The sequence below is a fragment of the Peromyscus eremicus genome, chromosome 3 (assembly GCF_949786415.1).
Source record: "Peromyscus eremicus chromosome 3, PerEre_H2_v1, whole genome shotgun sequence".
NCBI classification, from domain to species: Eukaryota; Metazoa; Chordata; class Mammalia; order Rodentia; family Cricetidae; genus Peromyscus; species Peromyscus eremicus.
This window is the reverse complement of record NC_081418.1, coordinates 143317575-143389663: the sequence shown is the minus strand read 5'-3', so window position 1 is coordinate 143389663 and position 72089 is coordinate 143317575. Positions and strand designations below refer to the sequence as shown.

At 46.0% G+C, this 72089-nt stretch overlaps 1 protein-coding gene and 1 pseudogene across 1 annotated transcript; one reads left to right on the top strand and one right to left on the bottom strand.

The window, feature by feature from the left end:
• Positions 1-11646: 11646 nt before the first annotated feature.
• Positions 11647-32187, bottom strand: Emp1 (epithelial membrane protein 1). The gene is made up of 5 exons (XM_059256972.1): positions 32028-32187; positions 17723-17833; positions 14943-15039; positions 14708-14848; positions 11647-13999 (listed from the first exon to the last, which is right to left on the bottom strand). The coding sequence occupies exons 2-5, from the start codon at positions 17798-17800 to the stop codon at positions 13833-13835; spliced, it is 483 nt and encodes a 160-aa protein (XP_059112955.1). The 5' UTR covers positions 17801-17833; positions 32028-32187; the 3' UTR covers positions 11647-13832.
• A 19113-nt stretch (positions 32188-51300) lies between these two features.
• LOC131906184 (non-histone chromosomal protein HMG-17-like) lies at positions 51301-51635 on the top strand (annotated as a pseudogene).
• Positions 51636-72089: the final 20454 nt, after the last annotated feature.

Here is a 72089-nt window from a genome sequence, read left to right as displayed (position 1 = left end):
TCACCGTCTTCATAGAGATTTACAGAGTTCATTATGAAGGGTTGGGGGAGGGGTGGTTCAAACTCTGCAGGAGAAATTGCTGGGGTTAATTAGTGATGGCTACCAGGGCAGGTAGAAGGTTGGCTCCAACCTAAACCACCCTGGAGAGAGCGTTGTCTCTTAAACTCATCCTTCAGTCTTCCTCCATCAAGGGCTTCCATCTTCTCTCGTCGTGGTAACCATTCCCCCATAAAACCCTGTCAGAGTCACGTTTCCCCTCACTCTTCCCTCCTGGAGACAGCCACAGCCCTTTTCATCTTTTATCCTGGAACCTATTTTTCCAGGCCTTTAATCATCGCTGTTTCTTGTTTCTCCAGTCACTCCAATTTCTTCATCTCCCTTTGAACAGCGGTGACCAATACTGAAGACAGTGTTCTAATTCAGACTATAATGAGACTGATTCAGAATATAAAGGGGAGATCACCTTTCAGTTCATGTTTCTTCATCCCCCCTGGGATCACGTGAGCTTTCTCACCACAGCTTTTGACTAATCTCTGTGTCAGGTGTGTAGACATCATCCTAGGTCTCTCGCTGATGAGCAGACTGCTCAGAGAGGTTCAGCGTCAAAGTAAATTGCCCCAAAGAAGTCTCCACTAGGGTGGGGAGGACTAAGAAATTTGGACAAAAGCAAAGGATGCTTTTTTAAACTATTTTTAAAACAAAACCAGATGTTAAAAACTGTTGAAAAGGAAAATTCAGTAAAAGGCAATGTTTCTGAGAAGCAAATTTAAGCAGATTAGATATTTTAAACAAGCTTCATGGGATACAAAATTAAAAGTCCAAGTGTGTCCCAGATCCATGTCCTGTCCTCCCGTCACCCCTCCATGCCCATGAGTGTAGGGTGTGAGTTACAAGTAACATAAACAGAAAATGTCATGCTGATTTGAGAAAGTTAAAATCGGCAACAAGACAACTAAATTCCAACAGATAGAAGGAAAATGGTTCTCAAGAAAGGTGACCCTGGATGGGGAGTAGACTCCATGAGTAAAGTGTTCGCCATGCAAATATGAGAACCTGAGTTCGAATCCCAAAGGCCCGGATAGAGTCAGACAAAGTAGCATACATTTGTAATCTCAGGGATCCTATGGAGAGATGGGACATAGGGACAGGAGAGTCTCTGGAGGCTTGAAGGCCAGCTAGCCTGGGGTTTGCCACCATCAGACCCTGTCTCAAACAAGGACCAACATCAGAGGTGCTCTCCCTAGGTATGCTGTAGCATGTCTGTACCCTTCCATACACACACACACACACACACACACACAATCATACACACATACATATGCACACATGACAGAAGAAGAAAAGATAGCCCAAAATGACACATGAGTCCTGAAAACCTTGCCTTGCCTGAGTTAAAACATGGCGATACCCAGCCTCCTAGAACAAGACATCTTCAGTAACCTACAGGACCACTTTGGAAAGGAATCTGTCACAGTCACCGCATAACATTTTCAGACCCGATCCCAATGCTGCTAGCTAGCTTTCCTCACCATGGCAACCACCTTCAAGGCTGTTTTGAAGGAGGAGCATCTAGTTTGGACTCAGAGCTTCAGGGTGTCAGTCCACAGTGAGTTGTTGGCTTGAGGCATGCCTGACCATCATGGGAGTAGCATGTGGGAGAGCAAAGAAGAAGCTCACCTGAGGGTGGACAGGAATCACAGAGGTGTTAGCAGGGTCAGGACAGGTTACATGCAGCGCACACTCCCATGGATGCACATCCCGAAACTCGGTCCCACCACCTTGCATGTCACCATTTTCCAATAGTTCCGTCATACTGTGAATCTATCAAGGGACAAATACATTGATAGGACAGAGCCCTTAGGATCCAGTCACTACCCAATGCCCATCAGCTAGCAGCCAAGACCCCAACTGCATGACACTGTGGGGGAAATTCATTTGCAAAACATGGCCATCCCTAAATGCCCAGCTAGTTTTCTACTACCATTGATCAATTTACTTTTTTATGTGTTTGAGTGTTTTGCCTGTGTTCATGACTGTGCACCACATGGGTACAGTGCCCACAGAGGCCTGAAGAGGACTCAGATCCCCTGAAACTGGAGTTAGAGAGGGTTGTGAGCCTCCACGTGGGTGCTGGGAACTGAACCAGACCCCCTAGAAGAGCAGCCAGTGCTCCTAACCTCTGAGCATCTCCCAAGCCCGTTCTTCCTGAACCCGTGCCGAATCACACAGTGTCTCAATCACACCTTCGGAATTAGCCCCCGGTGTCCCCATCCCACCCACTTTGTCTGTTGTCCTCTTTTGAACCTCTCCCCTCAGTTCTTGCAGCAATCCATGCTGTCTCTACAATTTCTTCTCTTCCAGAGGAGCCCACTCTGTCCTCTGCCACATTCATCCTCCCAGAACACAAATTCCAATTCTGTGACTCTTTGCTCAGAAACTATTTTTTTTATTTTAGACAGTCTCCTGTAGTCCGAGCCAGGTTCACATTCAATAGGTAGTGTAGCAGGAATCTTAAAAGTTCTTATTAATAAAAGCAAACCTGAGGCCAGTTATTGGGGTGAATGCTGGAAGATCAGAGAAGCAGAACAAGCCACAGCTACCTCACCTCGCCAGTTCCTCAGCTGATCCTGTTTCCTCAGACTGGAGGCTTCTGAGTCCTTATCCAAATGAATCTCAGCTGAACTGCTGCTCAAAAGCCTAAATGCTTAACCAGCTACAAGCTTCTAGTTTCTGGTCCTCACGCCTTATATACCTTTCTGCTTTCTGCCATCACTCCCTGGAATTAAAGGCTCACTTTCTGGGATTAAAGGCGTGAGTCACCATGCTTGGCTGTGTCCTTGAACACACAGAGATCCAGGTAGATCTCTGCCTCTGAAATGCTAGGATTAAAGGTGTGTGCTACCACTGCCTATCCTCTATGTTTAATATTGTGGTTCTCTGACCCCAGATAAGTTTATTAGCGTGCACAATATTTTGGGGAACACAATACCACCACAAGGTAGCTAACAGTGACCTTGAACTTCTCATCTTCCTGCCTCCATGTTCTGGGATTATAGGCGTGAACGTGGAGAGCAAACCTCAGGCCTCATTTTAAATGCACGCTCCCAAGAGCACAGCTCGAGGAGAACCTGAGCAAACTGTTCTAAAATAGGAGCAGTATCTGGTGACTTCCACTGGGTGGACAGCCGTAGATGGTTTTAGTAGGACTTGTGAATGTCCTAAATTGTGTGTGTGTGCGTGTGTGTGTGTGTGTGTGTGTGTGTGTGTGTGTCTGCGTCTGTGTCTGTGTGTAGTGTGTGTGAGTGTGGTGTATGTGTCTATGTATGTCTGTGTGTGGTGTGTGTGTGAGTGTTGTATGTGTGGTGTGTATGTGTGCGCACGTGTCTGTGTGTGTGCCGATGTGCCGTGACATGCTTGTGGAAATCAGATGACAATTTTTGGGAATTGCTTCTCTCCTTTCTCCATGAGTTTTGAAGATTGAACTAAGTCCTTTGACTTGCACAGCAAGTGCCTTTCCTGGGGCCCAAATGCCATCCTGCTGGCCCAAATGTCCCAAACTTTATCAAAGACAAAACAAAGCAAAAGAAAGATGTATATATTTTCACGAAGAGAATCTTTAACTGAGTTTTTATGATCCCAATGACGTTTTTAAAACACCAAGGTAGAGACATCTTCTTCCCTTCTCTCCGCATCATTTGCATTTCACGTCTCTGGAAGTTTTGTCTCTTCCCCACACAGACAGTAAGTCCTAGAAGGGACAGTGTTGACAGCCATCACAACATCCACTACATCAGGCCTAGCACTTCCCCAGAACCACTCCCACGACTGTACTGAGCATGCTTGCCCGGCCTCGGGCTGGATGCCAAGGGTAAGAAAATGAAGGATGACTCCCCTGCCCTGGTGGAGTTCAGAGTCTAGTCTATCTAGAGCGCAAACATTCTGGGAAGACGGTCTGGTGGAATATGAATGTGATGTTTGGTAAACACCAAGGCTCTAGCCAGGCCAGGGCAGTCAGACTACACTGTCAGCCATCATGAATGTACAGAGGAGAGAGGAACTGGAGGCAGGTGCCATACAACAGGAAGAAAGGACCACACGTCAGGCAGGACACACCACCAATTATTATTTTACCTCAAGAGCTGTGCTGGCTAGCTTTTTTATGAACTTGATATGAGCTAAGGTCACCTGGGAAGAGGGGTCCTCAACTGAGAAATGCCTCCATCTCATTGGCCTGCAGGCAAGTTTGCAGGGCCTTTTCTTGATTAATGATTGATGTGGAAGAGCCTAGACCGCTGTGGGCAGTGCCACCTCTGGGTGGATGGACCTGAGAAGTAAGAAAGCAGGTTGAGCAAGCTATGAAGAGCAAGCCAGTAAACAGCATCCCTCCATGGTCTCTGCTTCACTTCCTGTCTCCAGATTCCTTACCTGACTCCCCTCAATGATGGACCTGACATATATAAGCCAAATAGAGCCTTTCCTCCCCAAGGTGCTGTTTACCACAGCCATAGAAAGAAAGTTAAGACATAGGTTCAGTGGGCGTGGGGACAAAAGGCAGGGGTAGGTGTGTTTAGAGCTTTGAACTTTATCCTGAATAACATAAAGGGAACTATGAAGGATTAAAATCAGGTGATTGGCACAACCACATTTGCATGTTAAGAGATGCTTTGCAGTCAAGTGGGAAAATGACTTACATCACTGGGTTCTGAGCTGTTCAGCCACTTTAAATAACTGTTATTCCAGACCTGAGCCAATGTTGTAATAGCAAAGAGAATAGAAAGAAGGGGTGCATATAGAAATACTTGGGAATTAGAATCAATGGCAATCAATTACTAATTAGATGGGAAGAATGAGGGACAAGGAGGAGTCCTGTGTGACACTTGGGTCTCTGGCTTGTCAGTCTGTTCCTGAGGCAGAAGAAGGGACAAAAGAAACTCATGGGTCCAGCTAAATCGGTAGTTCACAAAGGCCTAGATCCAGAAGGTTGACCTGAGTCGAGATGCAGATTTTGGATCCATTACAAGATAAATGATCATTAATTGTATAAACTTTAAGCAACCCCTGTACAGAATGCAGAGATAAACTGGATAGAAGACTTAGAAAGGGGTCGAGGCTAAAGTTTAAGAATATTCACTGGGGCTAGAGAGATGGCTCAGAGGTTAAGAGCATTGGCTGCTCTTCCTGAGGACCTCAGTTCAATTCCCAGCAACCACATGGTGGTTCACAAACCATCTATAATGAGATCTGGTGCCCTCTTCTGGCGAGTGTATAAATAAATAAATAAATAAATAAATAAATAAATAAATAAATAAATAAATAAATATTTTTTTTTAAAAAAAGGAATATTCACTGGATGTTAAAGAAAGCTACTGTTGATCAGTCCTTAAGAGGACAATCAAATTGTGCTGGATATGCTGATGCACACCCTTAATCTCAGCACTCAGGAGGCAGGTGCCTCTGAGTGAGTTCAAGACCAGCCTTTGGTCAACAGAGCAAATTCAACCAGGGCTACAAAGTGAAACCCTGTCTCAGAAAGGGATATATATATGAAGAGAAAGAGAGAGAGAGAGAGAGAGAGAGAGAGAGAGAGAGATCTCCAGATTTACTGGAGCAGATGCACACAGAAGAGAGGTACTGAGAAACCAGGAGTCAGGCAGGCAATGTCTTCATAGACTTGAACTTCTAAGGCTCTCCTCAACCCTCTAGCCATACCCTCCCAAGAACAAGAAGTCTCAGGAGTCAGGCCAAAGGACCTGATATACCTTCAACCTTGCAGCCTCCTTCCTAACTATATTCTGATCATCTAAGACCCAAAGTTCCCTGCCCAATCACCACTCACAACACTACCAAGTACACAGTGTGCACACTCCTAGCTCAAAGGATGTCAGCTGAATAATGGTCCTTCGAAAGAAGGGGAAGGGTGAACACTGGCCTGGGAACATGCACATACATGCAGCTAAAGCCCCTAAAGCTGAAGACTGGAACAGGGATATGAGCAATGAAGAAGTTGAACTTCCAGCCAGAGACCAATAACTGCACTCCCCCTGGGAACCCCTTTCTCTCCTAGAAGTCCAAGGACCCTGAGTATTTTAAATTGGGTCCTGGTCTTCTTCATTCACTTAAATGTATGGTACATAGGCCTCTATGTGTGCCCTCATCCTCCTTAGCCCCACACAGGACAGGGCCTGGTGGAAGCGAAACAGTTGACAAGAATTAGAGGCTTAAAATAGAAGGAAGCAAGTTTTTCATTTGTTTCTTTTTTTTTTCTTCTTTTTTTCTTTTTTTTTCTTTTTTTTTTCTTTTCTTTTTTTTTTTTTTTTTTTTTGCTTAAAACATGAAGAGCATAATGATATCTGGTCCTCAAGAGAACGCTTCTGGGGGGTGGGTGGGAAATGGTGGAGATGTGGGGAGAAAGGAGCAGGTCTGAGGGGATCCCTGAGAGCTGAGAACACAGGCTGGCGGTGGTGCTGGCTGCTCTGAGCAGCCTCCTGAGTCAGGACAAGCAGTGCTGGGAGACCAGAGGCCCAGGCCAAGGTCAGGGAACAGGTGGCTGAAAGGAGCTTACACCAACAGTTAATAATTGTCCGCAAGCAGCTTTTCTCTCCCTCTCCAGAGGCTCTGACAAGTACTCAACACAATGAGATGGGCAGAATCTGAATTACCCCAGGGAAAGATATTAGTAGTCATTTCTGCTATGCTGTGCTGATATGCATTCTGTGGCGTGGTTCATGAAAAGAAATCTGCCCGAATGGTTTTAATGTTTTTTAAGACAGGATGACTAAATGTCAGATTCATTAATGTCATCCAACTCACTCAACAAAGCAAGGACTATAACTCTCAGACTTAGCCTTGCAGTAGCTAGTTATCTCAAAGCTATGGCAAAATACTCTAAACAAGCACAATTTTGACTCACCTTAAAAAAGGTAAATACAAGAGCTAAATGTGGTTGATTCATGACAGCAATCCCAGTACTCAGAAGGTAGAGGCAGGAGGATCAGGAGTCCAGCCTTAGCTATGCAGTGAATTGGGAGCCATCCTGGGCTACATGAGACACTGTCTCAGAAAAAAATATAAATACATATGTGCTAAATGTCAGCATTTCAGAAGACAAAAAAAGTAGTGAAGTTGAATTAAAAATAGCAAGATTTCATAATGTCCCAAAGCTTGTAAATTATAATGCTGAGGATTTGGTGCTGTTCAAACATGCCTAAATGATCTGAATTTAAGCGATCCATGTATAAATACAAGGGAGGCAGCTAAGAAGTTGCAGTATCAGAACACCCAAATTCCAGCATCAAATGGATGAAGGAGGGAGATGTCTCAATTCGGACGAGGTCATGCTGAACACCACGTTCTTCCATATTTAATGAAAAACTAAACACTCTACTTCCTTGCTGTAATCAAGACATTCACCTTCCCTCAATCAGACACAGTCAGCTTCCCACGAGGGCTTGGAAGGGCAACATAAGAGTCTAGTATTTCATCTAAATCCTATCCCACTGAAAATACACTGAATTTCCAAAGTAGATTACCAAAATCTTTTTAGCCCAGACGGTAAGTGAAATAGTTCTGAATTTTTATGTATTTATTTATTTTTTGCTGGGAGACAGTTTTGAGACACAGTCTTGTTTATGTCTCTTACTGGCCTGAAACTCAACTACATAGACCAGGATGGCTTCGAACTTGTGGCTTCTGCCTCTACTTTCATAGTTTGGGACTATGAGCACCACTCCTGGCTCGTACCAACCATGTTTAAGTCATTAAGAACTCAACAGCCCCTATTTAGCTCTTATTACAGTAAGGTCTTTCACTTGCCACTTGGACACTCATTCTTGAACTGTGGGTCACTTTGAAGGTTCTCATAGATCCAATTCACTAGAAGACTGAGGAGGCGCCTACTGTATGATGTCCATGTTGAGTTAAGCAGAATGGTGCACACCTGTAATCCCAACATTCAGGAGACTACAGACTGCATGCTACAGTCTAGTCTGAGCTACACAGCAAAGCCCTGTCTCAAAAGAACAAAAGGCACAGCTCATTGCTCCTGAGGTGGGAGAGCATCATGAAGAACTAAAGAACCCCAAAGCCCTTCTACCCTCCCTGAGGTAATAGAGCCCCACTGTCTTCTAGCCTCCTCCTCCACCTAGCCACCCCCAGCCTCCTATTGCTCTATGTAAGTATGACAGCAATCCCCAGTCTAGACTGGAAGCTGGAGGGAGACAGAGATACACATCTGATTCTTCTTCTATCTTCCCAGCAGGTGGATATGGCACCTACACCTAGCAGTTTACCAACACACATCTGAACAGTCACACCTCTGCTCCAAATGTGGGGCTCTCTGTTGTAGCTAAAGTTTTCCTGCCTGGCCCACAGTCAGGACAAATCTCTGACACCCGCCAGTCCCACAGCCACTCAGACCCAACCAAGTAAACACAGAGACTTATATTGGTTACAAACTGTATGGCCGTGGCAGGCTTCTTGCTAACTGTTCTTACAGCTAAAATTAATCCATTTCTATAAATCTATACCTTGCCACATGGCTCGTGGCTTACCGGGATCTTCACATGCGGCGTGTCATGGTGGCGGCTGGCAGTGTCTCTCTCACCCAGCTTCCTGTTCTCTCAATTCTCCTCTCTGTTAGTCCCGCCTGTACTTCCTGCCTGGCCACTGACCAATCAGTGATTTATTTATTGACCAATCAGCAACACATTTGACATACAGACCATCCCACAGCACTCTGTGGCTCCTAGAGAAATAAGGCCAGGTAGGAAATCTTCTTCCCACGGGATCCATATCCCCACTGCTGTGTGCTGCGAGTGTGTGTGTGTGTGGGGGGGTTCTCTCAATAGCTAATTGATCTAACAAGTCATACCACTATAAAAATGGCCAGCGAGCCCCCTTCCTTCCTCCCTCCCACCACTGCCCACATCCGGTCTGTGGGATGTGGTCCCTAGAATCTAGGTCCCTAGAATGGGCCTATCTCAGACTCATTGAAGCATTTCTGAGGGGCATTTCATCTGCATTGGTATGTTCTGGTGTCTCTTAGCAGACACAGGAGAATCCCACTATGTTGTTGGATTATGGAGCCCTGCACAACACACTTTTAGCTCACCTATGCCTTCTTTCAAGGCTCCTGTGAAACTGTCCACTGTGGCTGAAAGCCAGTGGGATTTCACAAAGGACAATCAGGACCAAGTCCAAAGCTGAGTGACATAGTTATCTATTAACCATGTGGCACCTGGTGTTTATCATCTCAATGAATGGGGTGCCTGTGCCTACGGACCTCATTCTTGAGAGACAAGGGAGATCTCTGTGACTCACCTTCTCCACACTCCTCATTTGGACCTGCATATTTACTTAACCACTTTAATTCAATTAGACTCTATCTAAGACATTTACTCACTCAAATATTTATTAAGCACTTTATACATGGAAATCTGAAAACTTTTGCAGGATAACATTCATATCTTGCGATCTCACTACCATACAGGCCTAAATATCAGCCGGAATCATGGAGGTATCTGCTGTTTAAACTTTCTTTAAATCATTTTTAAAACAGTTAGAAAGCTAGCACACCTTGTGCTGGATAAGCTGGTACCCCAGTGATGTCTAATTTTGTATGTCAACCTGTCTGGGTCAAAGTATCTGACTGTGTAACCAAACGTTATTCAGAGTGTCTCTGGGAATACGTTTGGGGATGGGAACAACTTGTGATGGATTTAAGTTTAAACAGATTGCCCTCCATGGTGTGAGTGGGCCTCATCCGATGAGCTGAACGCCTGAAGAAAAGCACATCTTCAGAGGAAGTACTGCAGAAGATCACTCTGTGGTGTGAATTGCTGTGTTGGCTCTTGAGGGAGTTTCTTGCTGGATAGCCCTCCGGCAGTTTTTCCTACCACACCCTGTCTACCAGCCCAACTCTTGGAGTAGAAGATGACATTTTGGGAGTAGAAGACATGTTGGGTGTGTCTAAGTGTTTGGTAGTGACTAAAGACCTTTGTGGGGAAGGGGTGGACAGTCAGGAGAGTCAACGTAGGAGCTGGAGTGTATCATGGGAGGAAAAATCTCTAGGAGAGCTAAGTAAAGGAAGTACGGCTCTTATGAAGATGTCCTAGAAGTAACCTAAGGAATCTGATGGGCAGCCAGGGGTGACAGGGCACACCTATAATGGCACCACTCAGAGAGACAAATCTCAGAGGAGTACAAGTTTGAAGCCAGCCAGGGCTACATAGTAAGACTCTGTCCGTTGCCTCCCCCACCCCCAAAAAAAAGATGCATGGGCTTCTAGGAGGCATCACAGAAACCAATGCAATTTGATCTGCTAATATGAAATATACTAAAATGTGTGTGTGTGTGTGTGTGTGCGCGTGTGCATGCGCGTGCGAGTGTGTGGGCGCGCGCGCGCGCCGCCCACACACACACTCATCCATCTGTGCACATGTGGAAGCCAGAGGTTGATATAGAGTGGTCTTGTTCTATTGATTTGCACCTTACTTTTTGAGACAGGGCCTTTCACTGAATCTGGAGTCCTAACCATTTTTTGCTAGGCTAGCTAACCAGTTAGCTCTGTGGATCTACCTCAGTCTCTGCCACCTGCTCCTGGGACTCGACGTACATTATTGAACCCAATTTTTTTTTTATGAGTACTGGGAATCCAGGTTCCAGTCCTCATGGTTGTACAGAGCTGTCTTCCTAGCCTTTTATGTTGAAGTTTCATTTCAGGTTTCATGATATATTTCTTAATACTTATCTATTTTTCTTATGTGAGTGTTTTGCCAGAAGAGAGCACTGGATCCCCTGGAAATAGAGTTACAGATGACTGTGAACCTCCGTGTGGGCACTGGATTCAAACCTGGGTCCTCTGCAAAAAGCAGCCAGTGCCTTAACCACTGAGCCATCGCTTCAGCCCCTCACAGTACAGTTTTTTATGTGTTTCTGTGTGTTTTTTTAAATTATGTATTTTATGTACATTTGTATTTGGCCTGTATGTACATCTGTGTGAATGTATCAGATCCCCTGAAACTGGAGCTATGGGCAGTTAGGAGCTACCATGTGGGTACTGGAAATTAAACCTGGTCCTCTGGAAAAGCAACCAGTGCTCTTAACCATTGAGCCATCTCTCCAACCCCTCTGTAGTTTTTTAGTGCAAGAATATAAAGGGCCAGAAGATTACCTACCAATTAGTCATATTTATCATACTAATGCTGATACGACAATGAATACAAAACATCTGCCTGCTCTCCACTGTCAGTGACAGCTCTGACTGCTTGCAGAAAGGAGCTAATCTTGCCTTCAGTCACTGAATCCAGGCGGAGATGTTCCTGCTAACACAATGGGCTTCCGCAGATAGGAAGTAGCATGGCCCTTGTGAATCACTGTGTCCTTGTGAATCACTGCGTACTGTGAAGACACACTTGAGGAGCTGGCTACTTCAACCAAACTATGTAAGTGCCTCATTTCTTAATGTCATAAGCCATTCTTATTAAAGATGATAACAACTTCTTTCTAATCTACTAGCTTATGAAATTCCATTTTTGCCTAAGAGGTCTAATTAAAGCAAGGCAAAGCTATATTTAATAACATTCAGTTGCCTGAAATAATTATTAAAGAAATCCTTGAGGTTTTACCAGAAAGTACTTTAATGTCTCAAATAAATGTCAAGTTCCCCAAATCAAACCAGTAAGAAATTTAATGAGGAGGAATAAATGTCACCACTCTCCATATCTTCTCATTTGAAAAAGAAAACAGTCACACAATGTAGGGAATCAGAATTTGTTTTTATATCCCTAGAGTTATAAACATATGTATCAAAATATTTACAATTGTAGTATATGAAATAATCTATTAATGAAGAAGCCAGATACAGTACTAGAATAATCCACCAATGCAATGCAAGTTACATGAGACGTAAATGTCACAGAAAAAAAAGTAAAAGACGAGGGAATGCATGGTTCACTTCAATCAGAATTCAGCTTTTTAACAAAACGTGACTATATTTTCTGGCTACAGCCGTCTGCTGATATCCTTCTGAACATAAGACAGCCTTGAATATAATTTGGTGATCAAATTATAATTTAAGAGTTTATTATCCAAGTTTTTCCTGGCCAATACCTCTACCCTCAGCCCAGCAATTTAGTAACCCACCTTCCACATTCCCTTAAACATAATACACATAGAGAAATATACTTAGTAATAGTCCCTTTACATAAATACCAGCAATTATAGCAAAACAACTCCCCCCAGTAAAGAAATGTGTATAAGAAATGGATAAGAATACCCCTAGGAAAAGGAAGGTAAGCAAGATATCTCAGACTCTTCCTAGGGGTGGTCATCTAAGGGCAGTAAAGCAAACAATGTCTAAAAAGAAAGCCCTTTAGGCAGAAATCTGAGATGGCTTGAAATAGCTGCTGTAAACAGAGCTCTGCCCACCGAACCAGGACTGTGACACTACTTCTAAGTCTTACATAGGTGTACCCATGCGGCCCCAACAATTCAGCTACCATCTGACTGGATACCCCAAGAGTTTCTCCTATTTTAAAAAGAAACTATCTGCCCGTCACCTGGACTTTATTCATCTCATGGGATTAAAAAATGTTTTTCCCTGAGAGCAGGCACTCTGTTCTTATCATGAAATGTAGTTTACTTGATACTCCGTAACCAGACAGCACCTTCCCCGCCCCCACCTCCAGGGCTTGTTCTTTGGTTTAGGTTGGTGTATGTTTTAATTGCCTTCCAGAACTACCATCTTCATTTGGAAAACAGTGTGGGGAAATCTGTTGAGAGGGGACTATTTCAGCCAGGGTCAAAGCTACAGTGACCACTGAACTTAGATGTTATGTTCTGGTCCCCAGTGTTGGTATTATCAGACAGAACTTCCTCCAACATCCCTAATTCAGAGGAAACTTAACAGAATCATATGCATCCCTTGCCTATTACATTTACAAGAAACATTGTGTGCATTGGGGGAAATCCTAAAACCACGACCTCACTCGCACACTGTGATAGGTGTGCCCTTTGACCCTACCGTTTGTGGGGCATTTTCAACTTTGGCTCTAGAGAAACTCCAGAAAAGCTGCCTTGGCTTTAAGTGAGAGTCCACAGCAGGAGGCCTCCACGAGGGACATCTCGGTGAGGTGTGACGGGGGCTCTGCCCATCTCCACCCGTCTCCCAGGTCCTCCAGGGTAAAAACTTCTATTTCTTGGTTAAGTCAATCCCACCAACTTGGCCTTACAAACCACCTCTCCTTCTACTCTTTTGTCAGAAAGTCCACCAAATAGGGGCAGTGGCTTCCTGGCAAAGCTCCCCCACCCCCCGCTAAAGGCACTTAGGATCTGAATTTGGCAGTTGGCTTTAGGTCACAGGACCCGGTGGCCTCCAGGCTTAGCCTTCTCAGCAAAGAGGCAGTACCTGCTCTTGCCAGGACTTGGACCACTATCAGAGCCTGGTGATATACGTTCGGAAGACCTCAGTGTGCGACCCAGCAGTCATCCTCAAGAGCGGAACCAGAGGCATGGCAGCCAGTGAGGCCCCAAGTGGTGTTATGTGACTGAGGACAGATGGGGCCGTATTTGGTGGCTAGAGGAGGACTCTGGTGGCCTCAAGGAAGCATCAGCATAGTAGCCAACACCTTTCTTCCAAGGGCGGTTGCTTGGTAGTAGAGAATCCCACCCCCAAGAAATAGTTTGGGTTTGGGCCTCTCCCACTGTTCCTTCCCCTCCCCTCCCCCCTCCCTTCCCTTGGTTACTCCTACACAGTGACTTCTGCTTCCCTCCCAGATTAAGCTGCTTCCTCCTCCCCACTCCCACCCCCCTAGGCCCCCATAAGCTCGTTCGGTTTATTTCTTCCTCAGGACCATATAGAGAATGCCAATAATGAAAGTGAAGCAGAAACAAATCCAGGTCAGGATGAAACAATAGCCTTGGTGGCCGCCAGAGGCAAAGTTCCTGTCGCTGTGGGCATAATGGTGAGTGTAGATAGACACCCCGACCAGGATGCAAAACCCTGCAAGAAAAAAGGCACTGTCATGGTTGGCACCAAAGTTGTTTGTTTTTGTTTTAGATCCCACTTCCCTGGACAACAATAGAAAAGGGACCGCTAGTTGTTTGTCCCTAAAAGGTCTCTCTGTTGCTTTGCCCAGAGTCAAACTTGATGGTGTATTAGTGAGGTAGAGATGTCTGGGCTCTCACATCTGCACTGGTTTGTGTGTAATGAAGAACTAAACCATGGAGCATCCTACTGGCCGCCTGCCTTTCCCACCTGGACCCTGGCATGTCCAGGGATGGTGTTATGAGAGCAGCATGGCCTTTTACCAAACTGGGTGTTTCTGGGAAGACGGAGAAGATGGCGCCTCGCAATAATTGTGTGCATCATGGCACTAGCTGCATTTTTCTGAGGACTTCCACCTTCTCACCACTTGGTGGCTCCTAGGGGACATTAGCTTTTAAAATGATAAAACAGAAGGGAGTTGTTAATCCAAGCAGCAATAGCCCAAGGCAGCTTCACACAGTCCTGTGCTAATCGGAGGCCGTGACTGGAGCAATGAATGATGGGAAATCCAGAAAAACATCCCTTGCATGGCTAGGGATGTGTGTAGTTCAGTAGTCAGGTATTTATTTAGCATTTCAAGGCCCTGGGTTCAGTCCCCAGCAGTGAAAAGGAAAAAAAAAAAAAATGCTTCCATGTAAAATAGACTCTGCCCTGGATACTCACAGCACACCAACATGGTGGACCCTGAGAGGAAGAATCGGTTTCCCTTCTCCATGGTGAAGAGCTGGAACACGAAGACCACAAGGGAGATTAAAGAGAAGATGATGGAGAGGATCATGAAGGCTTGCACTGCCTTGAGAGCATCTGTGAACACAGGGCAGGAGCAGGGACATTAGACACCGAGAGTCTGGACATCTGAGCACCCCACAGGGCTAGGCATTGATGTCTGCACTCATACCTTCATTGCCGTATATCAGGGAGTCATCACAGGTACCCTGAGTACAGTTCTTCCAAAGCCCTACAGAGGATAATACGTCGGAGGAAACCATCCAGACCTGGAACCAGAGGAGACAGTCGATTAAGAGTTGCTCTTCTGCTTTCAGAAGAGAGCATCACCATGTGTCAGGACTGAATCTTAACCAAAACGCCCTATACAGCTGTAAATATGGTCAAGCCCTGTGTCTCTGTAGACATTAGATCCAAAGTCATAAAGATTCCAAGAGAGAAAACTGTGGGCCAGAAAAGAAGTCACCTTTCCTCTTTGGACTTCATTACTCATGATACACACACACACACACACACACACACACACACACACTCAGTCACAATCACTCACACAGAGTCAGTCACACTCATTTACTCACACACTCACAATCCCTCACACACTCACTCACACTCATCCACTTATACATACACACAGCTGAAGAAAGTTCACCATACGGTTTAAAATTCTGAAGTTCTAAGGAACAAAACCTCTGGATGAGGAAACAAGCATTGAATATGTGCAACACACTTTAAAAGACTCACATTTAAGTTCCTTGCTAATAAGAAAAAAAAAGTCAGGCCTGGTAGCAGCTGCTTATTATTCCGGTACCTTGACATGGACACAGGAGGCTTGGGGGCTTAAGACTTCAGCTCAAATAGAAAGTTTGAAGCCAGTGTAGGCTGCATGAGGCTCTGTCTCAAAAGACTAAAACCAAGAAAAGATGGCTCAGCAGTTAAGTTCTTGCAAAAGGACCGGTGCTCAGTTCCCAGCACCAACCCAGGAAGCTCCCAACCACCTGTAACTCCAGCTTCAGGGAGTTACTGCGTCCTCTTCCCTTGCACTCATATGCGCATACCCATACACATACACATAAATTTTTAAGAATGAAAAGAAATCTTTAAAGAACAAAAAACAAGGGAAAATGTCCAGCTGCAGACAACTAAGAAGCAGGAGGGCTACTCGGGAAATGACTGAATCTGGTGGCCCACCGGGCCACCATAATCTATACAGAAGGATCAGACGTGGACTGTCACAACATATCAAAATAGTGCATCCAGGGCTTCAAAGCAGGGCCAGCTAAAAGCACAAGGATGACCAAAATGTATATCCCCAGATTCACCATGGTGCCTGTATTCCTTCTTGCCGGAACCAAGAAGAACAACTCCACTCTGAAATAAAAAATCAGCGCAGAGTTTTGTCTGCACATGCACATGCACATGCTGAAACAGGAAGCCGGAGCATGCACAGTTGCCTACTCTCTCAGCCCCACATCAGGGGCTGACACTGTGTGGATGTGAAGCCCTGTGGGCATCTCGTAATACAGTTTGAAGTTCACCCCACTGTTATCCTGCGAGACATAGGAGTCAGCATTCAGCACTGATGAACTGCAAATCTGGAGGAGGCAAGATGGGCTGGGGTTGTGTCCTCTCTCATAATATTTAAACCAGCCTAGCCTGTGTTCACACCCACTGATGCTTGCAAAGCCCTTCTCTCTGGACTTTAAAACTCATTCACGCCTTTCATCCCAGCACTTGGGAAGCAGAGGTAGGTGGATCTCAGAGTTTGAGGTCTGCCTGGTCTACATAGTGAGTTCCAGGACAGCCAGGGTTACAGAGAGAAACCCTGTCTCAAAAAACAAAACAAAACAACAAAACAAACAAAAACTATTCACCTTTAACTGCAGCAAGGACTGTAGCCCATTCTAGGACAATCGTTTGTCTATCTAATGATTGGCGCCTTAATTTCTTTCTTTGTTTCTTTGTTTGTTTGTTTGGTTTGGTTTTTTTGTTTGAAACAGAGTTTCTCTATGTAGTTCTGAGCTATCCTGAAACTCACTACGTAGACCAGACTGGCCTCGAACTCACTTAGATCCTGCCTCGCAAGTGCTGGGATTAAAAGCTCAAGCTACCACGCCCAGAAAAATGTGTAGCCCAGGCTGGCCCCAAACTCATGAACCTGTTGCCTCCGCTTCTTTCAAGCAATCTTATCGTCACTTAGTCGACTACTTTTCTTCTTAGTCCAAGAAGCTGGCTCATTTTGCCCAAGACGAGGACGATACAAGCAAACAGGGAGCTGAAAATGACCACTAGGGGTCAGAGTAGCCCCGGGTTCGGAGAGCAAAGACCAGTGATCTTCGTATGATCAGGTTGTTTTTTGGTCGGCGGGAACTGAGTTAGTTAATCCTGCCAAGTTCCATTTCACACACCGATTTCCACTCAAAACTTGGATTTGTCAACCTAATAACCAAAGCAGTGTTCTTATTCTTACCATCATCTACCTGGTAATCACGAACTTCTGCAGGAGGGGAAAGGCTGGCGCACATAGATAACCTTTAACTTCTGAACTGGGAGAGCATATCTGTCCCACAGGGCACCTTCGCCAGCTATCCTGCCCAGAATGCACTTTCTTCCACTTCCCTTCTTTCTCTAAGGGGAGCCCCACCCACCTACTCACCCTCCAAATGCACCCAATCTCCACCTTTGGTAGAGAGGATCCTTCTAGAAGCTGAAGGTTCCTCCTTGTATTTCCCGTCTCCCAGCACCCCTAGAATCGCACTCCCGGACACTTGCTTTTTATACTTTGGTTATTTCATTGTTTGATGTATGAGTACATGTTTGATTTCCTCCACAGCTAAGCTAGAGGGTCTCTGCATTTTTATTTTAACATCCTACCCCCCTCCATTTTTCTTAACATTTTGCAAAAATATTCCAAAGACCCTCCCATGGATGAATGAACAAGAGGATGTGACTCACATTGGAGATGGTGGAGACAAACAGCATAATAGCAGCGGCGATGTGGACCACAAAGATACCAGCCAGTAACACCAACATCTTGGCTTTTTGGTGAGTCGTGAGCAGAGAGTTCTGAAAACAAAAGACAAGGGAGACCAAAAGGTTACCATCATGCTAAGTAAAACAAATCCCACCTTCTCACTTCGTGGGCTCTCAGTTAACATGAGATAACTGACAATTTTTAAAATTCAAAATTGCATCAAAAACTCCTAAAAACAGCTTTTCACTTATCCTGATTGATAACCCTAAGTGCCTGATCATCTGTGTAGAGACATGTACTTCTGTTTTGTTCCCACATGTTTATAGATTCATTTCTTTAATATATTTATCTATCCCCCCTTTTTTAAGAAAGGGGGAGTATTGTATTTTTCTAACAGCTGCTAATGTTTTGTTTGTGATTTAGAGGCCAAAAGTAGGACTTTGACTTTTGAAAAGGATTTTGTCATCTCCAGAGCTCTGCAGAAGCATCATACACTGTTCTAGTCTGCGTAAAGAAAGCATCCATGCTCCCAGCAAAATGCTCACCCAGCAATTTGAATAGAAATGATGTATTCTGCAGAACAAGCCACTATGACTCAATGGCCATAGAGCAAAGTGGCTACTAATTTGATCCCGGATGAGACGTAAAATGGGGGAGACACTACTTCTGTTATTACAATGCTCTTTGGCATCCAAAATTATGACAACCTAATTACAGTATAATGTCTGATCACTTACTGATTTAGCATTCCAGACTAATATTTGCAACACCTGAGCCTTTGGCCCCATGTGCCTCTTGGTGGAGACGCTGTCTAGGGGTGTCTAGGGCAATGTCAAATTTCCTATGGCTCAACGTGAACAGCTCTGGGACTTCAGAAGAGTAAAGCCTGAGATAACACCAGATGTGCCTTTTACTAGAGTGTGGTGTTTATCCAACTTCAGTCATTTAGGACCCAGCCCAGAAGACAAACAGATGCATAAATCACTGTTCAGAAGACTAGGAACTAACACAAATTAACAATGTGTGTGGATAAACAAAAGTTCTCAGCTATAATTTCAGTAGAGACCACCGATCGCAAAAACTAGAAACTAAAGGAAGTGTGAGGGGTGTTGATGGAGGAGCTGTTCTAACCGATGTCAGCTGCATCATCTCTGTGTCACACCCAGGACAGTTAGATACAGAGCCAGCCCAGGGAGACATCAAAAGGAAAGGACCAAAGCGGATTCACCCTCTAGGCAGGGAGTAGGTGAGGATGGCCCAGCCTGGGAGATGGTGGCTGGTAGCCTGCAATTGCTCGCTTCCCCGGCTAACTCCGCCTGGTGTAATTGCTGCTTTGAGTATGCTTCAGCCACTTTCATGCCACACTAGGTGTTTATTAGAACACCGATGCTATCATTATTCTGACATTTCAGGTGTCTTTCATCTCCTCTCGCTTCCTCATTAGGCACTCAGAATCAAACATGATCTTCTGCACGCCTGAGTTCTTGGTTCTTTGTGGACACTGGTTTCCACTCTGCAAAACTCTCTTCCCACTGGCTACTTCCCTTCGACTGGGGGGAAATGGTGAGAGAGGCAGAGAATGTTTCTCATTTAACTATGAATAACAAAGTTGATGACATTTTCCTGCTGCCTCTGGGGATAGACTGGAACTCTCACGTCTGTGAATCCTCTCTCCCACATTCAAGTTCTCTGTTGCCTTACTGGAATTCCTGCAGACCTCCACAACTTCCCGCTTGGCTTTCAGGGACCGAGAAAGTTGTTTTGTTTTGTTTTGTTTCGTTTTGTTAGAGGTTGTTAGAATGATTCCAAGTGCTTTGATCTCTGCCTCAGTTTACTCGTAGATGGGGTAGGAGGGGAAGGATGTCAATTATACCCAGAAGTGTTAGGATTCAACATAAGTGAAACACCTTGTGTTGCATCTGGCACATGGTGGGTACTAATAATGGGGTTGTCATGATTGCTGTTATTGTTGCTGTTTTTCTTCTAGGAAGCAGAATAGCTGTTACCAACCCAATCCAGTTACTCAATCACAGGCAGTCCCATGTCAAGCAGAAGGAATAAGACGTTGGCGGGCTAGTTTACCAGGCAGCATATGGCTAAAGTCATTTCAGTCCTCAGAAATTGTCATTTTTGTCCAGTCCTTGCCCCTTGAGTGAGGAGAACACTAAGAACACACCCTCCAGAGTCACCAGAGAAAGTTAGCTTTCCTCAGCCCATTCCTCTGACATACCCTCCCTACCAGGCTTGCCCCTCCAGAATGAAGCCAGCTCAAGGCAGGAAATGACAAGATTTAAATTAATGGGTGCTGGTGTTCAACCCTCCTTGACCCTTTAATGACTTTCTCGTTCCTTTTGTTTATAATTTACAGATAACTCCTTATAGTGAGAAGTGGTTAAGAAGCCAAGAATGGAATATAATCCACCAAGTGAGGCCTCTTTAAATGAGTTGCCTGGCGGGGATGGGTGGGGAGGGGGGATGAATTCAGGAACCTTTCTGTATCCTTGGATGCCCTGGGATCCTATCCAGAAGAGTCCATCTTGTTTCACCCCACTTATATCCAGTGACCCTCATCATGTCCTAGAAGAAGCAGGTCCTCTCCCAGCCACTCGGGCTCACTTCTCACCTCAGCACAGGCCCTAGTCCTTGTCCCCTGCCTACTGTCAGGCCGAGGAGCAGGGGAATCAAACTAAAAAGTGACTCTTATCTGATTGGGGCAGGGGTGCTGTGTGTTTTCCATATGGTAAGGGAGCAAAGTATCTCAGATCAATGAGTGTTCTTAATGAACAAGACATACAGTCCTCCCTGCTTCTGGCTATTTAGGTAGAGTTACTCCATAATACACATAACTTCATCTTTCCATTGTCCCAAATTTGTCAACTTTTATCAATGAAATCCATTGTCTGCTCACAGGGGCTTCCTTTTTGTTTTTTTGTTACTTTTTGAGACAGGGTTTCTTTGTATAGCCCTGCCTGTCCTAGAACCCGCTTTGTAGACCAGGCTGGTCTCAAACTCAGAGAGATTCCAGCAACTGCCTCCAGAGCACTGGGATCAAAGGCATGTGCCACCACGCCCAGTACTTCCATTATTTTTAGCACCCCTCTTCCAAATACTGAGAAACACAATGAAATATTTTATGCAATTTCTGTCTTGGATCACCCATGGTCAGCCAGCCTCTGTATTACAGAGCCTATCTGTTGCCCACTCAGTCAAGGACAGTAGTCTCAATCTGTGGGTCGCAACAGATGGCGCACTTCTGATATTTATATTACAATTCATAACAGTAGCAAAATTGCAGTTATGAAGTAGTAGCACAAATAATTTTATGGTTGAGGGGGTCACAACAACCTGAGGATCTGTATTAAAGGGTTGTAGCACTGGGAAGATTGAGAACCACTGATCTAGGAAGACAAAGCCCTTCAGGTCTTTATGGAAACTGCCAGCGGCGGCTGATGAGGGGGTATTTGAGAACTTAGCAAACAGCAAAGTCCGTCCATGTTCTTGAGACTTCCACCCACCATGGTCTTTTGTAACTGGTCCATTGACTCATTCCATTCAAGAAATAAGACTCAGAATGTGCCCCACTGATGTAGCACTAGCCTATCATGTTCAGAGCCCTGGAACTGGTCCTCAGCACCACCACAAAAAAAAAATTCCAGAAGCATTTAGACAACGTTGAAAGCATGGTCTGTTACAGCTTGTGTCTCACTGAGGCAATAATGGAATTTTCCCTGCTATTTCTCCAAAATGCTCTGGTTGGCATTCCCCAATGGAGAACACATTCCTCATCCTTGATGGGTGGACCAAACCCGGAAGCAGAGACCACAGAACCACAGCTCTGGATGGTAGCCCTCCCTCCTCTCTTGCTACATGGACAGACCCAAGGTGTGTCATCTATTGTTGGGGACTCCCATGCCAAGAGAGTGACTCTTCACGGTGCTTTTATGCTCCCCAGTGTGGGCCACCACACCTGGTCAATTCACAATGTTTTGAAAGGTTTAGGAGTGCAGTGGCTTATGTGGACACCAAGAACACTTCTCTTACACCTTCCCCACCCCACCGGTAAGCACAGCAGTCACCCCGTCTGCACTGTGTGATTGGCATGGGTGTGGTCAGGGTCAAGGGAAACTGAGAAACAACCAAAAGACGTGAATGGCCACACTAGAAAGAAGTAACTATTAGGAAAAATAGGGATCAGAGACTTGGAGCCAAGAACAACTGGGAATCACTCTGTAGTCCAAACTAGACTCAAACTTGTGGTAATTCAGCTTCTACCGTCCTGAGTGGACAGAGTTCCACAACTCACTTGAGAAGAGTGAGACTCTAACCAATGAGACAGTCTCTATGAATGGCAAGATGGTACAAGACGCTTCCTGGGATCACGTCTGTGGATCTGGCTGGCTGAAACCAGTTTAGGCACTTCTGGGGGTTGGGGTGTCTAAGATTCTAAGATAGTCCATTACTGGGAAGAAAAGAGCAATAATGGTTCAACTGCCGCTCCTGCCTCTCCCTGGTTTCCTGCCCAAAGCATCACAGTCAGGTGGGAGTCTACCCATATTACCTTGCACTGGGTCCCTGATATTCCCATCCCCCATTATCAGGATCCTAGCCTGGTCGCTGGCATCAGCCCCTCCCAGGACACTTTCTCTAAACCTCCCTTCCCCATGCAGTCTCTGTAGCGGCCTTGGGTTATCTGACCGTGTTCCTCCTCAACCTACAAACCTCCATCCTTCCACAGCTGAGACAAGAGCCAGTCACCAGGAAATGAGACTCCAGACGGCTGCCCATGGAATCCTGGGAATTTGGCTTCCAAAAATGAAAGCTGCTTTTATGTCCTTTCCTGAGTAATTACCTATTAATTTTTTGCACCCAAGCTCAAATTCTGCCTCCTCCTTCTTTCCATAGGTCTAAAGCAGGGTTTTTTTTTCCCCCTCCTGTTATGTTATAGCCCTTATTCATTCCTAATAAAGGCACTAATGGCAGCCTGGCTGATGACAGAGATCTTTATGGACATGTTTGGCTCTCCCACCCTGAGGAGTCTGAGTTCCTAAGGGCAGAGTCTATGACAGGTACTAGATAAACCTCATTAATGAAAACATAAATGAACTAAGGAGCGCAATATTTTCTTCACTATGGAAAAATAACAGCAAAGTGGCTGAAGGCCTTATAAGGGATACAGATGGCTCCCTTCTCTCTTTTTTATGAAAGTTTTTCATTTTTATTTTATGTGTATGGGTGTTTTTCCTGAATGTATGTCTGTGTACCATGAGTATGAGTGGTACCCATGGAGTCCAGAAAATGGTGCCAGATGCCCTGGAACTGGAGTTATAAACAACTGTAAGCCCAGCTAAGTGTGTGCTGGGAATTGAACCAGGTCCCTTGGAAAAGCATCCAGTGCTCTTAATCACTGAGCTCTCTCTCCAGAGTCTCCTTCTTTCTTTTCATGTAACATATACTTTAGTCCTCTATCATTTTTATAAATTATTTGGTACATCACTACAAGTATGGGTTGGGCAACTTATTATACACAAACTTCATATTATTTATTTCCATTTAACTTTTATAACTACTTTTTGTTAAGTATAGAACTTCCCAGCTAAGAGTTTTAAAATTGCTTCCAAAACCTACAAACTCAACCTGAAGAACTATGCAAATCACAATCTCCTCCTGCCTGGGGAACTACCTTCCGATCAAGGCCCTATTAGAAAAGTCCTTCCAAGTCCAGTACATACGGCCCATGGAATTCAAGTATAACTCAATTGTTAAGAGTGAGTGCTTGCCTAATATAGTCATAATAATCCAGCTTGTCTAATCTGCACACACCTTTAATTCCAGCAATTGGGAGCCAGAGGCAGGCAAATAAATCTCTGTGAGTTCAAAGCCAATCTGGTCTACAAACAAAAAAGAGTGCTTGCCTGGCACTCAGGAAGCCCTTGGTTCAATCCCCAGCACCCACATACGTAATCCCAGCACTTGGGAAGTAGCGGTAAGAAGATCAGCCACCCAAAGCAGCTACATTGTAGGTTCAAGGTGAGCCTGGGCTGCATGAAACACACACACACACACACACACACACACACACACACACACACACACACACAAACACGTGCACAGCCCAGTCCTGAGATTACTGTGCTATAGCCTCCTCTGCCCTACATTGGCCAATGCTGTTCCAACAATGAAATTCCCATCTCCTGCTGGCTAACTGAAAATTGGGGTGAAAGCTTTCTCATAACATCAAAAGACCTGACACTTCCTGCAAGGCAGGAGGGAAGAGAGAAGGTAAAACCGCTCTGACAGGGGTTGGGTCATGTGACCTTCAGGAGTCAGCCCTGACTGTGCACATCTTCCCCAATGCGACATCTGAAATGAAACTGAGTCTCCCTGTGCTTCCTAAGGACACTGCAGGGTAGCATGGAAGTCTGTCTGTCCTCCTCCATGTCAAAACCATTCTGGCTGTGGTGTGGGTTGGGATGTGTTTGTATTCCCACTGAGGATCATTTTAGTTGGCAAAATAGGTGTCCATGGGACATGAAAGCAAACAGAAAAGGAAGCGCTGCCCTTGGGGAGCAACGCGGAGGATGTGTCTGGAGGAGGGCAAGGCTGGGATTAAAGGCGAGCTGAGGGGATGGGACCTTGGATGAGCTTTCCTGGCCATTGTTGTTGCTGTTTTATGTCATGTGTACTTTTCCATCCTCAGCTTTGTTTTTACATACGAATGGAAAGGGAGCCATGTTTCTCTGCGTGGGAAACAGGGAGGGGGGGATCCTAAAGGACCAAGTCTTCCTGCTTCTGCTTATGGGATGTTCAGTGTGGGAAGAAAACGCTGCAGGTTGCCCTTGGCTTTGTGTATCTCCCACTAGGGCTGATGCTTTGAGTCCTGGTAGATTCTGTGGCCCTCAGCAATTGAGCAGTGAAAGAAGCAGGGATCTGGATGACTCGGGGGAAATAGCTGTTTCTTCGCGGTCCTGGAGCAAAGAGACTACCGTCTACAAAGACGGAGGACTGTGATAAATAGTGCCGTGTCTTCGGGGCAAATATAGCCTGTATGGACTGTCACACACATAGTTAGAATATAGAGTCAGAGTGTAAGCTTAAAGAACAATCTGTTAGAAGGAAGGATGGGAGGGAGGGAGGGAAAGACACAGAAAGATAGAAAGGAAGGAAGAGAAGGGGAAAGAATGGGGGAAAAGACATGGAAAAAGACCAGAAGGGAAAGAGGAAAGGAAACAAGGAGAGAAAGGGGGGAAGAAAAATATCAGAAAGGAAAGAGAGGGAGAGAGAGAGCATGTGCTCCAATTAGAAAGGCGAGGCCATTTCCCACAAACATTCTCTCTGGCTAATGGCCAGAGTTAAAAGATTTTGCCAAACCTGTCTGCTTGGTGGAATCTAGGGAGGCAGAGCCACAAGTGATAAAGAACACAGACTCTAAGTTCAAATTTCTTAAGGGTGGACCTTAAGAAATGGACCTCATAGGGTTAGCATGAGCGCTAAAGGGTCTGTGCCTAACACAAAGCAAACAATATGTTGTAGTTCATATTTATTCATTAGTGTAACATGAAAGACTCAGGCCAGTGAGGTGGTCTTGCGGCTTCTCTGCAGCCTGAAAACCTGAACTATGCAAAGGCAAGCAAACAGCATGAATATTGTTTTTGCAGATGCATCCACAGAGACACTCACCCCAACCCCACCCCCGTCTCTCTCTTATTTCCGCTTGCCCTCCATTATGTCCATTGAGTGGGTGGATCTGGACAACATCTGCAAAGCCTGAAGACAGACCTGAGCTGTGAGGCCTGAGTTCAGCCCACGCCCTCTGACTGCAGCTGGCCAGTGTTGGGGAGGATGTCCCCTGGGTGAGGACGGAAGCTTCCGTTGCCTTCTGCTCTTGACAAAGGAGAAGTATTCCTGCAGCCAGATTGTCTCCCAGGGAGATGTTGCCAAGATAATAACTAGGGTTTAGTAAGAAAAATCAAGGTGTGGCTGGGCCCTGGAGGCTTCTGGATGCGTCTGACAGCAGATGGCAGTAACATGCTTCAACCAGCAAAACCTGAGAGAGCAGGAGGGCTGTGGACAGCAGGGGCACCCAAGTATGCTGGATAGGCTGCTGGCTTGGTTCAGTTTCAGAGAAGTTGGCTACTTAGGGTTGAGAGGTATTGGGGGGTCTTTCAGTTTTAGTCATGCACTTTGACCAAGACCCCACCTCCTAGGTAACATAGTCAGAATGAAGCCGCTATCTCGGATCCCCACCCCAATCTGGATTCCTATCTTTTGTCTGAGAGGGTGTGTGTATGCATGCATGCGTGTTTGTGAGATGAGGTTTCATTAGGGGCTTGGAGCTCGAGATTCAGCTAGGCTGACTGACTGTGAGCCCCACGGAGCCTCCTGTTTCTTTTTGGCCGAAATTGAGACTACACAGCCAAGCCACCACATCCAGCTGTTCATGTGGGCTCTGGGAATCAAACTCAGGTCCTCTTGTTCCCATAGTGAGCACTTCACCTCTTGAGCTATTTCCCTAGACCCTCCTTTTTGTTTTTTTGAGATAGAATCACTATGTAGTCCCTGCTAGCCTTTAACTCACAGCAATCCTCCTGCCTCAACCCTCCCTCCCCTGTGTTGGGATTAAAGGCATGTGACACCACATCCAGCTCTTGTCTGGGGGTTTGGTGGTTGCTAGTGGCTCTGTTCCTCCCACAGCTTTTGAGTTGATCAGAGTTGGACAGCCCCTCACAATAGTTCCAATGGTGTATACAAAGGGTCTTTCAAAGGCCGTTGCTTCTTCCTGTCACACTGCTTTCTAAGGCCACCCTGTACACACAGCTGGCGCCGTCAAACCCCTCACTGCCAGCCCTGAGACTGGTTTCCATCTTCAGCCCTGGGCCACACCCTCAGCCCTGGCAGAGGCTCCTCCCTGTGGAAGCTCAGCAAGCAGCTGTGAGCAAAGGGAAGCTCTGGGCTTCGCTGTGGCGCTTTGTGAACGTTCCTGCATGAGCAAAACTCACTGTTGCAGTTTAGCAAAATGTTCTCCCCTTCCCTTCTCTCAGACCCCAAGGGAAGGAGCTTAGGTTTCTGGAAGCAGAGGTCTAAGATCAAGGTCCTCACTGGACTCTCATCTGAGACGCTGGATGGAGAAACACTGGAATGCTACCATGAAACCCAATGGTCCCAATCATGTATCAACCATGCCAAAAACTAAGAGGATAAAAAGATCTTCATGGGGACAAAAACCGAATTTTGATCCAAGGGCTATCCTGGGACAGTGAGTGTGGATGGCTGAAAGGGGCAGAGTCAGAAGTAAGAACATACTTGCCATGTCCCCCTTGTCCATTGTACTTTCTCTGTCCACTTGCTCTTTCTAGACTTTTCTGTTTGCCTCATCCCCAAACACAGCCATCCGCTCCCTCCCTCTCACTTCTGTTAGGTTCTCAAAGCTTCCCTTCCCTCCCAGTGTGTCCCCTTAGCTCCACCACACACAGCCACGCCTGAGCCTGTTCTCTCTCCTTGAGAAGAGGGCAGCGTCTCACTCAGGACCAGGTCAGTTTCTGAGCCTGATTTTGCTCAGGGCCCCTCCCGAGATGGTACCCTTTGTTTCATAAACCAAACCTCTTCCCTCTTTCCAAGTGCTGGGTGGTGATGTCCAGGGCTGTTTCAGGTAAGTTCTTTGATACTATGCCCAAGAATTCTTGGATCAGATAGGGCAGCACAAGCCATCTCTCTCTATCTCTCTCTATCTCTCTCTCTCTCTCTCTCTCTCTCTCTCTCTCTCTCTCTCTCTCTCTCTCTCCAGTACTTGCAAATGAATGCAGAGTCACACACAAGCTAGGCAAGCATGCAGTGAGCAGAATCTCTAGCCCCTAGTTCCGTTACACTAACTTTTATGGATTAAGTTAGCCATTAGTGTGAACTGACGGGATTTCTTAAAATAGAAGTGGTAGATTCTTAGATTTTTCAGAGCCTTGGGTGTCTTGGTGACCAAACTGTTTCTTCTTCATTTCTTAGTGACTGGTTTCTGATCACAGAGAAGATTCAAGGCAAGACCACAGCCCCATCTTCCTACTCAGTCGTCTTACATCCTCCCCACAATTATGGACACAATTTCAACATGTGCCATCAGTGCTGTATTATAACTGTCTGTTTGAAAGAAGACCCCAGGAGAAGGTTTCAGGAAAGTCCGAATCAGCCCCGGTACGTAAGGCCGAGCAGTGGCAATAAGGAATCGCTTCAGTTCCTGAGAAAGGCTCTTTCCACAACGCGGAAGAAAACATTGACCCCTGATATTTTGCTTAAAAGGAAGATTCAGAAGCAACAGTGTCTGCGTTTGTATTTTTCTCTTTCTCCTTCAGTGTCAGGGAACATCCCCCCACCCCCCACCCCCCCCGCCGCAACCCTCTGGAGGCCCCCCACCCCCCACCCTGACCCCTGACCCCTGTCAAATTGAGGGAAGTATCTCACAAGTCAGGGTATCAGGGACTGAAGTGTCTGTCCAGAGTTTTCTTGGGGACTTATGTTTAGAAAATGAGTGTTAGAAATCCAAAAAGACCCTAAATGGACACATGGCATTCTTTGATTCTGGAAGAACAAGGATAACCCAGAAATTCAGGGTAACCAGAGAAGAGTATTCCAAAAGCAAGACTTAGGTCCAGAAAATTCTAGTTCCATGGTAATCAAGAATTATAACCCTTCAAGGAGTGGATATCCAGATTGCTGGCAGTAGACAGAGGTTCCTCTGATTGGTGGACTGTCACCACGCCAGGTTGTAAGAGTGTGCAGGTATACACGACAAGCATTATAGACCAAATCAGGGACAATCCCCCAAAGGCTATTAGATGCTGTTTCAGGGGCTGGGCTGATTTAACTATGACCCAGTAGACAGCAGCACTGGGTGTGTTGTCCCATGACCATATAAGAGGCCCAGAGGCCTCTGAGAGCGTATGTTAGGTGGTTATGTATACAGACGTAGTAAATTACAGAAAAGACCATAGCCATGTGCTTAGAAAATGAAAGAGCTAATAATCAATACTGTAGGAATAATTTGACTAGGTGGATAATTTTAATATTTCAAAATGCTCTTTCTGCCCTCAGTAGTGGTCTCTATAACCCCAGCATTCGGGGAAGTTGAGGAAGAAGGATGACGAAAGTTCTAGTCCCTACCTAGCCTGACATTCACATAGAGAGCCTGGCTCACAAAACAAAAGCGCTGAGCATGGTGGCCTATGACTTTAATCCCAGCACTCAGGAAGCAGAAGCAGGCAGAGCTCTGTGAGTTCAAAGCCAGCCTGGTCTATAGAGCAAGTTCCAGGACAGCCAGGGCTACATAGTGAGACTCTGTGTTTAAAAAACAGAGGAAAGAATAAAGCAAGCTGTTGTGGGTAATGCCACTCCACCAGACTAATTAAACACCAAATGAAGATGAAGTATCCAGAGGAACAGGAGTGTGGAGCGTTGGGTGGGGCAGCGGCAGAACCAGAATCAAAACTTTTTTTTTTTTCTGGGTCATTTCAGGCCTGAAAAACAAGAATTTTCAGAGAAGCCATTTTTGCTGAATTTCAGAAGCACTGTCTGATGTGATTTGCTGTCCAGCAAAGGAGGATGAGTGTGGGTGTGCATTCTGAGGCACCTACACTCTGGATGCCCTCTCCCTGGTATCCCAAGGAGCTATGAGCCACGGGGCAGCCATCTTTCCACGATGACATAAAAGTCAGATTTCTGCATACACTAAGAAAACAAGATTACCTTCACATTTTTGTCATTTTGTTTTTAAGACAAAGTTTCACTACGTACCCAGGTTAGCCCCAGGTTGGCTTTGAACCCTTAACAATCTCCTGCTCCCTGAGTCCTTGGATTATAGGTATGAACTACCAAGCCCAACTTTCAAATTTCAGAGTCTATGAAAGCAATGAAGAATAGAAAGGAATGGATCTAAGTCATCTTGTGTCTTTTCCCTTGGCCACATCCCAGGTAGAGACCCCTTCCGGGTCTGTGAAGGCTACAGAAAGTCAGTTTTACCTCCAAAGAAATGTGCTTTGCTTCCCATCATGCAGTCCCAAAGCCACCTAGAAACAGCTAAGAGGCCCTGCACTCCGGCCAGCCTCCATGGAGCCCTTCCTCAGGGCTGGAGACTGGCCTAACCTTGTCTCCAGAAGACTCGTGAGAAAGCCAGCCAACCTTTCTCAAGGTCTGGGGACAGACGTCTGTCGTCTGGCAGAGGGCTGCCCCTTACTACTGGCCATAACAACGGTCTTAGGACGTGATCTGATCCAGCTGGACCTTGATGGCCTCCTGCCAACTCCCAGGACAGTTTAGTAGCCTGGAACAATGTAAAATCTGGGGGCTCTCGGACAGAGGTGCCAGACCGGATGTCCAGCAGCCCTGGACAGTGCTCTGCCGCCACCCTACTCTGCAGACTCAGGGTGAAACTGGAGATTCCTGAGGGTGAGAAGCCATGGTGTGTGGAGGAGGCGAGGGGAGGAAATAGCATCCTTTTCCAGGATGGTCAAAGACTTAGAGCCCAGAAAAGCTCACAGCGCGGGGACTCTCGCACTACTTGGAGGGAAAACAGCAGGAGTTTGAGCAACGATTTAAAAAAAAAAAAAATTGTCGTCCAACTCCACTGGGGCAGGGGTAGGAGGGGGATGAGGGGGACAAGGGGGGGCAGCCAGGGGGACAAAGCATTATGTTCTCATCCATCAAGGGACAATGGAATTTAAGACAGCTCCACAGGCCAGGCCGAGCAATTGGTGGCAGTTTACCGCTCCAGTGTTCTCTTTCTGCTGACTTGTTCAAGGCAGCCTGCCTGGTTTCAACCAGATCAGAACGACACACAATCATGTGCTATCTTCACAGGAAACTGTGGCTGTGGACTTAACAACGGCTTCCCTCCTTCACACCCATGCAGTCTGGAAGGAATAAACACTGGAAGCCCAAGCAGTTGTTCCCCAAGTCTTGAGAGGGGATCCTAGCCCTCACTCATCACCCCCACCGTGGGGGGAGGGGATAGCTTTACAAAGACCTGACCACTCACTGCACAGACCGATTTCTTTTAAATTTTCTCTTCCAACCAGCGACCTGCATTTCTGAAGAAAAGAGGGCCTCACTTCATAGGCAAGCTGAATCCTGTCACTCTCCTTAGACTTGTTTACGAGAGGGAAAGAAAAAAAAAAAAAAACCACATCTGTGTTGAAATGAACCACACCTCCACAGACCTTCAACCAAAACGCTAAGCTAATAAAAACAAAAGCAAACAGAGCCGAGTGTCTTGGTTCATTTTACATTTAGCACGTGGGTTTGTAGTTATACAGTACTTTGGGCAAAAGTAAGAAGATAAATATTCCCATACGACCACTGCCACGCTGGAAAATTCCACATCCACTCAGAAAAGTCTTTAGTTGTTTCTGATAGATCTTTTTAGTTGGCTCTGAAATGCAGCTGGCGGGGTAAAGCACAAAGCCATTCAGCAGCTTTACAGGAATGCCAGAAGTCCCCCAGCCCCACCCTCTGCTCTCTGCCTCCTTCCCCCACCTCCACATCTGGCCAAGGATTCGGGAATCCACACCAGTCTTCCCATTCCACCGAATCAACCCCTCCCAAGTCTTATTTGAAACGCTCTTTGCCTCTGTTTCCCTAACGGTTTTTCTTTAAACAAACCAATCCCCTCTTCCCATCCGGTTGGGGGGCGGGGGGCGGGAGAAAGTAAGAAATGAAATACTTAAACAGACAAGAAGGGGGCAGGAAATGCCAGAGCGAAAACAGACTGAAACCCAGACATTTATCCACCATCACCCAAAAGTATAAAAGACCAACAAACGGCCCACAGAGCAAAGGGAACTTTCTTTTCAAAGGTTACCTATTGCATTTAACCTTCGTAGAAAGAAAAAAAAAAAGTTGAAGTGTCCTCGTAAGATACCTTGTAGATTTCACCTCAAAGAATTTAAATCAAAACAAAGGATTTAAGAAAGAACATCTTTCGAGCTTGCTTTCCGTGCATTTTCAAAGAACGCAGAGTTTCCTCCATAAAGAATATTCCACTCAGGTATGTTCCAAAGTCCCTGTCCCTTCCACATCCTCAGAGCAAGAATGCAGATACCAGCAAGAGAACGTGATTACAGCCAGGGCCCGCTGATGTCCCAGATTTCCCCCACTACTTGGAGCTAAAAGTTTCAAGGACTCTGTTCTTAGAGAGCCACAGAAGGCTAGCAGAGAAAAGAAGAGAGCAAATGGCTTCAAAGCGCTTAAGCGGCGCACAGGAAGGAGCCCGGGGCCAGCAGAGTTTCCCCAGTGCGGGAGCGGTCCTACCTGGAGTGTCAGGCGACGGAGGCAGATGCCCTGAGTGGTGGAGCCAGCTGCTGGTCCGGTCCGCTCTTCGGGAGGTATGTGGCCGCAGTGAGGGGAGGGACCTGCCTCCCGAGGTTATAAGTTTCCTGGGCTGGTGTGCTGGGGTGTGTGATGGGCGGTTTCTTTCCCCAGTGTTTTAAAGGAGTTTCTATGAATCAGTCTGGATTTAAAAAAAAAAAAAAAAAAAAAAAAAAAGTTGGTGAGCTACGCCCTGCTAAGTTGGCAGTCTGTCAGACGTGGCTGGGAGTGAGCCATCAATTCAAAGAACCCTGTTGTAGCTCCCTCTGAGTCAGACACACAGACCACAGTGGAAAAAGGAGTGACATTGCTTCAAATGAGTAACAGGAGTCACACAAATAGATCTGTTTACTGAAGCCCATTCTGCTCCCCAGAAAGGAGATTTGGTTGCCACGGACATAAGGCAAAACACAAGTTAGGGTCAGGAGGAGAGGGGGCGGGGGCGGGGGGGGGGGGGGGCGGGGGGTAGGGACAGTCCTGTGTTAATTAAAACCCCAGCTAATCATCAAACAGGATTCCCGTTCTTCCTCCCCCATCACACATATCAGCTACTGCTCATCACCAGGAATTATCACATTCGTTTCTCATTGGCTTCCCTGCTTGACCCTCTTGCCCTGACCTGTGGGAGGCAGTGGGATGAGGCCCACGAAGCAGAAGAGCAGCCAGTAAACTCTGAATGTTGGGGCGCCGATTGACCGGGTCCTTAATTACGCTCTCTGGCCCTTATACATTGTGCGCATTGCTGGAGGTAGTCTTCGAATTAAGGACTTTGAACTCCGATCTTCATGTGATAATCACTTGTACCTTGCTCCACAGTTGGCTTTTGTGAAGGCAGCCAGGGACCTGATCTTCACAGCTTCCTCCCCGCACCACTTCCCTCTTAATCTTAGACTTGGGGGTTGGGGGCTACAGAGTCCCCTAATCCACAGCTCTGGCTCACTGAAGACTTTCAGGTCCTGAGTGCCTACATTTAATCCCAGCTCTCCTTACTAGCAGTGTGACTTTAGGCAAAGTAGTTACCCTTCCTGATTCCTTGTGCATGTAATGGGAAGAGTAGGTACCTAGTACACACATGTGGCAAGAAATACATGTATCAATAAGGTGCAGTGGATCATGCCTGTAATCTCAACATTTGAGAGGCTGAGGCAAGCCGGGCGGTGGTGGTGCACGCCTTTAATCCCATCACTCGGGAGGCAGAGGTAGGTGGACCTCTGTGAGTTCGAGGCCAGCCTGGTCTACAAAGTGAGTTCCATGAAAGGCGCAAAGAGAAACTCTGTCTCGAAAAACAGAGAGAGAGAGAGAGAGAGAGAGAGAGAGAGAGAGAGAGAGAGAGAGAGAGAGAGAGAGAGAGGCTGAGGCTGAGTCAAGAGGATTGCTATGAGTTCAAGGTCATCTTGGGCTACATAACAAGTTCCATGCCAGCTTGGCTACCAAGTGAGACTGTCTCAATTGAGAGAGGGGGGCTAAAATAAAAATAAATATTTATAGACAGGGTGACACCTAAAATGTCAGTGACTGGTTGGTAGTGGAAGGGGAACCACAAGTTCAAGGTGAGTTTGAGGCCAGCCTGGGACACCTGAGACTCTGAGTGAATGAATGAATGATATAGAACCTATAAGGTTGTGCACAGTCGTCATTTAATATTAGCTCCAATGATTATTTCCCTGAAGACGTACCTAAATAGGAGAAGTGACTTCTCAGAGGTGTAGGAAGTTGCTGTAGCTGCCAGACCCCAGGAAACCTGATTCTGCTGTTCACTTCAAATCCTGACATCTTCCAATCCAGGGCAATGCCTCTTGTTACTTATTCATTTACCCAACCAATATTTACTACGCAGCCACCTTCCCGGGGCCCTGCTAAGAACTGGGTTAGCAAAGTGGACTGGATGCCCACCCTCTTGGAACTTAAATTCCACAGAAAGACAGAAGGTTAGGTGGTAAAAGCTGTAAGTAAATTTCTGTGGTGCTTGGTTGCAGGTCTGTTTTTCTCCAAATCTTATAGAAAAGAGACTATTTTTTAAGTGGATGATTGAGGAAAACACACACATGCCACGACTGGATACTTCCCTCTTCACAAGTCCCTGAGAAGGGAATTCTACCCCTGTAAAGGTGAAACTGTCTAGATTTTTTCATTAAAAACTGATGATGTGACAAAGATTACATCAGTTTCTCATGTTTTTCCTCACCTCCCACCTCTACCATCACTCATTTGATAATAATAAAAAGGGGGGGGGGGCTTGTCTGGGAGAAGCCACTCCCAGTAGGGGACTGGGGCCCCAGGGAGCTACCCAGCCCGTCCCCGGGGAGGGGTGGGGAGGGACTGGAGACTGGTGAGGTCGGAACCATATGAGCTGTCAGTGTGTGTGCCCCTACCTTCCTGCCTTCCGCCCACCTGAGGCGCTCTCTTCCCTCAGCAGAGTGTAAAGAAGAGCTGGGTTCCAGGGGTCAAGTCCTCAGACGCTGGGAATGTGGGCTGGTTGCATTTTTAAAAAGAGAAACCTGGGGCCTGTGCACAGAGGGAGGGGGCTCTGAAAGCAGACACAGCGGGAGTTCTAGTTTTTCTTCTTCTGCCTGGCACTGGAGGGGACCCAGAAAAGTGCTTCCTACATTGCAGCCAATGTAAGTAGCCACTGTGGCTTTCCAAACAGACCTAAAAAAAAATCTCACTGAGAGAAATGTTAAATGTGTTGAGCTTTCACACACACACACACACACACACACACACACACACACACACACACACACAAAAAAAAAAAAAACAGAGAGAGATCCACATAAAGATCCACATATTTGTGTCGATACACTTTAAACATAAATGCCATCTAAGAATCCTAATATCTCATAATTATCCCTTGGGCATCACTGAGCTGGTTTATAAAATAATTTCAAATCTAGGGAAGAATCCACTCTATCTTGGCTGCAGGCGCCAAGTATCAAACCTCTGGATGTGTGAAAACATGTGGACTAAGGCCCAGTGTTGTGGTGCCCACCTTGAATTCCAGCACTCTATCGGCAGAGGCAAGCAGATCTCTGTAGGCTAACCTGGTCTATACAGACAGTCAGAACAACCAGGGCTACATAGAGAGATCTTATCTCAAGAAACAAAAAGTGTGACTGGGCTGAGAATGTGTGGCTCAGTTGGTAGAATAATTGTCTAGTGTACATGAAGACCTGGGTTCAATTCCCAACACCAGATAAAGCTGAGCACAGTGATGTGTATCTGTAACCCTAGCACTTGGGAGGTGGAGGCAGGAGAATCAGAAAGTCGTAGTAGATTGGAAGCCTCCTGGGAGACAAGAGACTCTGCCTCAAAAAATAAAAAATAAAAATTAATAAAAGAAAACACAGCATCTAGTTCTTGCCACAGCCATGCGGGCACAGTTGTGACTTTGGATGATGACACAGGACTGGGGACTAGGGCTCTCTCTAGCATCTAAAGGGTTGTCTCAAGCAATTCAGAGTAATCTACTTGGCTCTGCTCTGTGGTCATTTCCCTCACTAGGAAAGTGGAGCAAGGATGTTCATTCCCACAGAGCCAAAGAGCCAGGCACAATTTCACCGGACTTCAGGAAAGGCCTTCTATAATCTTGGGAAGGAATGTGCCCTCTCGCCCAGTGAAACAGTGTATGCTGGCACTGGGACATGTCCCCTTTTCCTGCATCAGTAAGAATCTCTTCTGGCACCATGCTCTTTAGGGCAGATTTTCAAGTCTGTGCTGGTGTAAACGCTTTTAATGAATGCTTAAATTGGGAGCTTCCGGTGTCTGACAGGGTTCAGAAGTCTGCTACTTGGGGGGGTCTGCCCTGCCCGACACAGCTCACAGGACAGAGAATTAATAAAGGCTTGAGTTCTGTGAGAATCCATCCAACAGGAATCCTAATCTTAGCTACACCGTCCCTCAAAGGTGGTACGTCAGGGAACATGATTGTTAATATCAGCAAACACTGTTTCAAACAAAATAGGTTGTAAAAGCATATATACTTATGCAGTTTTCCCCAAAATTGAATGTCTGCTCCTTGCTAGTCCTCTTTGAAATTGGAGGACTTAGCAACAATTCCCCTTCCTTCCTCTTACTTCCTCCCTTTCCTTTTCCTCCAGTCCCCCCACCCCCACCCCCACCCCCCCCACCTCCCCACCCCCACCCCCCCCACCCCCCCCCACCCCCGTCTTTGTTTTTCCCTCAGGCACTTCTCTTCCTGTTCTTACCTTCTTATGCTCCTCTCTGTAAAAGTAATTTTAAATCAGCTCATAACACAAGAAGTCTCTAAGAATCCTCTCATTTCATGGCTCTCTGAAAATTTGTGCTGAAACTATTTTGGAAAGATAATATGGATGAAATTCCAAGAGGGCTCCACGTATGTGGGCCTGAAGCCTCCAGCTGTGCACAGGGGACCTGCTTGAACCGGCTTGCTGATATTTCAGAAGGAGGCTGGGTGGACAACGACATCTGATCTCACAGGACAGAAGTCCACCCTGCTGACACAGGCCAGTTGTCAGATTGAACCCAACCATGGCAGACCGTTTCTTCAGGAGATGGGGATGCAGAATGTACACAGATGGTCCAAATGGCTCAAAGAACATGTCCCCTTTTGGAGTGCATCTCCTAGGGTATGGTTTTATGACCAGAAAAGAACAGCAGCACATAAATAAGAAGCGAAATAAAATATAAAAGCAAAATGAAAATATTCACTCTTTTCCCAGCTCAGGTTAGCTGCAGTATTAAAAGGTATATACCAAAGGGGTCTTAAATAAGTGGGATTTCTTTTGTACTTTGCTTCTCCTATCATGAAAGCATCCTTCCTACTACTTCATGGACCATTTCAGGTAAAGGACTGAATATTCCCAAGTAATGAGGAAAAGATCATCTCTGCTGTGCTTGCAGTGGTCAGCCCACGCAATGAGCAGATGCTGCTCTAATGGCGGATATTCAACTAAAATCTAGCACACTCAAGCGATGTGCCTCTCGTAGCCAAGCAAATGAATCTCATGTTTTCCTTCAAGATTTGTTTCTAAAGCTTAGAAAATGGTCACAGCAGCCCTCTAGCTGAGATCCCACCACTGAGGGGAAAGCAATTGGTATGTGTTTTTAAAGTTATCTGAAGGAAATTATCATAGAAGAGGACCCAAGACAAGCAGTCCAGCCTAGAGATCTTCAAGTGCATTCCCCCTAGGGACTGCCCGAACAGCAAAGCGCAGAGGTTCATGCTAGACATGGTCTTTAAGACCAGCTAACACTCAAAGGCCGGAGGTTTTACACAGTGAAAACAAACCCTAAGGAGAGTCAAACTATTTATTATGCAACCTCATTGGGCAATGGGATATTCATGCTGGTTAAGTGACGGCATAATTGGTCCAGTTTTAAAAATATGACAAGAAAATGCCCATCATGTTTGTGCATCTACACACACACACACACACACACACACACACACACACACATACACATACACACACAAATACAAAAACAATTTTTAAAAATTTTACATATATGAGTGTTTTGCCAGCATGTATGTCTGTGCACCACATGCTTGCCTGGTGCCTGTGAAGGTCAGAAGAGGGTGTTGAATTCCCTGAAACTGGAGTTATTGATGGTTCTGAGTGCTGGATACCAAACCTGGGTCCTCTGCAAGAGCAGCATGAGCTCCTAACCATCTCTCCCATCTCTCCAGACCCTAAAAACAGCTGTTCCAGCTGCTGACTTGGGTTTCAAAAGCAAATACTTAAGTAAAAGTTCAACAGAATTTCCAACGATTTCTGAAATGGACCCAAACATCCTTTTGCCATCTTAAATGATGTATTTATGTGAATTGACATATTCAGGATTGATGATTATATAACCAAACTAGCTACCATCCATAAAAATGTTGAAGGTGTTCTTTGTTCTGCAATATCAACTACTCAGCCAAGATTTAATCTTTTAAGCATATATACCTCACTAGCATGTAAATTTGCTTTCTTGTTGAGTAAATAGTGAAGTTAAATATGTAATAACAGACTTGTTTTAAAATATGTTTATCTATGATTTATTATCCGTAAATGTTTGATTTGTATAACTATTTTATATACCTCTACCTGGAGTGGCAGAAAAAATTATCAGGCAACAACTAAAAGAAAGTTCACAGGACTGAAGAGATGGCTCAGTAGTTAAGAACACTGGCTGCTCTTCCACAGAACCTCGGTTCAGTTCCCAGCCCCCGCATGGCCTCTCACACCTGTCTGTAACTCCAGTTCCAGGACTCATGCAGGCAAAACACCAACGACCGTAAAACAAAAGTAGATTATATATATATATGAAAGTTCACCAGTGGAAAAGGGTTAAGAAGATCCATTCTGCAGAACTCTGTGCATGGCCAGGCAGTGGTGGCATACACCTTTGATCCCAGCACTCGTGAGGCAGAGGCAGGGGGATCTCTGTGAGTCTGAGGCTGACATGGTCTACAGAGGGAATTCCAGGACAGCCAGGGATACACAGAGAAACCTTGTCTAAAAAAAAAAAAAAAACGAAAGGAAGGGACAGAGGGAGGGAAGGAGAGAGAGAGAGAGAGAGAGAGAGAGAGAGAGAGAGAGAGAGAGAGAGAGAGAGAGAGAACTAAGTGTCGCGGCATGGGTGTGAGGGTTCACTTAGATCAGTGGAAAGAAAACTCAGAGGCACCTTAAGAATGAATTTAGCCTTTCACGGCCGCAGGGGAATCCTGCACTTTCCCTTCACCCAGGACATTTTTATTTTTCTCTGTATTTCCAGTTTTAGCCAGGTGATTTCCATATGTTCAAAACAACCTGAAAGAGGCTCCCAAAAGTCCAATGCCAAGTGCAAATTCCTCGATTCATCAGGTACCACCGTTTTCCCCGGTTTCCTGAACCAAGTTTTGCATAGGCCTTGGTATCCTTGGGAGACTCTGAGACAAGACAAACAAAAGGTGTCTGCTAAACAAAAGATGGATTAGGGCTAGGTGCTACTCCCTGGAGCCCAGACCAGGTGTAGCCCAGTGGGAGTGCAGTCCCTGAACTCTGTGCATAGAATGGAAATGTCTCAATGGTTTATGACCTCCAGCTTCACAGCCATCCTTCCCTGGAGAGGGCAGGATAAACACTGATGAACACACACATCTCCCCTTTATAGATGATACTGACCCCCTACCACCATCTATAAATTCAGGGACTTTGTTGCCCATCAACACTGTATCTTCAGCCAAATCACAGTGCTCTCTGATGCCAAGATTAGTAGCCATCTTTCCAATTGCAATTTCTGTCTAGCTGTGCCAGCCTGTAGCTATGACAGTTGTCTTAGAGTTGGGGGTTTCTAAGTTTCCAGTGCCGCCTCTCTGGGACTTCTTGGAGAGTGATCCTCTCCACAGAGACTCAGACCAACTATTCTATTCTTCCAAAGTTTAACTCGTGTGTGTGTGTGTGTGTGTGTGTGTGTGTGTGTGTGTGTGTGTGTGTGTGTGTGATTGTGTGTGTGTGTGCACAAGAGTACAGGTCAGATCCCCTGGGGCTACAGATAGTTATGAGCCACCCAATCTGGGTGATAGGACCCAAACTCAGTTCTCTAGAAGAACAGGAAGCACTCCTAACTCTTCAGCCATCTCTTCAGCCCCCTTTATTCTTAAAGGGAAGTCTTATCTGGAAAGTCTGGAGTCGTCTTAATCTACACCCTGTATTAACCACTTGCACTTAAAGATCCAGATCATCACACTTTCCAAAATGCCCTTCGTGGGGATATATTGCGTACCCTAATAAAATTTGCCTGAAGATCAGAGAACAGAACAAGTCACTAGATTAAACACAGATGCCAGGCAGTTGTGGTACACACCTTTAATCCTAGCACTTGAGATCTCATGCCTTTTCTTAGAAGGCAGACATGTCTTTAATCCCAGCACTAAGAAGGAAGTGATATGGATGGGCGGAGAAAGGTATATAAGGCAGAAAGAGACAGGAACTAAAGGCTTTTTCAGCCTGAGAAGTCCTAGAGGTAAGATGTGGCAGTGGCTTGTTCCTTTGTCTCTCTGATCTTTCAGTATTGACCCCAATATCTGGCTCCGGATTTTTATTATAAGACCATTTAACATTTGTGTTACAGCCTTCCTCTGCTTAGCATGCTGGGTAATAGTTTCTTAATTACTGAAGGGAAGGAACTATAAGCCAAGTGGATGGGGTAAATTCACTCTTATCATTCTCCAAACCTCTGACACTGCATGCTGGGATTCAGCCCTTAATCTGTTTGATCTTTGACTATACATAATAACAGCAGATACAGGACCAATGTAGGTGTTCATTAAAGGATAGTGAAGCACACACACACACACACACACACATACACACACACACACATACACACACACACATGCTATTTGGCCTTTTAAAAGAAGAAAATCATCATCTTTAACAGTATGTATGAGCCAGGTGTATACACTGCTAAGTGAAATAAGCCAGATACAGAAAAGAAAAATGCATGTTCTCATCCATATGTTCAATCCAAGCAAAGTGTAACTCAGAGCAAGTAGAATGCTGGTTTCCAGAGGCTGTAAATGGGGCTGAGAAGATGCTGGTCAAAGAGTCTACAGTTTCAACTGGACAGAATGAACAAGTTCGTCTTCAACCAAAGCATGAAACAGAGCAAAATGGAAGTGGGAAAGACTATGAACTTTGAGAGCCCACCTCCAGTGATGGACTTCCTCCAGCAAGGCTATACCACCTCCCTAAACAGTGTCACCACCTGGGGACCAAGTGTTCAAATATCTGAGCTTATGAGGGACATTTCTCATTCAAACCACCATACTGGATTAATAATAGAGTATTGTTTGCTAGAAAATTACTAAGCAAGCATATTATAAATATTCTTACCATAAAACAACTTGTTAAAAAATTGAATATTTTAAATTTATTTTTAATAATTTCATACATGTGAACAATGTATTGTAATCATATGCACTCCCAAATTCCCCCTTCTACTCCCCTCAAGAATCCCCAACATGTCCTCCTGCCCAATTCGTGTCCTCTCCTTTTTTCTGGTGGTTAATGACCCACTAATTCCAATTAGTTTTGCCTGTTGGAATGTTGACTAGTTTTGTTGACTTTACCTTTTATGAGTGACTATAGTCATAGTGAGATTGTGAGTACAATGGCCATGTCATGGCCAGAAGACAGAATCTCACAGTACTCTCCTCATTCTCTGGCTCTTATATTCTTTCTGCTCTCTCTTCCATGAGACTCCCTAAGCCTTGGGGTCAGGGGGAGTTGATACAGGTGTCCCATTTAGGACTGAGCTCTCAGTAGACACTCATTCTCAGCAGTTTGAGTCTCTCTCTGCCTTAACTGCTGACCACTGCAGAGAAATGTCGGGGAGAGACAGAGGGTAGGACTGATCTATGCACATAAACATAAATATGTAGGAGATCATTTGGTGGCATGTCCATTTAGCAAGACAACAGTAGTAGGTTCTGTGCCAGCACTGTGAGAAACAGTCACCAGGGAGGAAGTTTTTAGGTCAGTTCCACTTGATTTCTCTCTGTCCTCCTACGTAGAGTTTAGCCGGAGGGTCTTGCCAACTAGGTCTAATGGGCAACCAAGAACAATAACAAGCCTGTGCTGTGCTGGGGATCGCTGGGGCCTCCATAATCAAATGCCTATGGAGAAACCCCACACCTGGCATTCATTTTGACCCATATCTTCTGGGGGATCCATGCAGGGTACTTTTGTTGAAGCTCCTTCAAAAAAAAATTAAATTATATATATTTTTAACTACTTTACAAAGTAGTGATTTTCTATAAAAGTTTTTCATGCATCCTTAGTTTTGGTTAACCCACTCCCAACCCCTCCTCTCCTCTGTAACCTTGACCCACTCCTGCTTAAACCTTTGAATCCCATTATTCTTCCCCCTCCGGTGTCATATCATGTGTGTTCTACCATGCCCTCGTCCCTAGAGTCTGCTTCCCCTGCCATCCTCATACACCCTTTCTAGCTTCCTGAGATCTACATATCAAATTAAACACACAAATATAAAAATTCAAAGCTAATATCCACAGATGAGAAAAAACCCAAGGCACTGGTCTCTGAGCATGGATTGCTTCACTAAGTATAATACTTTTGGTTCCATCCAGTATCCTGCAAATTTCATCATTCTTTAGTGCTGAGTAAAAGCCCATCATGTGTAGTACCGCATTTTCATTATCTATTCATCAGCTGATAGAAATCTAGATTGATTCCATTTCCTAGCAATTGTGAGTGTGCACATGGATATCGAGTGTCTCTGTGGGAGGGTATGGAGTCCTTTGGATATATGCTCAAGAGATGGACCACCTGGTAGTTCTAGTCAAAACAACATTTTTGAGTATCTTAATAAAAGCAAATAAAATGGTATACAATCTTTGAACAAAATTCCAATAATGAATCATTTAAATGTATATAAAAGAGTTAAAATAAGCCAGAGAGCTGGCTCAGTGGTTAAGAGCACTTACTGCTCTTACAGAGGATCATGGTTCAGTTCCCAGAACCTGCAAGGTGGCTCACAACCATCTATAACTCCAGTTCCGGGGGATTCAACCTCTCCTGACCACTGCATGTACATGGTACACATACTACATACATGCAGACAAAATGCTCATATATTTAAGATAAAAATTAATGAATCTTGTGTGTGTGTGTGTGTGTGTGTGTGCGTGCTAAAGAAGAGATTTATTTCAGTGTCAGAGCATTCACCCAGAATGAAGAAGGTCCCAGATTCAAACTCCAATACTAAACACACACACACACACACACACACACACACACACACACATACACACACACACACACACACACACACAGTAAAATAACCCATTAACCTCACTTTTAGGTGATTATTACAAGCATCCTTTCTTATATATGTGCATATACATATGGCTTTCTCAAGATGATCTACATGTTGATAGTTCATCTACTGACATGAACTATTTTGTACAACAAAACGTCTCCAATATCCCTCTAGCAAAGCCCCTTAGCATTCCAATGAGTGTAGGCTTGGTCATTATTTGTAACAGCTACATAGTATTCTGTGAAGTAAAGTGTTTAGATAATTCCTATTGATGGGTCTAGGGGTGTAGTTTTATTGGAAGAGTATTGACCTAGCACAAACAGGACCCTAGGTGTGATCCCCATATAAAAACTGAACACAGCAGTACATGTCTGTACTCTCAGTAATTGCCAGGTAGAAGCAGGGGGATCAGGAGTTCAAGGTCATGCCTCTAAACAGAAACAACCAATTCCCTATCTGTGGGTGGTGGACATCATAAACAGTATGTGAGTGAAACTCCTTGTACATAGCACAACCGTACACACAATATCATATCTGACATCTCATCTGAATATTGTGTTTCTCACCCGTTGGCCTGCCAGATGGTACCCATTTCATCATTTAAGGGTGTATAAGCTTAGAGAGCTGATTTAAGCACTTCTCAGTGTGTTAAGATCTCAGCTTCTTCCAAGGGGGTGTTCCTCATGACCTCCAGTGTCCCCACTAGTATTGGCACTCGGTGGTACCTTTGCCAATCCTGCTACCTCACTGCAAGTACAAACAAATGGATGAAAACTAGCCTTCTCTGGCTTGCCCATTCTGTTTTTATCTCATGAATGGTGTTTGACAGTTCACACAGTTACCTGATCTTCCACCCAGGAATACAATGCTAAACAGGACTGCCAAACCCTGAAGATACAGTAGGGGATGGGCAGCTCCCCCGTTCTCCTCCCTGCTCTCAGTCCGAGCACACCTGTTTCCCTACATTCTACACTCATGGCGTCATTTTATCCTTGTTTTATTCCCTAAACCCCGTGGTTCAGGATGTGACCCTCATCAGTTCCACATCAGACTCACAAGGGCAGCAAGCCGTTCGCTGGCAGTTTGTCCCCGCTGAGTGCACAGACCCTGGAATCCTGCTACAGTACTCGTCCCTCTGCAGCCCGGGTGAAGTAAAACAGTCGAACCCAATCCTTGCCAAGCGATTTCTGGCCTTAGCTCAGAAGCAATAAAATGTGAGGTCCACACTCATTTGGTGGCAAGGTGACAGCTGTACAGATTCCTCAGCCTGGACTGGCTGGGGGCTGGGCTGCGGGGGGTGGGGCTGGGTGTGCCTCACTGGGCATCAGCTCTTGCACTGACTTTGACCTTCACAGGGACAGTTCTATAGACCCAAGTCCAGGTTAGTGTGGGCTCCGGGTGAGGTCAGCCCTGAAATCATGTACACACAAGCAACACTGAATGGACTCAGTGGGTTGTATATATATATATATATATATATATATATATATATATATATATATATATATATATATATATATATGGTCATGAACTTGAGAGGAAATAGGAGGGGGTACCTGAGAGTTTGAAGGGAAGGAAAGGGGAAAATAATAGAATTATATTTTAGTTAAAATAAATAAATAAATAAAATTGCAACAATAATAAATAACAACATAAGCAACACGTCTGCATATGGACAGTGACACACATTCCTTGCATGACAGCCTTTCTCTTTCATTTATTTGTTTGCTAGGTTTTTGTTACTATTGTTACCATTATTTTGAAACAGGATCCACTCCATAGCCCAGGTTGGCCTGGAACTCACTAAGCAGCCAAGGCTTGCCTCAAACTCATAGCAATCGTTCTACTTCAACCTCTCAAGGGCTGAAATTACAGTGTGAAGCAACACTTCCCGCTTTTCTTCTTTCTTTGTGTGTACTGTGTGTGTGTGTGAATCACTGTGGTGTAGGACACATGGTTACGTGGGTGTGTGGGCCTGCATGTGAAAGGGCTTGCCCATGTGCACGCATGCTCACGGAGGCCAGAGAAAGACATCAAGTGGCCTCTAGCCTATCGCTCTGCCTTACTCCTTTGAGACAGCATCCCTTACTGAACCCAAAACTAGGGTGGCAGCCAGCAAGCGCAGCAATTCCCTGTCTCTGCGAGCATCGTAGGCCATCACAGCCACAGCCAGCATGGCACCTGCATGCTGGACCGGAATGCAGTTCCTTATATGCGGGCAGCAAGCGCTCTTACCCTCATAGCCCTCTCCCCAGCCCATCTTTTTTATTCTTTTTAAAACATTATTGGGAAGGTAAAGCTGAGATAAGACTGCTCACCAAGGCCACAGAATTAGTAGGAATAGCATGCTTACCCGTTCTTAATGTTTTTAACTCTTTTTTTCTTTTTCTGTAACTGTTTCCTTTCCTTCACAATGTTGCCATGTTGTAGCTCATGGGAAGCTGTGAAGGATGTGCTATTGACCCAGGGTGACCACCACAGGTGGAAGACTTTCAGCAAGGTGGGTGGGGGGCTTTGAACTTCTCCGGCTGGGTGCCATCCAAACCAGAACTTCCTAGCTCCTCAAAGGGTGGTCTGTAACCCCAAGAGATCCCTACACCCTTTCTCTCTGCATGAGGAACTCCCCCGATCCAAATGATTCCCGTAGCAGCCTCTAGGTTCCTCGATCTCCACTTAGCCGTGTGGCTAATGACACCGCTTTATGAGCAGTTAAACTGCCTTCTCTGGGGAGAAGGCCCTGTTTTCAGCATATGTAGAGGAACAGTGACATTTTGAACCTGGACACACCACTTCCGGTTCTCTGCAGGACAGCGCAGTACCCACTGCTGAGAAGCGGCCATGCTATGGGCAACCAAGCCAAAATGGAATGGAGAGTTCCAATGATGGAGAGAGCCACAGCCCAGCTTCAGGGTGGACAGAAGAGGAACATATTTTCCTGGGCAGAGAGTGTATACATTCCCAAACAGCCAGTAAAAAAAGGCTAGGTCCTTGAGGCTACAGAAAATTAGGCTGCCTGAGGGCAGAAGTCTCTTCAGCATCTCTAGATGCAGCCCAGGTGCCCAGAACAGTGTCCTAGGTTGGCAGGTGCCAAGTAAGTATATGCTGAATGAACAAAGCAAAATTTTACCTGTGTTTGAAAATAGAATATGTGATAGCATTCAGGGGAAGGAAGTAGAGTAATTAATGGCACAGGGTTTCATAATTCTTTCATAATTAATCCACTGCAGAATAACACTAGTCAGATCACTCATCACAATAGCTGTGAACAAACATTTTTTTCTTTTTTTCAAGACAGGGTTTCTCTGTGTAGCTTTGGCGCCTTTCCTGGAACTCACTTTGTAGACCAGGCTGGCCTCAAACTCACAGAAATCCGCCTGGCTCTGCCTCCCACGTGCTGGGATTAAAAGCATGCACCACCACCACCCAGCTGTGAACAAACTTTTAAAAAAGAAAAGAAAGGGAAAGAAAGCCCTGGAAAACGTAACAAGAAAGAGTAAACAAGACTCCTGGACTTTCAAATGTCATAAAACTAAAGCATCACAGAGGGTACCAGGTGGCAGCACTGCACAGTCTGAAATGATGAGCCTGCTCCATGCATCCAGACCCCTCAGAGTCTTTCTCTCACACAAACCCCTCAGGGCCTTCCTTTCTCTCACATCTGGACTTTGCCATTTATCGGTGTGACATTTCCTAACCTCATGCTCCCCAAGACAAGATCTGATCTAATCAGACCATGTGGCTACTCTCTAGTTATGATGAGGACATAAAACCATGGGAATCACATCACACTCTGGTCCATGTACCTTCCACACTCTCGCCTTCCTGCTTCCTTTCATCCACCTTACACCATGAATGAACCAGGCATCTTCCTGTCTCTGAGGCTTTGCTCAAGTTCTATGTGGTGGTGTAGAGAATGAGCTGAAGTCATATCACTTAGGCACAAATCCTCTCCAAGCCTTCACTTCCTCGTCTATAAACTGAGGATAATACTAGCTGACACCTCATGCGTTATTACAGGGAGGAGCGGATAAATAATATTTGTAAAGTTCTTAAGACAGGGCTGTGGAGCCAGGACTTAACTGTGGTACAATGAGTGTTGTCCCTGGCATCTCTCCGGAAGAAACGCAGCTCTGCCTCTAGAGCCAGTTCAAAAGTCACCTTCACCATGTAGCCTTCACCCTCTCCCCACCCTACTATAGCTGCATGAGTCATCTTCCCAATGAACCAGGATGCTGTGTCCATGCCCACCACACCTTCTCACCTTCCTTCTTCTACCACAAGCTCCCCAAGGGCAGAGTCAGGCATCTTTGAACACCCAGGAGGTTCTGGGCATTTCCTGAATGGGTTGGGCTGGGCATCAAAGCAGAAATAACAAGGAGGTCGAGTGATGCGGTCCTCAAGTCCACTTCCTAACCACTGTCATGTGGTGCCATTTGCCACCCGAGTGCAGGGTCAATAAGAGACAATTAAAAAGATAAAGAATGCCAGGGTAGTGGTGCACACCTTTAATCCCAGAACTCAGGAGACAGAGGCAGGCAGATCTCTGTAAGTTCAAGGCCAGCCTGGTCTACAGAGTGAGTTCCAGGACAGCCAGAGCTACACAGTGAAACACTGTCATGAAAAAACAAAACAAACAAAAAGGCGAAGATGAAGGTCAGGTGTGGTGGTGCATGCCTTTAACCCAACACTTGACAGACAGAAGCAGGTAGGTCTCAGAGTTCAAGGTCAGTCTGATCTACACAGCAAATCTAGGTTAGCCGAGGATGCAGAGTGAGACCTTGGCTCCAACCAAACGAAACCAAACAAAATGACAAAGAATGAGCTCAAGAGGGTAGGGCCAGGTGGAGCCTAGTGCTCTCAATCCCAATGTGTGAATAAAGACTCTTGCCCACCCTAGCTGAGGGTAACAAAGAAGGAAGTGTGTGTGTGTGTGTGTGTGTGTGTGTGTGTGTGTGTGTGTGTGTGTGTTTATATGCACACAGACACTCATGTGTGTGCAATACGTGTTTGGGTACATGTAGAAGTCAGAGGTCAATATTGGGTATCTTACTCTATCACTTTCCACGGTAGTTTTTGGGACACATTCTCTGAATGAGTGTGGAGCTCATAGTTTCTGGCAGGGTGGCTGCCAGCGAGCTCCAGGGATCCTGTTGCCTTTATCTCCCCAGTGCTGGGACTACTAATATCTACCACCATGCTTGGATTTTCACATGGGAACTAGGCATCCAAAGTCAACGCTTCCACAGAAAGCTCTTTACAAATTGAAGAAACTGTTTTGTGAACTCCAAAGCCTTTGCTCCAGTGCCTGGCACAGCCTTTGACCTTACTTCATTATGAGAATTGGAGGGTATAAAACTGCATTTCTTAAATGACCCAGATTACTAACACGGTTATAAAGCAAGGGTGTGGGTGGAAGAGAGAACGATTTGGGGCTTTTTAAGCGAGTGCAGATGCTGGGCTAGATTTGAATCCCAGACTTGTCACTGTGACAGACTCTGGATCCATTCTTGACATTTCTGAGCCTCGAATTCTTCATTTATAAAGAAGGAGGCAGTAGTATCTGTCCCAGACAATGGAAATGCCACAACAGGGGTAGGAACCTGGGACTGTACCTGCCACATAGGCTCTCTATAACTGTAGTCTCTATTAATTATAACTAACAGGCATTAGCCACAAGACAAACATTCCAACCTGAACCCAAACACGAGGTAATTACACACACAGCCCCTGGTTTGGAATGGAGAGGAACTAGGTGTTGAAATCCCTCTACGCAAGTCAACAGCCCTGCAGCCCTGATCCGTGCTCACTCTAGGTCTCTACAGTCACTTGCTCTCCTGCCTCTCCACTGCAGGCCCCATTCTGATGCTTTGTTTGGTTTGGTTTTGAAGCTGGGGTCTCACCGCACTAGGTAGCACAGGCTGGCCTATAATTTGCTATGTAGCCCATTCTGGACTCAGCCTCCTCTTCCCAAGCAGTAGGATTGCAGGCATGTGCCCAGCCCTCTGACCTTGGTCCTCTGTTCTTAGCTGGTTTCTAAAGCTGATACGCCGACCTCTATGGAAAGCAATTTGGTGGTACTCCCTTGCTTTCAGGCTGTGGGCCACTATCTGGCACTTATGGAAGACTTTTTCATAACCTGGCCTTAATGACTTCACTAGCCCCAACTTCCACCAACCCTTCACCCCCCCATGTCTTAGCCGTGTCATCAGCCAGCCGTACAGAACATTCTCTGTGCCAAGGCTGAGACTCCAAGCCGTCAGAGTCTTGCTCTGAGGCTGGACCATTGGCCACGGCTTGGAGTGCAATGCTGGGTCTAGAATCTGCTTCCACAGGAAAATACCCTCTGCTTTGAGGGTCGTTTGCTTCTTGGTGGCTGCTCCAAAGCCCCTAAGCACACTTGCCTTTATGTTGATCACAGAGAAAAGCCAGAATGCCCTTACTCATCTACCTCTCCTTTTCCATCAGATGGCAAGCTCCTGGAACGCAATGCCTAAGCATGGCTGATGCTTTTTACAGTCCAAAGTATGTTTATAGAAATAATATGGGATGGCAAAAAATGTTTTGATGTACCCTAATGTCCTGTCAATAGACTGATCTCCCTACTCCGCTCCTCCCAACTCACCCAGCTCCATACTTTAGGATCCCACTTTAGCAGACATAAACAAGTCAATATTTAAGTAAGCATGTATATTGATGCCACCGTGTTTAAGGCACAGACGTCGGTGTGAAGCAATGGCTGAGTTTGCATGGTGGCCCCACTGCTTTCTAACTGCGAGGGCCAGGTATGCTACATACCCTCACCAAAGCTTCTTCCATCTTGGCAAAACAAATATGAGACCATGTATCATAAGTGTTTGTGAGGGGGAAAAAAACGAGATGATGCACGTAAGACACATTGCCTGGAGTAGAGTAAGTGTTTAATAAACATTATAAATAGATCAAAAGCTGAGAAGTTAGTTAGCTGCCTCAATGATCAATGAATGAGCAAGCATTTCAATGCCTGTTTGTTACACTGTGGGGGAGAGAAGAGAAGCCTGGGTCAACGTCTTGATGTAGAATCTAAATTATACACAGGAACCGAGCAGAGGGCAGCAGAAATACATGGCCCTCTTGCTGAAAGGAAGGCCAAAGGGCAGCAATGAGCAGCCTGACTGGAAAGGAACACCTGTGCCCAGGAACTAAATATGCCAGGTGCAGGAGGACCTGGCCTCCCCATCATCACGGTGTTCTCGTCCATTGCTCTCCTCCATCATGTTCCATGAACTCTTAACTGCCTCTGACCACTCACTCCATGCTTCATTTCTCACACACTGGCCTTCCTGACTCACCATAGACCTTAATCAGGCCAGTCTTAAATGACTGAAACTCCTCATGGTTTACCAGTGAGTGATCAGATTTTTTACATAGCTACTGAGTACTGACTGTCAGGATCAACAGGAGATGGGGAGAAAGGGTGCAGGGGGGGGGGGGGGGGATTGGTGGGGGGGGGGGTGTCTCAGTGCTTTCCCCCAGGCTCATCCTAAATGACACCATCTCCAGGGTACATTCTGAAAGGAAGATTCCTGCTCATGACCCTTGACTGATGTCTCCTTCAGACCTGCTCTTTGCTCAGTCCAGCCTGCCTCTTCTAGAGGCCCCATGGCCCAGAAGTCACCTCCAAGTTCCTTAAAGGGTTATTCCTTTGCGGCCTCAAGCTCCAGTGTGCATCACTTAACCTTTCTATGTCCCTCACTGAGTCACTTGCCCCAGGCTGAGAGTTCTATGATGACTGATGTTAACATCCCCGCCACCTAGGATAGGATTTCACAACTAGGTAGCCACCGTTTTATTTCACATAGTTATATGGTGATGGTAATAATAGGTGTGCCTTGCTTAGTGGTTAGTATGCACCTACAACCACCCTGGATTTTATGTTTTAAAAAATAAGCCAATGTTCTAAATTTAGAGAGGAGAAAACTGAGGCTCAGGGATGTCAGTGGGTACCAGGTCACAAAATAGGACATGACCAAGTAGGACTTGAACCCAAACCCCTCTGGCTCTGGACACAGCCCTGCCTTCTGACCAGACTCCTCTCCCAGGAATACTGCTAGAGTAAGAGACACCACACCCGTGCTGCCCCAGGTACACTGATGGGGACGGCCACATGTCACTAGAAATTTCTGGATGCCTGTGTATCTCCCTAATGGGGTATTTAGACAAAACCCTTTTTGGGTGTACAATGCATGGCCACATTCATGCCCTGGGCCAAAGTTCATGGTTGACTGTTCATGGGAATGGCAGCAATGCTGCTCCTCTCGTTCCTTCCTTTAACTAGACAAAGCTTTTCCGGCTTTCGGGGTTTAGATGATGTCTCACTCTTGTATGATTTCCTCTTCCTATTCACGGATCTGCATCTTATTAAGAGTACTCGGAAGAAGCAGTGAGAATGACCGCCCACGGACCAAACCCCGCACCACTGCATCCTCTCGTTCAGCACCGTCCCTCCGCCATGCCCAAAAGAAAGGCCGAAGGGGCTGTTAAAGGAGATAAAGCCAAGGTGAAGGGCAAGCCACAGGGAAGATCTGCAAGGTTGTCTCCCAAACCTGCTCTTCCACAGCCAGAGCCAAAGCCTAAAAGGGCCCCTGCAAAGAAGGGGGAGAAGGTCCCCAAGGGGAAGAAGGGGGAAGCCAATGCTGGTAAGGATGCGAACGATCCTGCAGAAAACAGAGACGCCAAAACAGAGCAGGCACAAAAGCTGACGGTGCTGGAGACGCCAAGTGAGATGTGTGCATTTTTGATAACTGTGCACTTCTGGAGACTGCACAGCTTGAAATACTAGTTTTTATCAAGTTTCATAAAAATGCAGAATTTTATTTTACTTTTTTTAAAAGCTATGTTGTTGGTACACAGAACACTTCATTGTTGTTTTTTTTTGGGGGGGGAGGGGCAGGGAAAGGAACCTGTGTCGCTAACACAATGTCTCTCAAGCTGGATTGGTGATGGTTGATGATGAGAAACATCTTTCCCTGGTGATTTTGAGAGACTCTCTTGGCTCTCAGGACAGACGTCCTGGTGTTGACAAATGTGGCCACCATGGCACAAAACGCCTTGTGTGGGAAACTATAAATTCATTTCTGTGTCCCCCCGCCCCCCGTACCACCAACATAGATTTAAACCAGGTCCCTTCAAACCAGAGACCTGTTGGAATCTGACCCCCAAAATTGGTTTTGCCGGTCTATTGGGCAATCTGGACTTTGTTAATAGTGAATAAATTCAGTAAGAAAAAATGTTTAAAGGAATACTTGTCCTAGCTGAGCTATATAATTGTGGTATAGTCATCCCTCTGTATCCACAAGTTCTGGACCTACAGATTCAACCAATTGCAGATGGATTGTAAATATTGGGAGTAGATGTACCTAACATACAGAGGTCTGTTTTTGTTTTGTTTCTCTTTTCATTATCCCCGAATAGTATGGGGCACATAAAATTTACACTTTATTTTTATAAATGATCAAAAAAGATTATTTAAAGTACATAAGACTAGGCAGATGACTCAAGGGTTAAGAGTGCTTACTGCTCTTTCTGAGGACCAAGTGTGGTTCCCAGCACTCATACGGGCGCCTCACAAGGGCAACTGCCTGTAACTCCAGCTTCACATGATCTGATGATGTACTCTGTTGGTCTCTGTAGGCACCCATACATATGGCCTACATACACACAAATAAAAATTAAAAATAAAGTATAGGCAAAGTAAAACATATTGATAGACATCTGTTATTCCAGCACTTGGGGGAGGGTGGGGAGCCAAAGTAGGAGGAATTCAAGATTATCATCATGAGTTCAAGGCTATGGGTAGAAATATGGTTAAATAATCATAATAGTGGGAGTGTGGCACATGTCTTTAGTCCCAGCACTCCACTCAGGAGCAGAGGCAGGATGGTCTCTGTGAGTTTGAGGCCAGTCTGGAGTAATTGGAAAGTTCCAGGACAATCAGAGTTACATAGTGAGAGCCTGTCTCAAACAAACAAAGCAAACAAGCAGGAAATCAAGCAATAAATAAGTGAATAAATACAGCATATGAAAGGCTTGCCTAGGTTATACATAAATACTGTATTGCTTTGTGTAAGGGACTTAATTATCCCCAGATTTTGGTATATCAGATGCCCTGGAACCAGTCCTCATGGGACATTGAGGGACAACTGTTGTAGTGGATAGCCATTCCAGCTTTGGTCTGGAAGTTCCAACCCCCATTGAGGCTTCGGTAACTGTCATGCCTACAAGGCGGGGTGAAGGGAGGGCCCTGAAGACCCAAGATGAGAATGCACCGCGCTCTCTTCCTGCTTGGACCGTGGACGCTAGAGGTAGACTGAGGAGAGTTCTCCAGAGAACACCGCTGGACTGCACTGTGTCTTCCCCAGAACCCACCACCTACCTATCCCTTCATTTGTAAGTTATGCCATTGAATAAATCTCCCTCTTAACTACGTGGAGTGGCCTTAATAATTTCACCAATAAACTGTATTTGTGGCTTTCACATTTTTATTCATACCACCCTCTCCAGAAGAAGTTTTCTATATTGGCCACCCATTGTACTACTTTTCTTTCTTGTTTTCTGTGTGTGTGTGTGTGTGTGTGTGTGTGTGTGTGTGCACTCCCCTGTGAGTCCAGACACTTGTTTTCCATGGTGTACAAGTGGAGGTTGAGGACAGCCTCAGGCACCAGTCTCCCGATCCACCCAGCCTGAGACAGGGTCCTACTGCAGCTGATGCACATGGCAGGCTGGTTGCACATGGCAGGCTGGCTCGCTTGCGAGCTCACAGTGCTTCGGTTTTCTCTCTCTCTCTCTCACCTCCCATAGGAGCCCAGGGATTGCAGACATGTGTGCAACCATGCCTGGCTTTACATGGACTCTGGGAATTCAAACTCAGGTCCTCCTGCTTGGGCAGCAAGCTCTGGACCCACTAAGCTTCCCCACAACACACCTTCTATGTCTTCTGAATCTCAACAACACTTTGGAAGATTCCTAGTACACACAAGTCATCTTAAAATCCACTTACCTGATTGAGTAGCAAATTTGTCAAAATCTAGGACCAGGGCCATAAATTGAGGATGGTAATCTTTCCATCATTGTAAATTAACCTCTACTTTGGTGGGGTGTTAATACTCCCAGCGGGCAATAGAGCAGAACACTTCGTGATGAAAATTGATTTCTCTTCTATTCCATGTCTGTGGCCTTCACATGCCTTCTGAAACCATTTTTCTCTTCTCCTAGCCTTATAAGCCAAATAGGTCCCGTGCACCACACACAGGCAATGGCTGTCTGGGGTTTCATCTACCCTACAGTGCCCATGGGTATACATGCATGGCTAGGCAGCCCTGCTTGATTCACCTCCTTCCTGGCACAGGCTGGCTTCTGGGAGATACCCAGGGTTGAAATTTTGCTAAAGGGATAAGTCTTCACCCTATAAGAATTCTCATTATACCCAGTCAGAGGATTAGCTCCCTCTGCAACCACCCAAATCTGTGGCTAGACAATGAAATCATCTCCTCTTTTTTTCTGGTTTTGGTCGTTACTATTTTTAACTGTATTGAATGGCCAGGAAGAACTGGTGGGGAAGGTAGCCAGGACAGCAAAGACCCATTTCCTGGCTCAGGAGCCCACAGCCCTGGGATGATTTCCTGTTTGCCAAAGCAGACCTGTGTTTGTGTGTTGGGGGAGGCTGGTATTTCTTTATAGTTTTAAGGCTTTGCAACACTGTTAAGAAAGGAAAACAGAAATCGACTCCACCAGACTCGTCCCTCCAAGCAATTCCTTTTCTGCTGGGTTGGGAGGAGAACTGGTGAGCAAGAGAAAGCGAAGGAGAAGGAGAAGCAAAGGGAAGAGAAGTCAGCCTCGGTGGAACAGGATATGCACTTAAAATTCTCTCTGTCTGCTATTCATCCCAGAGCTGGCTTCTCCAAGGATGGAGGAGGCCTCTGCAACCTCATACATATTTATAGTGTCAGACAGATTTGCAGAGCACAGCCCTGAAGATGTATTTCAAATGAAGCTAAATGAAATGCCTTCACGGTCCACGGAAGAGTCTCAATTTGTTTTTAATTTATTGCGACAAACTGTGGTGTAGAGACACGGTGCTGGCTGAGGCATCATGGGTAATCACAGTGTTCAAAACGGATGTGAATCTGGGCAAGAGCCAGATAACCAAGACCAGAGTGGGACGTCCTGGAAAAGGGCCAGTGGCTCCAGCAGGAGGACTCTTCCCAGACTTGGTGATCAGGGGAGCAGGGTGCTGTCACAGGGTCCCACTTGCCCTCAGCCTACAGTGGTTTCCAACTCTTTGGAATGTGGTGGCTTCCTTGGGACTCTTTTAGCTTTTGGATGGCCCCATTGCTGAACAGTTTATTGTCAACTGAGGTCTGTGGGGACTGAGGTGAGCAAGGTCACGATTTTGAAATCAGAATGCAGAGGTCGTAGGTCAAACCTCAGGGTTCTGTTTCCAGTCATCTTGTGGACATATTGCAGGAACTTCTGTGTCTAAGACATCAACTATATTTGCTATTTTCCAAATATAGTATAGGCCTACCAAAACTTCACTGGTCTGTGGGACACAACTATCCTCCCTGGGCCTTGGTTTTCTGAATGATAAAATCAAGGACTGAACCCTAAGAGCCCTTCTGATTCAAGCACCCTGCTCCCCACGAAACAACAAAAGTTCATGAAATGTCATTCCTCCAATCCTGTATCCATTCATTCTTTCTTTCTTTTTCTTTTCTTTTTTTGAGACAGGGTTTCACTATATAGAATTTCAGGTTCAGAACTCACTCTGTAAACCAGGCTGGCTTCAAACTCACAGGGGTCTATTGAGAGTCACTGGTAGCAAAAGTCCATGGGAGTATACAGCAGTGACAACTAGTGTTCAGAAGGTCAACCTATCAGAACTAAGGGTGCTGTTAGAGGAAACCATCACACAAGGTGTTATGGAATTACTGACTTTTGAATGAAGTGTCTGTCTCTTGTTGTAAACTTCTTGTGCAATAACAGCTATGATTCTCCCCATTTACCGTGCATCTCCATGTTATGTGTATATGTAATCTCACGATTGTATCTCAATCTTGGGCACAACTCTCCCTACACATTTGGGGTAATTGGATGACTGTCCTCAGCTGTGTTTATTTTTATTAACACAAATCTGACCAGGGCCATTCTCCAGACGAAGGTATTTCAGCTAAGATACCTTTTTATCCAAGGACAAATGCAGATAAACATTAGCTTATCTCCCTTACAGATAAGAGAAAATAATCACTAGCAATTAAATCCTCAACTCCGTACCCTCACCCCGGGTTATTTACACAAGACCCTAACTTAAGAGATTTACTGCTCACATTCCTGTGATGATGTTTCAGCCACTTGCTAGTTACTGAGTTAAGGCAGTTACTTCCCACTGACCCAAGGAAATTGCCTACAAGGCCAGGCAGGCGATAGGTGACAAGCTTCTTATACAAATTAAGTTTTAAATCCTCCTCAACCAGGTGCTATTCTGAGATTTTTCTCCTCAGCAATTACTCTGAGAGAAAGCACTTTTCCTAACCAAACGCTGCATGCGCTGACAGAGGTTGCTTAGCCACCTAGCGTATGTCCCCCTCCCTATCAGAAAGCAGCTGCAGCTGGGGCGAGCGGGAAAAGCGGCACCAAAGACAGTTGACTTTCTTGTGACTTACTGACCCCTAACATTCTACCTAGCCATTTCTAGGTTATAGTTTGAGCACATTAATTCCCTGATTGATCTTAGCCTTTAGTTGACCCTACCAGAGAACTCTTCTTTAGTCACTCCCCTTTGGGTTGTAATTGGAGGCTGACAATTATTGCTTTATGTGTGGATCCTTATCACCCCTCTCTGTGACACTGAAAACTTCAAGCCTTGCATTGCTTTGCCAAAGAATTACTGCTTGTGTATGTATATATACTGGTTCCCTCAGAGCATTTGGAGAATGGATTTAGAAGAACAAAGATGAGGACAGAGATGGAAAGAACTAGATAGAGATGAGAGAACAGCAGAAGGGACCAGGAGCAAGAGGGACCGAGAAGAGCTAAGTAAGAGAGCAGAAAAGAAACTGTGTAGATAGAATTGGCTGAGAAGAATAAAGTGAATGGACTAACGAACTCAGTGTGCTTAGATTCATTTGATAGCCCTCAGATTAGAATCCTCAGCTGGTTGTTAGACTCTTCCCTGGACCCTGAGAGTAAACAATATAGGCTGGACCTTTTATTATTTTTCGGTAGGGATCCTCCTGCCTCTGCTTCCCAAGTGCTGGGGTTAAAGGCGTGCGCCACCACACCCAGCTCCACAGTTTTTTCTTGATTGAGCTCAGCTCATTTCTATTTTTCCTTCCTCCTGTCTAGGGGCCTTTTCCCCCCATCACTACAGAAGTATCCACGGCTGCCCAGCTTCTAAGGTTGTCAATGCTGAGCTGTCAGTCGCTCCTTGTTTTGATTTTTTTGTTTGGTTTTGATTATCTTCTGTGCTAACTCGCGCCTCACGCAGTTACTGAGAACAACCACCAGCTTCAAAGGCCGTTTCCTGTCCGGTTCTGAGTCTGTGTGTGGCTCCTTACTGCCTGCCCCACCACACACGCCCTTCTTCACCCCCATCACAGCTGCACAGCCCTGCACGGTCCGAGGCTAGGAGCGTACTCTGTCTGCGCACATATGTGGAGGAGCCAGAAGATAATTTCACCATTGTTTCAGGGGTACCGTCCACCCTGGTTTTGTTTTTTGGTTTTTGTTGCTGTTTGCTTGTTTGTTTGTTTTAGACAAGGTCTCTTAGTGGCCTGAAACTAAGTCGGCCAGGCCAGCTACTCAGCAAGCCTTGGAGCGCCCATCTCTCCCTTCCAGAACTGGGACAGCAAATGTGCCGTCGCCCACTGACCCGTGTGCATGGGTTCTGGGGATCCAGCATCAATCCTTGTGCTTCCAAAGCAAGCACTTCGTCAATTGAACGATCTCCGCAGCCTGCAGATGCCTTCCCTATCTAGTCCTTCACTCACCAGAAGACTGTTGCTCCACTGTCTTAGGATGGTATTTCTCTGTGGCTTCCCTGTCTCTGAACCAGGCCTTTCCACCTAACTGTTGTGACATGACTATGATGTCATATCACAATGTCCTGCACGGGCTCATGTGTTTAAACCCAGCTGGTGTCAATGTTCAGGGAGGTTGTGGAAACTTTTGAACATGAGGCCCGGGGGTAAGGAAGTGGCATGCTGGAGGGTAATAGAGTTGCCTGGGTTCTGGCTGAGCTCCCTGCTTCCTGACTACCACTGGGATATAAGCAGCCACCTCACATTCCCACTGGTGGGAGCCACAGTGCCACCTGCTTCTTGCCAAATATTTGTTTAAGAAATGAGAAAGGCTGCCGGGCAATGGTGGTGCACGCCTTTAATCCCAGCACTCGGGAGGCAGAGCCAGGTGGATCTCTGTGAGTTCGAGGCCAGCCTGGTCTACAGAGTGAGTTCCAGGAAAGGCGCAAAGAAAAAAAAAAAGAAATGAGAAAGACATTAGTACATTGTCCTTCACAGCTCATGACATTCATTGGCTCTCCTTCCCTTCAGAGTTCCCATCATCCTCTTTTCTTTGCCATTTTGGTGACATTCCCTACATTGGTCTTCAGTGACTTGTGCTTATGCAGAGTTCACAGTTATCCCTGTCCTACTTTATTTTTTCCTGTGCTCAATGTGTCGAAATGCCTACCCCTTGTGTTGTCTCCTGATGTCAAGTGCAGCACCTGACAGGCAGAGGATGACTGTTCATGATGAAGGAAGGTAACTGACTTGGAGCTGCTACTAGTCCAGTAGTATCAGGTTTGACTTCCTCATCCTGCTTCTGCTTTCAAACTGACTATCTGTGCCCATCAACGTTCAGCCATGTACTGAGGGTCAGGGCTGAAGACAGGCTCACTCATGGAGCCCATTGCTTGGTCATAGGCCAAAGCAGAAGGAAGCAGAACATTCAGCTTGTTCTGTCGATGACGTCTTCAACTAGTGACCTCTCCTGGTTTTTATTTCCACCTCTGCAAATCAGGGGGAAGGTGACTCGGCCATGAGATCTTATGATGAGAGACTCAACAAGGGTACCATCTTATCTTCATAAACACCGCAGTGTCTGTAGAGTCAGCTGGGAAGACAATAAATACATCATGATAAAGATGACAGGATGTTTGCTCATATTCCCTGAGCGAGCAGTGCATACAAGTGAGGAATAGGACGAGCTTGCCTCCCTCCTGGTACCACATTGTCCTGAATAAAGGGTGGGAGGGCAAAGAGGAGCTCAGAAGGGGGCATGTCTTCATCCCTTTTGTTTGTCATCGGTGAAAGACAAGAAGGCACTTCTCTAAAAACTTGTTTTGAGGACTCAAAATGTAATGCCTTTCCTCTTGTCTCACTGGATCCTATAATGTTCTTGATGCCCTGGGAAGAGTTCCTATGCGTCCTCCTGAATTCTATGTCTTGAGATAGACTTCAGAGTTGTACTGGTGAGTTGAGGTTTCAAGACACTGCTTTGATTTCCTCCAGACTGTCTACAAAGTGCCTGTCTATCCACAGAGTGCCTGTCTATCTATAGAGTGCCTGTCTGTCTACAGAGTGTCTGTCTGTCTGTCTGTCTGTCTAGAGTATCTGTCTGTCTGCTTACAGAGTGACTGTCCACAGAGTGCCTGTCTGTGTGTCTACAGAGTGCCTGTCTGTGTGTCTACAGAGTGTCTGTCTATGTGTCTACAGAGTGAGTGCCTGTCTGTGTGTCTACAGAGTGCCCGTCCGTCTACAGAGTGCCTGTCTGGGTGTCTACAGAGTGCCTGTCTGTCCGTCTACAGAGTGCCTGTCTGGGTGTCTACAGAGTGCCTGTCTGTCTGTCTACAGAGTGCCTGTCTGTCTACAGAGTGCCTATCTGTCTATAGAGTGTCTGTTGGTCTACAGAGTGCCTGTCTGTTTACAAAGTGTCTGTGTGTCTGTCTACAGAGGGTCTGTCTACAGAGTACCAGGGGCATGGCAAAGACATCATTTGTCTTATTTTTCTGGGATGAGGCAGAATGAGGACACAAATGCACAACCAAGCGCATTTCTAACCATAAACAACATGTGGATTGGTCTTCCGGTGGCACAGATTGGTAGCTTTCAAGGTGTCAGGGGTAGAGGATGTACACAAGAAAGCCTGGAGAGGAAATGGTCTGTACTTTTTCTACCAAAAATACTGTCACAATGAAATTCCATACTTTCAGTCATCTGAAAGGATGATCATGTTCCCGTCACCGCTGTGTCTCCCCCTGACTCCCCCAGCTGACCAGGTCCCCATCACTGCTGTGTCTCACCCTGACTCCCCTAGCTGACCAGGTCCCCATCACCGCTGTGTCTCCCCCTGACTCCCCCAGATGACCAGGTCCCCATCACTGCTGTGTCTCCCCCTGACTCCCCCAGCTGACCAGGTCCCCATCACCACTGTGTCTCCCCCTGACTCCCCCAGCTGATCAGGTCCCCATCACTGCTGTGTCTCCCCCTGACTCCCCCAGCTGACCAGGTTCCCATCACTGCTGTGTCTCACACTGACTCCTCTGGCTCTTCCTTTTCTTACTCAGAGACTACCAGGTAAAGATTTGCCTCTCCAGCAGCAGGGTCATGAACCAGGAAGGGGTTCTGTTCAGTCAGGTTGTGGTACAGGGTTAAATCAACCCACCAAATTTAAAGGGTAGTGTCGAGTTCACACAGCAATGGCAAAAGTCACTCGCAGGGAAATGTCTCTTCACAAGCCGAAGGCTTCCTTTAGTATGGATGGGTGACTTCCGTGTTTCTGGTTCTGTCTCCACCCTTTCACCTCATTATACCGCCTCTCGGTCAGATATATGGTATTGTTTTTCTTAATAAAATGAATTAAAATAGATTGGCTTGGACGTTTTACAAGTTCTTGATTTTATAGCTGAGTCAGAGCTGGGAATCTCTGGAGTCAGATTGACTGGGTTTGATTTCATTGCTGCAGGGACTTGAGCAAGGGACTCAGCCTGAGTCATTTTCTCATGTAAAAGTGGGGATGATACTACCCATCTGGATAGGTAGTTGGTTACCATAAATGTGATGCATGTATGTTAATTGGCACACACATACCCAAGCAGTGGTAGACTTCATGTGCTGTGTTAACATTTGAGGTGGTGTCTTGGCATGCAAGAGATCGACTTGCAGATTGAACAGTTTCTTCCTGAGGCATCACTATTAGTCCAGTCACTAAAGGCTTAGGAATACCAAGTACAGAGGTGGAGGGCTGAGCCCAACAGATAGTTGAGGAGGAAGGCAGAGAGCAGGAAGGAGCATTCAGAATGAAATCACATTCTTGGACCCAAAGACAAGGGCTGGGTTTGCTAAGCTTTAGTCATTGTTGGGGGTTACAAATTATAGAGTACACAGCTGCAATCCCCTCTCAGGCAGGCACTGTGTCTGGTTGGACAGCCCTACTTACCTCAGGGAAACAGGTCAACGAAAACATCCTCTCTCCAACCTCAGAGCTGGGGGGAACAGGGGGCAGAAACAGAAGAAATGAGCCCTCATGAACTGACATGCTTATCTGAATGCAGTCTTTAGGATCTGACATTGCAGCATGTGGAGGTGAGGTGAGCTATTAGTAGCATCAGGTCTTGTGGAATCTTCCAAAGAATAATGACTACAACCAACTTATAAGAACAAAAGACACCTTTGTCGTGATACACAACAAATGTGGAATCTGTTCACTTCAGAGGCATGAACACACCAAGCTTATGGTTAAAAAGCAGAATGAATATATGAATTTTTCAAAGATTATCTGTGGAACTAAATTCAACTTAATTCCCTGCGCCTTGAATCAATTCAAAGTGAGTTTAAGAATAATAAAAATTTGTAATGTATTCTTCTAGTAAGCCAGGACAGAATCAATCCTACAAAACTGAAAAGTGGGCACTGGTTAGAACATCACACTATGTGTAGACTCAAGCTTAAGCCATCAGCAGCTTCAGGATTCAGGACATTTTCATAATCATTCACATTAAGGACAAAAGGGCATGAAGAATTTCTAGTCATGGAGATGGTGATGATGACGTGGATGGAGACAGTACTATGCTTCCTGATGCCTGAATCTCAGAGCAATGACATCTGTCTCCCTGAGACTGCACAGATACTGGTCTTGAACTCAACCCTTAAGAGATCTCAATGCTGTCTAACTGGAAAATCTGCCTTCTGACTGCTGGGGCACTTGAGAAACGTGTTGGGCTAGAAATCTCAGGGAGAATTAGTCTCTGAATAGCAAGAGAAAACAGCTAACTAACTTTTTCAGCAAAGCAACTATTTCTTTTTTCTCTCTCTCTTAGATTTATTTATTCTTATTTTATGTATATGAATGTCTTGCCTGCATGTGTATTTGTAAATCACTTGCGTGTCTGGTGGTCATGAAAGCCAAAAGAGGACTTCAGATTCCCCTGGAACTGGAGTTACTGGAGTTACTGATCACATGGGTGCTGAGAATTGAACCTGGGTCCTCTAAAAGAACAAAAAGTGCTTTTAACCTCTGGGCCAACTCTCCAGCCACAATAAATCAACTATTAAATGTATTATCAGCATATCAACCAGGGATTATACCAGTTGGTGTGTGTGATAAATATGTAGGTATTATTTACATGTATACATTTTTAATGATGTAAATGACCTACAACTTAAATGCATTTGTTTGGTTTGGACATATCATTTAACCCCTGAGGATCCTTAGAGAGAAATAAAAATGTTAACACCCGTCATTAGTCACACCAGCGCAGTGTGTTAATTATGTTGACTAAAATATAGAGGTGGTCAGACATGGTGGTGCACACCTTTAATCCTAGTACTTTGGAGGCAGAGATGGGTGGAGCTCTGTGAGTTTGAGGCCAGCCTGGTCTACATGGTGAGGTCTAGGACAGCCAGGGCTATATGTGGGTTAGGGGCTGGTGGGACAGCCCATCACATAAAAGTACTTTGTGCTGCAAGCCTGATGACCTAGGGCCAAATCCCAAATCCTGTGGTGGAAAGAACAAACCCCCAAAGTTGTACTTGAACTTCCACAAGCACATGCACGCACGTAAATAAAACAAGGATTTTTCAGAGTGTTGGGGAAATAAGGACTGTGAGATGGTCTCTAAAGGGAAGAAGTCAGGAAGATGGTCATGTGGGTAGGTGAATGCCTAGATCCATTATCTGGCAGAAGAGCCTGGCAAGGGGAAATAAAGCCAGCTAATTGCATGCAGCCAGGAGCTTGGCAACAGCTCAGCTTCGCAGAAATGTGGCAAACCAAGTTGACTTGGCCACACAGCCTTCTTTTTGTGTGGGTTGCAATTTACTAGCCTGAGAATCATGGGACCTTCTAGCCATTGTAAAGGGACAAACTCAGCGGTCCCCGAGAGAATGGTTGCTGGTTCAGAAACTGAAGAAAGAGGACTGTGCTATTCCTGGCTCCTGCTCCTTCTGCATTCTGGGCTCCGTTCCCTTCTCCTCTGACTGTGTCTCTCTTAGCCTGGCTGGCTGGCTCTGCTCTGGACTGGGAGGCTCCTCCCAGAGGCCCAGAGCAGGTCTGCTCAGGTCTAAGAACAGTGAGTTCCTGCAGGCACTCCCCAACAACTCTGTGAGGTGTGGCCTCCGTGCGTACTGCGTTTTTAAAATATCAGCCTGCATCAACTACTGCTGCTTTGCTTCAGCCTTCAGCCCGGCCCCTCAGTGAAGAGTTTAGCTCCGGCGCCATTTCTCTTCCTCTTGTCCTACTTTCCCCTGTGGCTGAGAGAGATTTTTCCATTTCATTTTGCAGACATGTGAGGCATCTGATTCCCCCATTTCTCCCGCCCCATTTGTCCACACATCTGGAAGAGCCATGTTCACATCTGGAGACCATTCTCATCTGGAAGATTTCTTTCAACATTCTTTTCTTTGAAACTCAAGCCATGTAACCTCTTGTTCAAAAAGGGCCTCTCAACCTACTGGAATCTTCGCAGAGGTTCAGGAAAAAGTCCTTATTTCAGCCCTCCGTGGTGGAATTTATGACTCAAACCAAACCCAGCATGATGTTTCTGATTTCTTTCTTTCTTTCTTCTTCTTCTTCTTCTTCTTCTTCTTCTTCTTCTTCTTCTTCTTCTTCTTCTTCTTCTTCTTCTTCTTTTATAATTACTTTTTGAGCTTCATGTTTTAAAGGACCGAAAGTTCTGGTCTGGGTCACATTCACAGGGAAGTTGGAAACTCAGAGGTTCAGCAATTACATGGGTGAAATTAATTAGGCTGGTGACCTTGAGCAAATAGGTCATTTCCTCATCAATAAAACTGATCTTTAGAATCCATGCTTCATGATCCCCTGGAATATCAGATGAAGTGAGATAAGTATCTAAACATAATTGTCTCACACCAGGATAAGATAAGGACAGAGAGAGAAGTGGGCCAAGGGGTAGGTTGGGCTGGGGTAGTCTTTGCATTTGCACACCCACTACCACTAAATAGGGAAAGGCAGACGTTTCTGGAACACAGAAGACTGCTGACAGCCATGTGCTCAGTCTCACCAAGTCAATAACAGGCTATTTGATCAGTGGGTCTCAAATGTAACATGCTCTCAAATAAACCACCCAGCCACTGTGACAGAAGGCAGATTCTCTTCTGATGGTCTAGGAAGAGCTTGGTGTCAGCATTCCTAACAAGCCCCACTCCTGGGGCAGGGGGACCAGGGGGGTGCAGTATCAAGAGTCCTGGGTCACATTTGAGTAATTCAGCATTAGAGAAACGGACTCCACCTTAAAAAAAAAAATCCAACCTCCACTAACATGTGAGCTTGTCATTCTCTGCTTTGTCAAGGGTGATAATTCTCCAGCAGGTCCAGTGGAAGGCCAGTGGAGGGAGGGGGACGACATTAAATTCAATTCCTCAAGTGCACTGGCCCAACACTGCTCCACCTATGTGCTCTCCTGCCTTGAGGAAGGAACCACGTGGCCTCCTGGGTGTGAAGGGAACAGGAGCTGCCCTGCTTCACCCACTGAAGGCCTACAGTGTTTCCCTTCTTGAGTCAAGTTTATGCCGGGGTGAGGTATGGCCATCATTGACCTCCAGCATGTGGCCTGATGCCTAGCCAGACTACACAGGGGAAAATGGGAAGCTCTCTGTCCCTGAGCTATGTTGCCTAGCAACCAGGGGGTAGAGGGGAGGGAGGGGAGGAGGAAACAATGGCGCTGGAGGGACTGGCTTCTGAGGGCTCCTCCTCACAGGAACTCATGAGATGCTAATAAGGCTCCAAGGGAGGGTGCCAATGGGTGTGAGCCTAGAAAGCAGGAGGCTAGAAGCATAGAAGTGTTCATTGTTTTCCATTTTATTATTTTTTTAAAGTATTAATAGTAAAAGGAGGAAGAAGATCCCTAACTTCTTAGATGAGCTGGCAGAGCAAAGGGGAAAAACTGAAAGAATACTCATAAACACCGAGGGAACCACTAAAGGGTGTGGAGAAAAGCTGCTAAGAGTTGTGTTAAAATCTAAGACATGTCTTGAAAAGTGGCCCAAAAAATAGTCTGTAGAAAGATCTAGCAAGGTGAAATGAAACACAACCACAGTAGGCTCCTGAGGCTCCTGAATGAGGAGGAGAGGCAGGCTGTCCAAGCCGGCCTTCCTGCTACGGTCCACGGCCAGCTGCCCCATCAGGATCTCCAGGGACAGGCACATCCAGCTCTCAGGAGCTGTTGTGTGGCTGACTTCAGGGAGGCTGCCAAAGTGAGAGTTTTTATTCTCATTGCCATCTTGGGAACATCAGTTTCTACACAGGGAGCCTGTGAAGACTGTAGGAGTGGCCTCCGATGAGACCGTCCAGCTTCCTGACATCTCCACACTCCAGCAGCTACTACTCATTGCCGCAAGGGCAATCCTTCTGAGATGCAATGGAATCAACTGCCCCACATGCTCTGTAGGTCCCTCGCCAGCAAAGGAAATACCAGATTGACTGTGGCATCCAGTGCGTTCCACCGCGTCTCTCAACCCTGCCTGCCTTTTCTGGGGTGTCCCAAGACCAACCACCCTACAATCTAGCCACAAAATCACACGGTTCTGACCAAGCACAGACACTCTTCTGTATTTTGCACATTGACAGAATTGCCTATTTGGCTCATCTCCTGAGAAAGTTTTATTACCCTTTCACATCCCAGCCAGGCGTGGCGCACACCTCTAATCTCAGTTCTTGGGAAGCAGAAGCGTGAGGATCTCCAGAACATTTTTTTTTTTTTAGGCCAGCCTGGGCTACATAGTGAGACTCAGTCTCAAAAATATAAAGAAAAAGAAAAAAGAAAACAAAGGGACTGGAGAGGCGGTTCGGTTAAGAGCACTTGCTGCTCTTTCTGAGGACCAGGGCTCGGTTCCCAGCACCCAGGTCAGGTGGTTCACAACCACCTGTGACCCCAGCTCAAGGGGATCTGACACCCTCTCTGGCCCCCAGCACCCGCTCCCTGCACACACATAACAAAAATAAAACAGCTTTTTTTTTTTTTTAATAGGAAGAAAAGGAAGGGAAAAGACAAATAAAAACGAAAATTTTAAGTTTTTCAAAGTAATCCATACTCATGGCTCTTGGGGGGTTGTTTATTTTAGTGCAGAATACGTAAAATGCAAAGCAACAGTTTCTTGCATTCCTGCTCCCCTTCTCTTTCCACTCCTGCTAAATCCCCTGTCTTTCCCTCCTGCCTCTGCCTCCCCAGTCCTGGGATGGCATAGTGTGGTGTGTCACTGGGCCTGGTTAATCTTCATTCATCAACCTTACATTCCCAACTCTAACACACGCTCAGCATACATGGAAACTATTACTGTTTTCATTTTCCTGACGGAGATCTTTAATGACTTTAAAATACGTTACCTAGACAAATGTTGTAAGGGCAGAAGTAACAGCCGCTCACGTCCCCAAGTCAGTCAGGTGCGCACAGATGGCTAACTGACTCCCGCTGGGGGATTCTAGATCCACTGAGCCGCTTAACCAGCAATGGAAAATGTAGAGAGAAGAGCTCCGAAGAAAAGCGAAACTCCCACACTTCAGCATCAGCCCACATTTAACAGCATCAGCCATTGAGCACCTGACCCATGGTGCTGTGCATAGGCATCTAGAGTTCAAGTGCGAATTGTTGGGTCCCAGACCCTCTAGCTGCTACTCTCCCAGTCTCAGAAATCAGGCACGGCCCACTCCAGCCTCTGGCAATTCTTTCTCTTCCTCGCCGTACCTGTGACGTGAGAAGCCCAGCATCTCCTTTCCAGCTGCAAGGTCCTCTAGGCTTGGCATATGTGCTAGGCCAGACTAAAACATGTGGTGTGGAAAATCTCCACACCCTTTGAAAAGCCATAGAAATCAGAAATGCCCTTTGTTCCGGAGATTTGGGGGCTCTGTCTCAGGACTCCCACCACGTTATACACGATGGCTGTCTTTCCTGGTGTGGCTCCTCTCTGGACCTGAGGGCCTGCTTTCCCCCTTCCTGGCCCTGTCTCCTAACGCGTCTCCTCCCTAGGTTTCCATGGGAAAGCACTCTCCTCATGGTTCTAACATGCAGTCTCTATGGCATGATGCTCTAGCTCCAACTGTTCTCCGACTTCAGGGCCAGATCATGTCCACCTCCCTCCATGGTCACAAGACTCTCTCTGTCCAAATACAGGTCCTTCTGAAGTACAGTTTTGTCTCGGCTCGTTTCCCCAGCCTGGTGCTCTGGTCTACATTCCTTTACAACACTGATGGTCTCAGGGCCTTACACAAATGGCCGGTCTCAAGATAGACAATATAACTGTAAAATTTACCATGTAAGACAGTGAGAGGCCTGTTCATCCCCTCAGTCAGTCATGGGCCCACACAGGAGTCCCAAGGTGATTAGACCAAGTAACTTCTACAAAAAAAAATCCCAGCCCCTTCAGAAGCGAGATTCCGCTTCTGGGAACCTACTCACTGCATTTTTGCAGTGAGTTTCAATACAGTGTCTCTTTGCCTGCTCTGGTCTTGGTGAATTTCTGTTACCACACCCAATTCTTAATTCCTGCCCACTTTACCCTACTCTGGCACTCACTTAAGCATGTTTGTTGACATCTCATGTGACTCAGGGTTGGAGAGAAAATTAAGAAATCAGGTGGAGGTAAGGTCTTGTGTTTCTAAGGAGAAAAAAAATTCTTTTAGCAACAAGGGATCCTCCTTCATAACCAAATGGATCAACTGGATGGAGTGAACCCCACCCCACCCCCCATCCCCCGCAGATGCTGCAGGAGGCAGGTGACAGCTCAAAGGTGAACTCAGAGAGCAGATGAAATTACAAAGAGCATTTGTTTTTAAAGTAGTGCATCATTGGTCCCATTCTTCTCACACATGCAGGCACCAAGCCCTCCAGTTTCCCGTTTCCTCCCTGTTCTTACTCTGTGGATTGGCCTTCCCCAGGTCACCACACGTAGAGACACAGTGCCCCGTCTTCCTTATCTCCTTTTACATCCCACAAGTGAAGACTTTACCCCGAGGCCTTTCAGAACTTCATCCAGACCACAGAACGGTCCCAAGTCCTTTCTAGATTGCATGTCCTCAACTGCTGGCCAGATGGTCGTTGAACACAGCTACCAAGCTTCTACAGTGGGCTAAGCCACATACTAAGGCTTCTCCATACTAAGGCTTCAACAATGGAAGTGAAAGAACCAGGCACGGTGGTACAGACCTGTTTGCTCAGCACTAGGGAGCTGGAGGCTGAGAGGATCAGGAGCTGAAAAGGTCGGCCTGGTCTACATGAGAAAAAACACAAGGAGGAGGAGGCGGTCTAATCTGGGTGTGGTGGTACATACCTGCAACTCCAGCACTCAGCAGGCTGAGACGGGAGTGTGGCCACCAGCTCAAGACCAACTTGGGCTGCATAGCCACTGTCAGGCCAGACAGGAATACACAGCAAGACCTTGTCATCAAAAGTCTAAAAAAGAGTGGGGCAATGGTGGCGCACACCTTTAATCCCAGCGCTCAGGAGGCAGAGGCCGGCAGATCTCTGAGTTCAAGGCTAACCTGGTCTACAAAGCAAGTTCCAGGATGAGTTACACAGAGAAAATTTGTCTCAAAAAACCAAATTGAAAAAAAAAAGGGGCAGGCAGGAGGCGGGAGAGAAGGAGAAATGAAACAAGTTATCAAGTTACAGGCCCTGCCTTGAAAGTCAATGAGCAAGTGTTTATGGGTCACTTCTTCGGTGACAACCATTGCTCTGGCACTCTCATTACACTCCTTTGTCTTCATAGTGACTACACTCCTTTGTCTTCATAGTGACTGCAGAAGTCAAGGCCCGTTCTCCACATTTTCAGAGGAGTAAGTGGAGGCTCGCAGGGGATTGGAGACAGGGTGAATATAACACCCAGTTAGATAACAAATCCATGTTCTTAACTTAAACCATACTCACGGCTCTTCTGTAACACCCTAGTCACATTAAAGAGACTCCTTCCCACCTGGAAATCCAGAGCATTGTGCTCTGAAATCGGTCCCCTGTATGAGAAAAACTCAGTGTCTCTCCACCCCTTCTAAGGAAAGGAGCTGATGGATGGCGAGCATCTCTAAGGGATGGAACTCTTGGGGCTGGAGAGATGCCTCATTTGTTAAAAGCACTTGCTGCTCTTGCAAGGGACCTGGTTTTTATTCCTGGCACACACATAACTGTCTGTAACTCCAACTTCGAGAAGTCAGATGCCTTCTTCTGGCCTTGGAGGCTACTTGTATTCATATATACATGCTTCCACACAGACAGACACACATACACATAATTTTAAAATAATCAAAATAAATCTTTTAAAAATTAAAGTAAAGAAAGAAATTTTTATGATCCAATTTGAAAGAGCTGACAGCTGTCCACTGACAGAATTAGCATTTTCTCCTCAGGTTACTTAGACGTTCCTCCTGGTGTGAAATGAATTTTCCTCTCTGTCTAGCAGAGAAAGAGCAAGCATGCTAAACATGGCAGGGTGGATCCAAGTTAGACATAATATTTCCCCCGGCAGGGAGGTCAGGCACCAACCTATTTCATTCATGAAGATCCCCACCTTGACCCATGATTTTGGTAGCTCTGAACCATCTGAATTCAGGCAGCAATTCTGTGCCTGGGTGATAACTTTATTACACTCACATAAAAAAGGGTCAGGGCAGCCTGTAGAACAACAAACCATTGCCCAACCCTGGGCCCTCCCAGAGAACCACTGCACAGTCAGTTCCCACCTTTCCTCCCAGGTTCCCATACCCTGTGACAAGCAGGAGCCAGAAAGTGCCTGAGTCACGAGTCATGTGACTGAAAGTGCACATAGGGCTCTCTCCACACTTGGCAGGGCGGTGTGAAACTGTCCTGCAAACAGAGAAGTGCTCGGCAGGCACAGGTGTGTGTCACGAAGCATCTTCGGGCTGTTGTCCGGCCATCCAAGATCAGAGAAAACACGTGCTTGGTGATCATTCCTGAGCAGTTCAGATGGCCACAGAAGTTCTTGTTGTTTCTAGCAGGGGGGTGGAGGGGGGTGCGGTCTGCCAGAAGCTATGGTTCCAGAGAACTTCAGTTTCCATGGTCAGACGGAAGGGGCCAATCACAGAGACTCTTTACTAACTCCCTGGCTGTATTCAGGTTCCAGTTAGCTAATTAGTAGGTTAGCTGCCTAGTTAGTTGGCTCATTGGTTATTTGGTTTATCAGCTAGTTACCTGAGTAGTCACCTAGTTAAATACCACAGAACATAATCTACCCTTGAGAAAAATGACATTATTTCACAGACTCTTAATCCTCGGAGAAGAGGTTTCCAGGAAGAAATTGTTCTTCCCATTTCAGCAATTTCTGCTTTTTTTTTTTTTTTTTAAAAAAATAATGTACTCTTGGAGGAAGGAAAAGGAAGAGAGGGGTGATATAATTATACCATAATCTCAAAAAGTCAAAAAAGTAATTAAAAAAAAAAAGGTTGTACTCAGAGATGACTCAAAGTGGTCAGACCTTCAGAAGCACCTCGTGCAGCAATCACATCTTTTTCCAGGAAAGGAGAACAAGCCCAAGAGATGAGGTGACCTGACTAGGGTCACATGCCTGGTCAGTGCCCTTCACCTTGTGGGGGGGCTGCCAGCGTCCACAGTGAAGCAGGAGGAAGCAGGCTGCTTCCCTCCTCATTCAAGACATGAGGTTTGCTCGAGAGTGGCAAGTATAGTTTTAGACATTTCTCTTTCCTGTCTCCGTCTCAGTCCCTAACACACACACACACACACACACACACACACACACACACACACACGGTGTGTGCACGATGCCTGCTGCTACTGTCTATAGATACCATCTATTCTTCCAGCAGAAGTGTGATTGACAATGAAAACTCAATTAATACACACTAACTTCAAAAAAAAGGTTAAAAACTTATGTTCGAAAACCACAAGAAAAGATAGATTTGGCTTCCTGACTCATAGAAGGCACAGGAAATGGCCCTAGTTGGCAAGCCCCAGCTGATGGCAAACACTGGCCTCTTGCCATTCTGGTTCCGCCATGCAATTGTTTTTCCATTTTCATCTAATCCCACAGTTCACTGCTTTATTGCCAAAGCGCATCCATGAGGCAGGCCTAGCCACCTCCCCGTCACCAAAGCAGAACAGGCAGATGCAGACAGTGTGACATGCGTACAGGAATCTGGCTTTCCAACCAAAGACCTAAGTGTGACTTGGTTGCAAATCATCTCACCCAAGGCATTTACAGACTGGCAGCTTCAAAGAGAGGCCGGCATTTCCACGGTACCCTGAGAACGAATGAGATCATATTCCGGGGAAGCCCTCGTGACATTACTATGGGAGTAAACGTGGGGGAGCACTCAGGCCTGACCACGCAGCAGGGTTCTCAATCCGAGGGGAAGGCTGCCAGCAGCTGGGCGTGGCCAGAGGCGGGGCCAGAGGCAGGGCTGGAAGTTGGAACTGTGACCTGGCCCACCTGTGTACACAGGCAAGCTCCTCTTCCCACAGCCCTAAGAGGGGGCACCATCGGGGCAGGTCACAGCTAGGGCCAGCTGTGTGCACAATCTTGGAATGCTCCCTGTCCATTCCTGAAGCTGTTTTTTTGTTTTGTTTTGTTTTGTTTTGTTTTGTTTTCCTGGTTCTTGGTCTTCCGAGACAATTTAAAGAGGCCCTGCCACTTCTTTCTGGCAGACAGGTGGTTGCTCAAAGGCAGCAACTCCTTCCTTTTCCCAGCTGGAGCTTGTGCAAAGGGA

Bases quoted from the DNA above. Each gene is read 5' to 3' on its own strand.
- Emp1 (XM_059256972.1), bottom strand. From the start codon at position 17,800: ATGTTGGTGTTACTGGCTGGTATCTTTGTGGTCCACATCGCCGCTGCT. The intron at 14,849-14,942 runs GTATGAGTGCAG...CTGTGTTCACAG, and splicing joins CCTGATATACGGCAATGAAG to ATGCTCTCAAGGCAGTGCAA. The intron at 14,000-14,707 runs GTGAGTATCCAG...TTTTTCTTGCAG, and splicing joins GTCCACCATGTTGGTGTGCT to GGTTTTGCATCCTGGTCGGG.